Source organism: Peromyscus leucopus, chromosome X (genome assembly GCF_004664715.2).
Source record: "Peromyscus leucopus breed LL Stock chromosome X, UCI_PerLeu_2.1, whole genome shotgun sequence".
Classification (NCBI taxonomy): domain Eukaryota; kingdom Metazoa; phylum Chordata; class Mammalia; order Rodentia; family Cricetidae; genus Peromyscus; species Peromyscus leucopus.
The window spans coordinates 62,958,784-63,030,872 of record NC_051083.1 but is presented as its reverse complement, the minus strand read 5'-3'; the positions used below and the strand labels follow the sequence as shown (position 1 = coordinate 63,030,872).

Here is a 72,089-nt window from a genome sequence, read left to right as displayed (position 1 = left end):
TGGTTAATTTAGTTTTTAATTATAGTCATGATATTCATTAATTACACTCATGATATTAATTACATTTGTGGTATTCATTGATTACCTTTGCAGTATTCATTCCATAACTATATTTATGATACTCATTAATAACATTAATTGTATTTATTTATTACATTCATGATATTATATCCTGATACTACTGTCCATTGTGGCGTTTTTCCCATCACACAAAACAGAGATGCTGTACTTAGGAAATCATTGCTCTATATTCCTTTCTTCTCCATCTTGAGATAAAGTCTAATCCTTCTGTCTCTATGAATTTGTATATTCTATATATTTCATGTGATACAATTCTATAGCATTTGTCCTTTTTTTGAATGTAAAAACATTTTATGTACAACTGCAGGAGAAATAATACACAGATGGCCTGAGCATAAAAACAGGTTATAATTTAAAAGGCCAGGGTTATTTTAAACTGTAAAATATTTTCTCTGTAGAAAATAGTAAAGATGATAGGATTTCCCAATAAGCCCTTTTAAGCCAAATATTAGCTGAATTATACATATAAATGTTAATTAGATTCTGGGATACAGAAGAAACCTATCTTCATCTGTTCCGAGAGCTATGTTTTACTTAAGTTGTGTAAGTGAGATTCCTATTCATCTTCCCCTTTACTGTTTGATTTACAGCAGACATTTTTCTATAGGCTAATCCATATTCTAAAAAGATTTTAGCCTCCCATACTGCAAGTAAAAAGAAAAAAAAATCTGAGTTTGGTCAGTGGTGGTTCACGCCTGTTTCGGGAGGCAGAAGCAGAGGCAGAGGTAGGTAGACCTCTGCGTTGGAGGCCAGCCTGATCTATGTAATGCCCAGATCGCAGAGACCACCAAATATTAAATATGGAGATTAGAGTGGGGTGGTAGTGCATGCCTTTAATCCCAGCACTTGGGAGGCAGAGGCAGGTGGATCTCTGTGAGTTCGAGGCCAGCCTGGGCTACAGAGTGAGTTCAGGAAAGGCCCAAAGCTACACAGTGAAACCCTGTCTGGAACCCTCCCTCCCCCCAAAAAAAGCTCGACAGTGGAGAGGCTTTAAAGAAGCAATAATGCTTATGCATTGCTAACGATGTGATTAGTGAAACAAATCAAAAGTAAAAGGGCTGCTAAGCATGTGGAAGAGACAGTTTATGGTGGATAAAAAGAAGGCATAGTCAGAGGCAGACACCTGGAAGAGTCCAGAGAGATCATGACCCTGAGCCTTGTGAGGAGGTGGGGGAGGGGCAGAAAGAGGAAGGAAAAGAGGTAAACAAAATCAAAGCAGCTGGGAGGAAGAGCAGTCCAACCCCTGGGCTGCAGAGTTCAGGGTGGGGGGTGAGGTATGCTATCACCTGATGCTAGGGTATGTAATTGGTAGGGACTTAAGGCCGCCAGGAGCACCTGACACCAGGTCCACTTTGATATGTTAAAGAGGCACTTCAGCCTCCCAGGGGTTGGTGAGACATTAGATGAAGTCAAATTTTTATAGAAAGTAATCTTGTGTTACATTATTAAGGACTGTTAAAAAAATCCAAAAAACAAAACAGACAGCAAAGCAAACAACAACAAAACTTACCTAGCCTTTATCCACTCCGAAACATACCTTAAGGAACGTGAAGACGCCATGGAGACCACGGGGAGCCAGGGACGCTAGGAAAGCAGCCTGCTAAAGGAAGGAAGCAGCAGGGGTTGGGGAGAGCTAGCCCAGAACAGAGGCCATGGCAGCTGCAACCAATAAAGTCGTAGGGGAGTGGCCGTCCATGCCTTAGGAGCCCACAAGGCACAGCATGTGCCATGGATGCTGGACGTGGAATTGGAAAATGTAAAGCTCATTAGCTCGGTTTTGACCTCCCTTTTGGTTTTATTCCTTCTCCCCCCTTTCTTTCCTTTTTGGAATAGGAATGCTTCCTCTGTGCCATTGTCTTTCCACAGTATGTAACTTGTTTTTGATGTCTTACAGGGGCACATGGCTTAAGAGGCAGGTCTGTGTTTCTGAGGAGACTTTGGACTGGCCATTTGAGAAACACAGACGCAGTTAAGAGTTTCGGGGATTCTTGTGACTGAAGGCATTTTCCTTTATTGTTACCCGGCACCCAGGCCCATAAAATGGCTGCCACTGACCAGTCATGGTGGCACATGCCTGTGATCCAAGCAACTTGGGAGGTTGAGGCAGGACAGTGGCTGTGAATTTGGAGCTAGCCTGGTGGGTTTCAGGTTACCCTATGTGTGATTGTGGTCTTGCCACCTTTAAAGAAGTATAAAACACCAAGCTAGTGGGAACTCACAAACGTCACATCAACAGCTGTGAAACCTGCATGGGACTGGACTAGACCCTCTGCATACAGGAGACAGCTGTGTAGCTTGGTCTGTTTGAGGGGCCCCTGGCAGTGGGATCAAGATCTATCCTGGTGCATGAGCTGGCTTTCTGGAGCCCATTCCCTATAGTGGGACGCCTTGCACAGCCTTGATGCAGGGGGGAGGAGCTTGGACCTGCCTCAACTGAATGTACCAGGGTCTGCTGACTCCCCATGGGAGGCCTTACATTTTTGGAGGAGATGGGTGGTAGGTTGAGGGGAGTGGGTGGAGGGTTGAGAAAGGGGATCTGTGGTGGGTATGTAAAACAAATAAAAAAATCTTAATAAAGAAAAAAATGAAAAAAAATTAAATCACCAAAAAAGTGTAAAACAAAATGAAAAAAAAAATCCAAAAATAAAACAAGCAAAAAAACCATTCAGGCTGTTACATTTCCTTTGTATTTCAAAAGGAATTAATAAATGGAAATTGGTAAAGGAAAATGGATTTGTTTATAATTTGGAAAAAGCAGGGAAAGACTCACAGTCTGTCTCTCCCTTTCTTGCAGTCATGTCATGCGGAAATTTGGGCTTCTCATTATGGGCTCTTTTTTTTTTATTTTTGAGACAGGGTTTCTCTGTGTAGCCTTGGCTGTCCTGGAAATAGACCAGGCTGGCCTTGATCTCACAGAGATCCCCCTGCCTCTGCCTCCTGAGTGCTGGGATTAAAGGCATGCACCACTACTGCCTGGCTTCATTATGGGCTCTTAGTTTTGCTAAAAAACAATTTAATAATAGATTCAAATGCATTGAATTCTTGAAGGCACTTGAGAGGCAGAGGCAGGTGGATGGGTCTCTGTGAGGCCAGGTGAATCTCCATGAGGCCAGTCTGGGGATTTCCATATCTTCCAGGGCTATATAGTGAGACCTGGTTCCCTCCATCCCTTTCCCCCAAAATGACAGACCAAAAAAAATCCTCAAATAACAATGAACAATAAAACCACCATAGACTAAGCTCAAGGACCATTTTATGAGAGTTTGAGGAAACAAACAAAAATATACAACCTGCATGTTGTAAATCTCTGCGGTTGCTGGGAAGGCGAGGAAAGAGGAAGAGAGGAAGCTCTGTTTGTTTTTGAGTTAGGGTCCAAGCAAGATGGCATGTGTAGTAATGCAAGTAGTTGTGGGATGGTTTCCAGGTCTAAGTGTATGTATACGTAAGTGCCTGGAGGCCTGAGAACATCGGATCCCTGGAGCTAGAGTAACAGATGACTGTGAGCTGCTTGGTGTGGGGTCTTGTTCTTTGCAAGAGCAGTAAGGCTGAACCATCCCTCCAGCACTGGGTGAACCCTTAAGAGTGGAGACAATAGCATACCACTTTCTAATCTTAGGAGCGGGCCAGAATGCCAGTCTCCACCTAGAGCCAGCGTCTGAGCTCAGATTCCATTCTTTCTTTTCTTTTTTTCAAGACTGGGGTTCTCTGTGTAACAGCGCTGGCTGTCTTGGAACTCCTTTGTAGATCAGCCTGCCTTTGTCTTCCGAGTGCTGGGATTAAAGGCATGTACCGTCACTTCCTGCCTTTTCAACTTGCTGTTTTCATATGACAGCAATCATTGTTAATGACTGCCAGTGACAGAGCTAGACATGTTATTTATTTTTTATGTAGTGTGTGTGCCCATGTGTGCTTTTGAGAGTCCTTGTGTGTGTAGAATCCTATGGAAGCTGGAAAAGAAAATTGGATCCCCTGGAACTGGAGTTACAGACTATTGTGAGCTGCCATGTGATGTGGGTGCTGGGAACTGAACCCAGATCCTTTGCAAAAGCAGCAAATGAGCCGGGTGGTGGTGGTGGTGGTGGTGGTGGTGGTGGTGGTGGTGGCGGCGGCGGCGGCGGCGGCGGCGGCGGCGGCGGCGGCGGAGGCGCACGCCTTTAATCCCAGCACTCGGGAGGCAGAGCCAGGTGGATCTCTGTGAAAACCTGTCTCGAAAAACCAAAAGAGAGAGAGAGAGAGAGAGAGAGAGAGAGAGAGAGAGAGAGAGAGAGAGAGAGAGAGAGAGAGAGAGAGAGAGAGATCATAGCCGGTTGGTGGTCGCGCAGGCCTTTAATCCCAGCACTCAGGAGGCAGAGCCAGGAGGATCTCTGTGAGTTCGAGCCAGCCTGGTCTACAGAATGAGACTCAGGAAAGGCACAAAGCTACACAGAGAAACCCTGTCTCGGGTGTGGGGTGGTGGTGGGGTGGTGGAGTGGGGTGGGGTGGGGTGGGGGTGGGGTGGAAGCAGCAAGTGGTCTGAACTGCTGAGCCATCTCTCTAATCCCCATTGTTATTTAAAAAGATACTTAGTTTTATGTGAATGTGTATGCACATCATCATGTGCATACAGGAGCCCATGGTGTCTTCAGAAGAGGTGTCACATTCCTTGGAACTAACTGCTGAGCCATCTCTCTAATCCTTATTTTACTATTTTTGATAAATTTTGCAAAAATAAGACACAAGTTGTTGTTTTTTAATCTGGTATGATTGGATGTTAAGCAGCTGAGTACAACTCAAGTAGTAGATGCTAGTTACTTGGTGACAAGAGTCAAAACTTGCTAAGTAGCTTCACATTTCCACACTCCTTGAGTAAACATTTATATTTAGTAAGGTCATCTAAAGACAACTTTCTACTTAGCCACGTGCCAAAGCCAAACACAGGGTACAACGAAGGCTCCCTAATCCAGTAAATGGCATAAATTACTTACAGAATCAGACACAATACTTCCCAATGGGATGAGAGGCAATGTGCACAGTACTGTCCTTAAAAGGAAGCTTCAAAGGCTGGAGAGATGACTCAGAGGTTAAGAGCACTGCCTGTTATTCCAGAGGTCCTGAGTTCAATCCCCAGCAGGCACATGGCGGCTCACAACCATCTATGAGATTTGATGCCTTCTTCTGGTGTGCAGGTATGCTTGCAGATAGGACACTGTATACATAATAAATCTTTAAAAAAAAGGAAGCTTCAAGTGGGAACTCATAAACATTGGATCAATGGCCATGGAGCCTGCATGCGACTGGACTAGGCCCTCTGCATAAGTGAGACAATTGTGTAGCTTGATCTGCTTGGGGGGCCCCCTGGTGGTAGGATCAGAATCCATCCCTGGTGCATGAGCTGGCTTTTTGGAGCCCACTACCTATGATGGGACACCTCGTGCAGCCCTGAGGCAGTGGGGAAGGGCTTGGACTTGCCTGTACTGCAAGTGCCTCTCGATGGGATGCCTTGCCTTCTTGTTGGGGGAAGTAGGGGGTGTGTTGGGAGGGGGAGGCTGGGGGGGGGCGGGGAGAGGGGAGAGGGAGATCTTTGGTGTGTAAAATGAATGAAAAAATTTTCTTAATAAAAAAATAAAATAAAAAGGAAGCTTCAAGTAATAATGATCTTTACAAAAAGATTTATTATTGTTTGTGTTATTATTTTCAGGTCTCATTGTTAGCCCCAGCTGGTCTGGAACTTGCTATGTAGACCATGTTGGCCTTGAGTTTACCATAATCTTCCTGCTTCAGTCTCCCAAGTGCTGGGGTTAGAGGTCTGTGCCGCCACGTCTGGTTTGCTTAATTTCGGTGTTAGATTGCTGCCAAAGTAGTTGGAAGGAACTTTCTCTCCCACCCCACCCCCCCTCTCTCTTTTTTGATTTCCCAAGACAGGGTTTCTCTGTGTAGTCCTGGAACTCACTCTGTAGACCAGTCTGGCCCTGAACTCAGAGATCTGCTTGCCTCTGTCTCCTGAGTGCTGGGATTACAGGTGTGAGCCATCATCATTTGGTGAGAGGAACTAAAGATATGAGAATATGTTTGACCTAAACTGATGTAAAATTAATATAAATTAACTTTATTATACAACATGATGAACTGTGACCCGGAAGTAAGCCAAATAAACCCTTTCCTCTTAAAAAAGAAAAAAGTAGAAAACGTTTTTTAAAATTACATTTAGGTACTTATTTTTATTCATTTAGGTAGTGTGTGTGTGCATTTGAGGAGGTCAGAGGACAACTGGTAGGAGTCAGTTCTCTCCTTTCACCATGTGGTTCCGAGGATTTAAACTCAGGTCAGCAGGTTTGGCAGCAAGCCCCTTTACCAGCTGAGTTAATGTACCCACCCCCAAGTGATGACATTATAATGATGAAAACATAAGGAAGGAAAGGAAGAAGGTGGACCCAACGCCACATGCTTCAACTCATGAACATAGATTTGTACTTTATTGGAACTTTGCATCCTGAGAATCACATTTTATCCGACGAGTGAACAAGGACAGAAGCAGCAGTGAGTCTCAGAGGCAGGTAGCCTTCATTTTGGCACAGCTGGGTAGAGGTTGAGTTCTTCCAAGGGAGTCAATCCTGTACTCCAGGGGGAAGAGGAATTCATTCCACAGGCTACATAACACTACAAGATGCATGAAAGTTCTTGGTTTGACGGACATGTCCACTATTATTCTGTTCTGGTAAAGCTGTCCCAACAGGAATCATCTGCCAAAATGTAGAAGTCGCTTTTTTTTTTCAACAAATTTTTTTTTTTTTGACAACGCCAGCTCTGTAGCTATCTGGATGTCCTGTTCTTGCAGTAGAGATTCATACTTGTATGTGGTTAGTCCAAGGATGGCAAACTAGCTTGTAGATTATACAATTTCAAACACTTGTTCCAAAGTCCAGGCATTAAAACAATTTCCAACGATTTGCTTACAATCAAAACAGAAAAGCAGGAAAATTATGCCAAGATAAAAGCAAATCAAATAAGCAGGAATAAAAAGAACAATTGAGAACTTATTGCCTTGATTATCATACAGACTTTACACACACTTTAAGAGGCTGAGACATTGTTATTTAGAGCAACATGACACTAGAACACTGCACATTTGCAATCCTGTGTGTGTACATTGACACGCCTCCATGAATCAGGTCAGTTCCAGAATCCTGAAACAAAGCAAAACTGAAGGCCAATTACAATCTGAATACACAGCCCAATCTAGTCGACATTCTCTCTCTCTCTCTCCATCATTCAGGGACTAGGAAGCAATATGTTGAGAGGGTCCAAGAGTCTTAGTTCTTTTATAAAAGTGGCTCCCAACAATTTCATTATATGGATCTCTCAATTCCTTCCCCATTTTCAAGTATATATATTAAAGTACACTTAAGGATGGCTTTCTTATTTCCATGAATTACAAGCACACTCCCGTTCAGAGCTTCTACTCAGTGTCGGTAAGCAATGTCAACAGACAGAACAGGAAAGGACATGAACAAAATGCATGGTGATTCCATATTCTTGTTTGGCTGGTGTAGAAGGAATGTGGTAGGTCAGTGTGTGGCCTTTAGTGTTATTTTTTGAATTAATAATTCTTGAAAAAGGCTCAAAGATACTCTCTCCATTGCTATCTTTATCTGCCCCAAGCTGAGAACTACTGGTTTATACCCACCTGCTTTCCTCACTGAATCAAGTATTAATATAGTACAATCACTCATATTTAACAAATAGGGCATTAGCAACAAAAGCGACTATTGAAAAAAATAAATCAATTGCAACACTTACTCTGTAGGGTGTTACGGAGAAAGAAAACATAACATGGATTGAAAGTCACATCTACTTAGAAATACGATCCAATACTTCTTTTAGTCAGTTTCTAAGCACACAAACACATGAAAAAGACCCTCAATTCCCCTGTGAGGTAGGTCCAGATTATTGTCCCCACTTCAGCAATGAGGACATGAGGTACAGAGGAATTAAGCAGCAGAGCTAAGAATTAAACCAGAAGCGACTTGGGGGTGAACTCTATGCCATTTTCCTTTCCACCTAATTTTCTAAATTCATTCCAATAGATCTTTTTGAGAGTAGGGAACTTGCTGAGACACTGAAGCAGATGTGAAATTGAATATGCAACTCTTCACATAGTCTAAGGGCACACTTTGACATATCTGCTGTTGTCACAGCTACAATTCTTGCCTGGATACCAGCTGCATAGTCAGATTCCCCATGGCAAAACACAGAGACCCCAGCCTTCGCTTCCTAGGGAAACTACATTCACTTTTATCAGCACAGAGGGAATAAGGTCTACCAAGCATCAGGTTCTTTGAGTGTGCTTTTATTAACACACACCAACTAGCAGCCAGCCAGCAAACTGAACTCAAATTGTGTGCAAGGCACTATGAGTTTCCACCAAGTGTGTAGATCTGAGAATAACGATTCTCACACTCTGCATAGCAAAACCTTCCTTGGCTTCACAGAACCATGGCATGTTAGCTCATCTCTCACTTTTTTTTGTCCAGCTCAAGGTTCAATTCTTTCCTTTTACAGATGAAAACATTGACATGTAATTTAGGTCACTTGCCTGGTGCCCACAATATTAAATAGATTGTTTCTTCATTAAGTCTGACTTTGACAAAATTCACAGAAAATGGAACATATTCTCAGGTTGCCATCATCAAAATAAAAAGGCTGGCTCAGAATCAGGTAAGGAAATGTTGGAGCAAGATAAGGATTACATACATACATACACACACAAACACACATATATATGCACACATACACATACATGGTAGGATATACTTACAGATATCCTTCAATTATTTTTAGATCACAAGTATATGAACAAGTAGTAATAAACTTATTCTTTACCATGAAAAATCTCCCAATTAGTTCACCACTCAAGGGAACCTGAATGATTTGATAGTTGTAAAATAGACCTTTTTCTTTATTTTTTAAAGAAGCAGATTTTTATAGGCATAATTGGAGTTAATTTCAATGAACTTGAACACTTCCAGTCAATTTAGTAAAAAATATTTCTGCTATTGAACTGTTCCAATTAATAAGGTAAGTATAATTTCTATATTTGCCTAGGACATACAGTAAATTCAAATTAAATATTGTTTGGGGTCTTTATGTTCAAGTAGTGGTTTAATTTTTAAGTGGCAGCTTATCTGTAAACAAAAATCAAAGTGCTAATGATTTGTAAAGGTCATAGACATTTGAAAAGACCCAATTGCTGATAGGCTTACAAATGTTATTGAGCTTTACTTAAATTATCAAAGGCAACAATAACTCTCATTAAAAATGTCAATGCTAGGCATGAACACAGTTTAATTTCTGAGATAGTAGTGTTTACAGGTCATGCTAGTATATGAAACATGGACATTCAATTCTTAAATGAGTTTGGTAGGGTCTTTAATCAATGACCATTGTCCTTCCAGAACTATGTTAAATTCTATGCTTACTAGCATTAAAATTACAGTAATTTTAAGTGAGTGACACTTTTATTCTATATTTTGTCATTAATGTATTGCATGATTGGAAGATAAGTAAATGGGCTTAAATAAGAGACATACAATAACCTTGTGCTATCATGCCTAGTTAAAAAGAATAATTTCTAATAATCTACCTATTAATTCATTCTGCTTCCTTCCATATACCATGTTATCTTTGAAAAAGACAAGGCACTTTCCCGTCTACTTCTAAAGTTACAATGACCTCTTTCCTAAATTATTGTGGGGTAAGAGGGGAAAAGAGGAGAGGATATGTCTGAGATAGAGTTAATCTGCAAATGACATTTGCTCATATTTTTTATTAATAATATAGGTGCTACTTGCCTTTTGGACAAGCTTTAAAATGACCAGTTGGACCAATTTATATCTTGGACCAAATGAGAACAGAAACCAATGCTTGCTTGCTTTTTTTTTTTTGTTTTTAGAGACAGGGTTTCTCTGTGTAGCTTTGCGCCTTTCCTGGAACTCACTCTGTAGTCCAGGCTGGCCTCGAACTCACAAAGATCCGCCTGGCTCTGCCTCCCGAGTGCTGGGATTAAAGGCCTGGCCACCACCACCCGGCTTTCTTTTCTTTTTCTTTCTTTCTTTCTTTCTTTCTTTCTTTCTTTCTTTCTTTCTTTCTTTCTTTCTTTCTTTCTTTCTTTCTTTCTTTCTCTCTCTCTCCATTCTCTTCCTTTCTTCCTTCTTTCCTTCCTTCCATCCATCCTTCCTTCCTTCTTTCCTCCCTCCCTTTTTTTTTTTTGAGACAGGGTCTCATTCTGTAGCCCGGCCGGCTTCAAATTCAGGGCAATTCTCTTGCTTTAGCCTCTTAAGTGCTGGAATTGAAGGTGTACCCACCATGCCAGGTTTTCCAGAATGTGACTTAAAAAAAGTCTTAACTTGCAATCTCAAAGCCTGGTGAGATTTAAATGCTTTGGCAAAAACATGTTATTTTTAAACTTTTTTCCCTCTGGAAACTACCATGGCAGTTTAAAGGGATATTATGTATCAAAGAAATTTAAATTAAATTTTTTCAATCAAAACTAACTTTCACAAAATAGTTGGCTAACCCAATGGAAAAATACAAGTTACATTCTATCCTGAGGCTAAAAGAAAAACAAAGTTTGGTGAGGGAGGAATTAGAGACCAAGGCTTACTCTGTCACATTAGCATGTGCTATGAATAATTTCAATGAAAAGAAATCTCTTCCCCACTCAAGCTACCCAAATTCTAATCACTTCCTTTAAGGGAAAGCAACGTAAAACAAAGTCACATAAGAAGAAAGGAAAAAAAAAAACCAGATTGTTTTCTGGGTAGCTCAAGAAACTATGTTTAGTCCATCAGTATATTGAACAATAAAATAACATATTTATGAGTGAGTAGGTCCAGTTGAATTGACATATTGTAGCAAATGTTTTTAATGACAAATATTATTGTAACTTGAATTATACTTGGTCACCTCCAGATACAAGCTATTCCTATATTAATATCTGTTTCATGGAAACAATTCATTACACTTCTTGTTTTTTTTTTTTTTAACAAAATGAAGTGTGATTTGTACATGGCAGAAAAAGTTACTATGATCACTATTTGGTCAAATTCTAAGGCTCGAGACAAAATGTAAGATTGCTGAGGGCTAACATTTACAAGTGATTATTTTACCAGTGAGAATTAAAGATTTTGTATTATAATGGAAATCAGTTTTGGTATTAAAATGTCACAGTATGAAGCATAAATTTCATGACATTAGCTGAAACATAAAACATAGGTATGTTTTTCCCTGACCTTAGCTATAAAACCAGACATTGGGTATGCATTTTCAGAGGCTTCCTTCTTGTCTATAAAAATACACCTTCAATTTGCAGCAGGCAGACATATTTGCAGGCATACACAATATATTAGAACTTAGAGATTTGGGGTGGCTGGGTGACATTGGGGGATGGGGGCTCCAAATCAGGTGGAAATTCTGATGTTTGTGCAAACCATCAGAACCCCATATCAAAGTGAGTGTCTTTCCTCCTTCTCTGGTCAAGGACTAAGGATTTCAGATTAGGCATAACTTGGAAACGTGGCTTCAAAAAGCCTGACCTTGTGCGCAGAGACAATTGTTCTGTTCACTGGCGTAAACTTACTTAAAAGCAGGTAAGAGTGGAAGGACAAAGAGGATGTGTGTCAGTCACTGCAAATTACCAACTCCGCCCACAGACAGGTATTCACTTACAGTTGAGTTAATATGATCGAAAACTTTTGTTATATTATCATTTCAAATGGTAGTAGAACCAGAGTGGTAATCTCACTCAATTGAATTGTGGAAAAAAAAAAAAACAGAGAAAGATGCAGGTACCAATCAAAACATGTGACCATTTAACAAACAATTTTATCTAAATTTGACTTCTCTTTCTTCATTGAAAATTTCCAAATGTTTAGAAAAGATTCTCAAGCAGAAGGCTAAAAATATTGTATCAACTCTGACTGGCCTACTACACAGTCTGTAGGTACAGTTTCTCAGCACTCTTTGTACACTAGAGGAACTGCAGAAGAGGCTAAACCATGCCTTTCATGGAGGCCTTGAGACCTCACAGGATTCAAAATCTCAAGACACTTGTTTTTTGAGACAGGGTTTCTCTGTGTAACAGCCCTGACTGTCCTGGAACTCACTCAGTAGACCAGGCTGGACTCGAACTCAGAGATCTCCCTGCCTCAGCCTCCCAAGTGCTGGGATCAAAGGCGTGCGCCACCACCGCCTGGCTCTCAAGACACTTGAAGGTGGAAATTCTATGTATTTTCAAAGGAGGGAAAAGATACAGAAGGGAAAGGAAATGAGAGCTAACGCAGCCGTAAGATGAGTTGGATGTCAAATATTTTGGGGGGTGGAGTGGAGGATAAATGGAGAACAGTGAATTAAATGGAAAAAATAAAATTCTTGGTCTCAGGTGTAATGTAATCTTGTGGTCTGAACTAATGATATCGATTTTAATCCACTTCATTAGGAAGGGCAATCCTGCCCCACACCTGAAATTTAACATACTCATTTTGGCTCTGCCACAAAACAGCATGTTAAAGGTCTCTACATTCAAAAGGATGCTTGCAAACTTCATATTAAAATCTATGCGGAATTGTTGGCAATACATTAAGAATATTAATACATTCTGTAAACCACGGCATACCACATTTTACATTATGCAAAGAGACAATATTTACAAGTCTTTAGGAGTTTAAATATTTTATCCACTAACATAAGTGACAGTTTAGCAAAGTGCAGGAGGAAACCAGTGCTATTAATTGCATGTTCTTTAAAAGCAGAGTAAAATCATTTCTAAAAGCTACCAAAAGCATATTTGGGTGTGTCCAGTAAGGGATTCCAGAGCATTAAATAGCCTAGAAAATGATGCATATTTAGAAACAGTGAGTGTGAAAATCCTAAGGCAGCATGCTCAGAACAAGGGTTTTGTTTGTTTCTTTACACACCGGCACTGATGTTTTTAGTGTCAACTACATATACTTGTATATGTTTGTGTGTATTTATTTAAAAATTGAGAGTGCAAAACACAAGCCTCATTTAATAACAGAAAAGATGTGCAAATTAAATTGTCTTCTGAAATCAACACAAATCAAAGAATGAGAAGAATATTCTACTGTTGTAAAGAATAAAGTGAACACAGCAAAGGAGACTGTCTCCATTCCAAGATCATCTACAAGGCACTAAGGGTAGGAAATGACAGATAACACAGACATGACCGAACGAAACTCCTCAGTCGGGTCGGAAGATGGGATATTTTGGTAAGAATTCTATTAGTATTACCTGTAAAAATAAAGACAGAAAATATATTAACAAAATAGGTTGCACTTAGTGTACACAAACCTGCAAAGCCTAGTTGATTTCCAAAGGATTGTACTTCCACCCTTAATTACAGGAAGTAAGTGAAATACATGAAACAGGTCTGGCAAAGAATTCAGCACAAGTTGTGACAAACCAGGCCATTCATTTCATAAACGGAACTGGCAGGCAAACCTGCAAGCCAGCACGAACAGCTGTACTGCCTGACTCACAATTCTACTACATTTGTATATCCCTGGACATTTGTATATCCTTTTATTTTCAGCCAAGTAGAAGAGATTAAAACTACTTTATACAGGGCTGGAGAGATCGCTCAGTGGTTGAGAGCACTGACTGCTCTTCCAGAGGACCCTGGTTCAATTCCCAGCACCCACATGGCAGCTCACAACTGTCTGTAACCCCAGTTCTAGGCCTTCTGACACCCTCACGCTCCAGAAATACATGCAGGTAAAACATCAATGAACATTAAAAAAAAAAAAAAAAAAAAAAAAAAAGCCGGGTGGCGGCGGTGGCGGCGCCGCACGCCTTTAATCCCAGCACTCGGGAGGCAGAGGCAGGGGGATCTCTGTGAGTTCGGGGCCAGCCTGGTCTACAGAGCTAGTCCAGGACAGGCTCCAAAGCTACAGAGAAACCCTGTCTCGAAAAACCAAAACCAAAACAAAACAAAACAAAAAAACCCTACTTTATACTACTTTATACAGATTAGGAAAAAAATACCTGTTTTTAGTTTTCAATTAAAGCAGCTAATATTAGTTGAGGATTATTATTTTTTTGTAAGTTGTTTATGAAATAGGAGTTGCCCAAATGGATTGACAAGAAAACAACTGAATTGCAGAAAGGGTCACAAGATTTCTGTTTTTGTGAATTCCTGGCTGGCCTGGAATTCTCTATGTAGATCAAGCTGGCCCCAAACTCCACGGAGAGCTTCCTGCCTCTGTTGGAGGCAGAGCTGGAATTAAAAGCATGAGCCTCTTCTATTATTATGCTATTCTATTACCATCATGACAAAGGCAGTCCCCATGTATCTTAGGCAGGCCTTGACATTACTCTGCAGCCAAGGATGACTTTGAACTTCCCGATTATAGGCAGCCTGCTAAAAGCGGTGCTGGGGACCAAACTGAGGTCTGTAGATGCCAGACAAGCACTTTACCAACTGCACTATATTCTCAGTCCTGGGATAGTTAATGATAAACATTGAAAAATAGAAGGTCCATGATGGTGACTAGATAGATCATATTGTTTGTAAATGGTGTTATGCTTTATGATTCAAGCTGCCTGTTTTCTTTTCTTTTTGAAAAAAAAAAATTTGAGATAGGATCTCATTATGTAGCCCTGGCTAGCCTGAAACAGAGATCCACTTGCCCCTGCCTTCCAAGTGCTGGGATGAGAGGTGTGTGCAATCACACCTAGCGAGATTGCACATTTCCTTTCCTTTCTTTTCTTTCCTTTTCCTTTTTTTCTTTTTTTTTGTTTTTTTTTTTGAGACAAAGTTTTTCCATGTAGCTTTGGTGCCTGTCCTGGATCTTGCTCTATAGACCAGGCTGGCCTTGAACTCACAAGAGATCCGCCTAGCTCTGCCTCCTTGAGTGTTGGGATTAAAGCCGTGTGCCACTGCCACTTGGCAAGATTGTACATTTTCAGTAAAAATTCTTAGCCTATATTCAAATCTATCCTAATAGACTTTATTTATTCAATAGTTTATTCACTCTAAGTTAAATTTCAGCCAAGTTATCAGAGGTTAAGGGCACACAACTATCTGTCCTGAGATCTGATGCCCTCTTGTGGCCTGCAGGGATATGTGCAAGCAGAACACTATAATAAATAAATAAATCTTAAAAAAAAATCAGCCAAGTTAAAGAAAAACCAGATAGCCAGGAGGTGGTGGCGCACACCTTTAATCCCAGCACTCGAGAAGCAGAGGCAGGAGGATCTCTCTGGATTCGAGGCCAGACTGGTCTATAGAGTGAGTTTCAGGACAGCCAGGGCTACCAGTGAAACCCTGTCTCGAAAATCAAACCAAACCAACCAAACAACAGCAAAAACAAACAAACAAACAAACAAACAAACAAACAAACAAACAAACAAGAAAAGCGAGGGATATGGGTCCAGAACTGGAAGTCGGTTCCTATGTAAGGTGTTTTGATAAGCTTGCACCTCAGTGTATTTTGCTAGGCGGCAGCTGCTATCAGTGCTGTATGTTAGGGTGTGTCTGTGCTAACAGACCTGAAGGCTGTACAGCATTACCAGCTGAGCACAGGAGCTGAGACTCTTCTAAGAGGTACATGATCTACTCTAAGCTTTTAACTTTAGGTTGGCCATAAGTCTAAAGAAATGAATGGTGGCTTTTAAGCCCCAACAGACAGCAGTTCCGGCCGAGAAGCTAAGAGGTACCAATAACAGATGACAGACACAGTAAAACATTGCACTGGGGTGAAATCCCAAGAATAGAATTAAAGCAGCTTCATACTTACATACTCCATCATATTGCTACTTTCACATTTCCTTTTAGTCAGCTTCCAGTGCAAAGCCAGCTAAAAAGGTAGAGTTTGGTTAAGAATTTTTCCATCATCTTTGGCTAATTACAATGTACTGCGTTTGAGTGAGTTACTAAAAGTAAAATCTAGACTTCATGACATAAAATGGTACCTCAAATACCTTATCAAGAACATACGCTAATAGCAGGATTAGTTCGTTAGTCCTTTGCATGCTGGGTAATTCACTTAGTGCTTACTTTTTTAATTTGATAATACAAATACACAAATGGGGCACCTATTTGCCTTCAATTTCTTACCTTGTGGTATAATCTGTTATTTTCCCATTCTAGTAACTTCTGAATCGATCTTCTGGTCTAAGAAAAAGGATCAAGATTCCATGAGAAGATAAGCTGAACATTATAAGCTACATGTTTCTTTTTTTTTTTTTGTATTCTTGTAAGACATTACTAATTTTTTTGTTTTTTCTATTACAAATCAGATAAAAAGGCACATACAAAAACTGCCAAAAGCCAAGTAAACACTTTGAGTGACGACTGTATACCTATAAAAGGAGATCTTATCCATCCATCCATCAATCCACTCATCCATCCATCCATCAATCAAATTTTAATTTATGCTTTTCCAAATGAAGCATGCATATGTGGTACATGGCCATGCACTGGATTTCTATGAAAGTTTATCGAGGGTTGGGGATTTAGCTTAGTGGTAGAGAGCTTGCCTAGCAAGCACAAGGCCCTGGGTTCGATCCTCAGCTCCAAAAAAAAAAAAAAAAAAAGGAAAGTTTATCAATAGTGCTAATATAGAACAGCAGCAGTTGGGGGCCTCATACAGATGTTTGTGAACCTTGCTTAGGACTACAGGTGGTTCAGCACAGACTGTTTTCCTAGCAAACAGTGAAGCCTGAGCCGAGAGGCACAGCAAGGCAGGAAACTTTGGATATGGGGTTTCCGCACTCTAATCTGCTCAGTATGCATGCATTTTGTAGGAAGTAAGAAGTTTCTAAAGCTGTTGAAAACATCTTCCTTAGGACTACCAGGCATTTTTGATTCTTACTGAATACTGGAAAAGGTTTCTGATTAACATAAAAGAAGGAAAGGCCCCAGCATTTGGGAGGTGCATTCCTGTGAGATCTGAGCCAGTCAGGTGTCAGTGCCGCACAGTGAGATCCTGCCTCAAAATAAATACAGAAAAAAAGGAAGGAAGGAAGGAAAGAAGGACCCATTTGAATAAAAATTAAGAAAAAAAATCAGTAGAAAGGTGAAAAGATCTGTATTTTGATCATGAAATGAAGCATTATATTGTTGAACTGTCCACACTGCTTCAATTCAATACAGAAATGAGAAAGAAAATCTCAACATTTGTATGGAACTACAAAAGACCCCAAGAGCCAAAAGAATCTTGAGAAAGAACAAAGGTAAAGCTATGTCCTGATGTGAAACTGTAATTGAATGCATAATGAAAATAGTGTGACACTAGTGTGAAAGACAGACATAGAGGGCTGGAGAGATGGCTCAGAGTTAAGAGCGCTCGCTACTTTTTCACAGGACTGGGATTCAGTTTCTAGCATCCATACTGGGAGACTTACAACCATGTGTAATTCTTACTCCAGGGATGTGACACCCTTTTCTGAACTCCATGGGTGCCAGCACACACACACACACACACACACACACACACACACACACACACACACGCAAAAATACACAACACCCCCCCCCCCATAGACATATAGAGCAGCAGTACAGAACAGGGAGCCTAAAAATAAGCCCCAACACCCACACACGATCGAGGAATTTTCAAAAAGGATAGCAAAACACACAATGGGGGAGGATAGTTTCCTGAATGGTGTTGGGAAACCAAGATATATAAAGGTAAGAGTGAAGTTGGCCGCAGCTTATATCACACAAAAATTAACTCAGATGAACTAAAAGCTTAAATATCTGCTCAGAAGCTACAAAACTCCTTTTCAAAAAGATCGTAAGTAATAAGCTCCTTGACACTGCTCTAGGCAATGTTTTAATATTGATCCCCTCCAGAACAAAAAACCAGGCCCAAACAAAACAAAACCAGAAATCCCTAGGCCCTCTCTCAACCCCATCAAAAAACAAAAACCACCACCACCACCACCAACAACAACAAAAAAAAAAACCCCAAAAAAACAAAAACAAACAAAAAAAACCCAAAATATAAAACCCAGACAAGGGGAAAATCAAAAAGAAATAAAAAGGCAACACACACAATGGGAGACCATTATCTGCAAGTCATTTATCTGAATGAATCTCCAGGCATGTAAAGAACTCCCACAACCGAACAGAACCCAACAAAAGCAGCAGCAAGGAAGCGGCCCATCAGCAGAGTGGTCCTACTGGTGGAAGAGAAAAAAACTCCTCCGGCTTTGACTTCAGGTCAGGAGCGGGAGGAAGAAGCCAGCCAGCCATTCTGGAAGTTTATTACCTAGTCCTGGCCCCTCTCCCTCTCTGTCTGCCGATCGGGGAATCTGTCTAATTCCTAGTTCTCAATATGATGACATATGGATGTAAGGGACACCTGGAAGCCACCTTCCTCGTGGGTAGACAGTGTTTGCTGAGAGCAGCAGAATCCTGGAGTAGAAAGGAGGAAGGGTTAAATATGCACACGCCTTTAATCCCAGCATTTGGGAGGCAGAGGCAGGCAGATCTGTGTGAGTTCGAGGCCACCCTGGGCTACAGAGTGAGTTCCAGGACAGTCAGGGCTACATAGTGAGACTCTGTCTCAAAAAAGTAATAAATATGTATAACTATCTAGCTTTCTCAGAGTTAAGTTTTGTTTTACCTGTAGTCACTTCTGCTGTTGTGACACAAGGTGGCGCTCTAAGTCCAGATTAGTTCTTAACTGCTCTAAGTCTCAGCAGTTCTTAACCTATGGGTTGCAACCCCCACATCAGCCATCCTGCATATCAACTATTACATTACGATTCATAAGAGTAGCAAAATTACAGTTATGAAGTAGCAACAAAAATAATGTTATGGTTTAGGATCACTACAGCATGAGGAACTGTATTAAAGGTCACAGCACAAGGAAGGTTGAGAACCATTGGGCCAGGGAGATGGTTTAGTGGTTAATGACATTTGCTGTTTTGTTTTTTTTTTTTTGAAACAGGGTCAATTTTGTGTTTTGCCTGTTGTCACTTCTGCCTCTGTGACACAAGATGGCAGTCTAAGTCCAGGTTTCTGCTACAGTCTCAGCACTTCTCAACCTATGGGTCTAGACACCCCCCCCCCCTCTTTTTTGAGACAGGGTCTCACTATACAGCCCTTGCTGTTCTGGTAACTCACTGTGTAGACCAGGCCAGCCTCGAACTCACAGGGGCTTTGAACTCAGAGACCCACCTACTGCTGCCTCCTGAGTGCTGGGATTAAAGGCGTGTATGAAGCCTGGCCAAATTTGCTACTCTTGCAGAGGATCCAGGTTTGGTTCCCAGCACCCGAGTGGCAGCTCAGTTATCTGTAACTCTAGTTTCAGGGGATCCAATGCCCTTTTCTGGCCTCCATGAACAACTGGTACACAAGTGGTCCACATCCATACATACAGGCAAAACACGTATACACATAAAAATAGATAAAATAGCCGGGTGTTGGTGGCACACGCCTTTAATCCCAGCACTCGGGAGGCAGAGGCAGGTGGATCTCTGTGAGTTCAAGGCCAGCCTGGAATACCAAGTGAGTCCCAGGAAAGGCCCAAAGCTACACAGAGAAACCCTGTCTTGAAAAACCAAAAAAAAAAAAAAAAAAAAGATAAAATAAGAAATTAATGAATAATCTTCTACATAGACATCATTTGACCTAGATGGATTCACTGCTGAATTCTATGAAATTAAGGAAGAAATTAGCATTTCTCTGTAATATCATCCAAAAGACAGGAGCAGAGCAAATATTTCCTAACTTAAGTCTATAGAGCCATTATTTCCATAGTACTCAAACCAAATAAAGATGCTATACAAACATATACCTATAGGCTAGCTAGTATTTCTTTATAAACAAAGTCACAATAATCCCAAATTAAACATTACAAGTACAGTAAGGTATTATCACAGCCTAGTGGGATTTGAAAATCAATCAATCATGTTAGCAAATGTTAAGAAGAAAAATCACGTGATCATATACCAATACATTCAGGAAAGGCTTTTGACAAAATAAAAAACAGAGTGGAGTAGAATAGAAAGGAATTGCTTCAACTTGATAAATAATATCTACAAAAAGTACAGCTAAGTTTATAGCTAAGATCACCTATGAAACAGCTGAGGTCCATTGCTGTGGGATGGTCTGTATGTCAAATTACTCTGATTGGTCAATAAGTAAAACACTGATTGCCAGTGGCTAGGCAGGAAATATAGGCGGGACTAACAGAGAGGAGAAAAAAAAGAACAGGAAGGCAGAAGGAGACACTGCCAGCTACTGCCACGACAAGAAGCATGTAAAGACGCTGGTAAGGTATAGATTTATGGAAATGGATTAATTTAAGCTATAAGAACAGTTAGCAAGAAGCCTGCCACGGCCATACAGTTTGTAAGCAATATAAGTCTCTGTGTTTACTTGGTTGGGTCTGAGCGGCTGTGGGACTGGCAGGTGACAGAGATTTGTCCTGACTGTGGGCAAGGCAGGAAAACTCTAGCTACACTCCATAACCAATATTCCTATTAAAAATCACAGTGAGGCCAGGCAGTGATGGTGCACGCCTTTAATCCCAGCACTTGGGAGGCAGAGCCAGGAGGATCTCTGTGAGTTCGAGGCCAGCCTGGTCTATAGAGTGAGATCCAGGACAGGCACCAAAGCTACACAGAGAAACCCTGTCTCGAAACACCAAAAAAAAAAAAAAAAAAAAAAAAAAAAAATCACAGTGAGCCGGGTGGTGGTGGTGGTGCACAACTTTAATCCCAGCACTGGGGAGGCAGAGGCAGGAGGATCTCTGTGAGTTTGAGGCCAACCTGGTCTGCAGAGTGAGTTCCAGGACAGCCAGGGACACACAGAGAAACCCTGTCTCAAAAAACCAAAAACCAGAACCAAAAACTAAACAAACAAAAAATCACAGTGGTTGTCATAGCTAATGTGATAGGATAAGAAAGGCAGAAAGAATGGGGATGTGTATTTGGCTGCTCACAGTCCTGTATCAGTTTACCATAGAGCCAGTGGCTTACGAAAAGCAGACATTACTCCTCAGAGTTATGGTGGCTGGAGCATCCAAGATCATATTGCCTGAAGACTCAGGGTCACGTGAGGGACCAATTCTTAGCTCATGCATAGCCATCTTCTTGCTGTGTCATTCTTTTTGGCAGTAGGGTGAGACAGCTCTCCAGAGTTTCTTTGATAAGGGCATTAATTCTATTCCTAGGGCCCTGTCTTATGACGTAATCACTTCCCCAAAACCCGACCTCTCAATACCATCACATGATGACTAGCTTTCGACAGAGGAATTCTGGGAGATGCAAACATTTAGGCTGTACCATTTTGCCCTCCCCTGTCCCCAAATTCATGTCCTGTTATGCAGAATGCATTCATTCCATCCAGGAGCCGCCATTCCAGCACCAACTCAAGTGGAATTTGAAATTACAAACATAATACTGTTTCCTTGAGTATCCCACAAATAGAAATACTAAAGTAGAAATTTACTAAAATATAAAGGAAACTACAAACTCTGAGGAAATAAAAGACTATCCAAATAAATGAGATAGTCCATGAACACAGATAACTAGACTCAATATTGTCAAAATGTCCAATTTTCCCAAATTAATCTACATATTTAATGTACTTTCAAAGTCCCAGGAAGTTTTCATGAGAATATAAACAAACTGATTCTAGAGTTTATATACAAAAAGGTAAACATCCAGAGTAATCAACAAAACACTACAGGAGAACAAAGTCAGAGAATGGATACTACCTGGCCTGAAGACTTAGTATAAAAGGTACATTTAAAAAATTATTTATTCATGTATTTTATGTATATATGAGTGTTCTGTTTGCATGTACATCTGCACACCAGAAGAGAGCATCCGATCCCATTATAGATGGTTGTGAGCCACCATGTTGCCATTGCTGGGAATTGAACTCAGGACCTTTGGAAGAGCAGCCAGTGCTCTTAAATGCTGAGCCATCTTCTCCAGTCCCATAAAAGCACATTAATTGAGCAATGTGCTACTGATAAAAACAAAACAAGAAAAACACGATTACAGCATTAATGGGACTGATTAGAGGTAGAAGAAATAGATGCACATAAATCTACAGCCATCTGAGTTTTGACAAGTGATGAAAGACATTTTATTGAAGACAGGATAGTATAGTCTTTTTATACATAGTTCTTGAACAAGTGCACATTCACATATAAAAATGAATCTGTTCAAAGATCATGGACATAAATGTAAACTGCAAAACTATAAAACTCTTATACTATAACCTAAAACAAAATCAAGGTGACTTTAGATTTAGCAATGGATTCTTAGATACTCAACTAAAAGGAAGATATAGGAGAAACAAAAAAATCTATTATGTTGAAATCAATAAAATTTGAAAATTCTGGTATAATTGTGGTAATATTGTGTTCTCCAAAATATTGTGCACCCTAATAAACTTATCTGGGGTCAGAAAACAGAACAGCCACTAGATAGACACAGAGGCCAGAAAATAGAGGCACACACACCTTTAATCCTAGCATTCTGGAGGCAGAGATCCATCCAGAGCTCTGTGAGTTCAAAGCCACACTGGAAACAGTCAGGCATGGTGACACACACCTTTAATCCCAGAAAGTGAGCCTTTAATCCCAGGGAGTGAGGCAGAAAGCAGAAAGGTATATAAGGTGTGAAAACCAGGAACTAGAGCTGGTTAAGCTTCAGGCTTTTGAGAAGCAGTTCAGCTGAGATCCATTCAGATGAGGACTCAGAAGCTTCCAGTCTGAGGAAACAGGATCAGCTAAGGAATTGGCAAGGTGAGGTGGCTGTGCCTTGTTCTGCTTCTCTGATCTTTTAGTGTTCAACCCAATACCTGGCTCCGGGTTTGTTCTTATTAATAAGACCTTCTAATAATTGTGCTACATCTGGCACATCTGGCACCTAACTTGTCAGGTTCTCAAAAAAGCTACTTGCCTGTGGCCTTGTGGGCCCAAGTTCAGGTTCAGTTCAGGGTACCCGAACTACCCTCAGCCAGTTGTGGTGGAGCATGCTTGTTGGATTTGCTGAAGGAGGGAGAGGCAGGAAGATCCTGAGTTTGAGGCCAGCCTAGGAGGCTTGCTAAAGAGAAGTTTCGGCCAGGGTCGAGCCCCAAAGGTGACGGCAGGACCATGGAGGCAGTGGCTGCTGCTCCGAGTTGCTGGCTCCTTCTCATCCTGTTGGTGACTGCGGTGATGCTGCTACCTGGGACAAAGGGTTTACCACTGCTTGTTCAGAGAAGAATTGCCAGGACCATCGTGTTACCAGAAAGCATCCACAAAGGTCAGTTTGGAAAAGTTTGGCAAGACAAATGGTGGGGAGAAATTGCTGTGAAGATATTCTCTTTTTTATTTTTTATTTATTTTTATTTATTTTTTTTTGTTTGTTTTTTCGAGACAGGGTTTCTCTGTGTAGCTTTGTGCTTTTTCTGGAACTCATTTGGTAGCCCAGGTTGGCCTCGAACTCACAGAGATCCGCCTGGCTCTGCCTCCCGAGTGCTGGGATTAAAGGCGTGCGCCACCACCGCCCGGCTGAAGATATTCTCTTCTAGAGAAGAACATTCATGGTTTTGAAAGACAGACATTTATCAGACTGTGATTGCTCCAAACCACAGAGAAGGCACCAAAAAAAAAAAAAAATTTAAAAAAAATTCTGCAGGGAACCATGGCCACGCCTAACAGGAACTTTGAAATCTTCAAAATGATGATGGGACCTCACAACGATGATTCCACAAGGACTATGATAAAGCCACTAATCTGATTAACACCACGGAAAGATTGGCTTTGGACTACAAACTGTTCAGGACAATTTCAAGATGGCTAGCTGAGATGATCCAGATTCATAGACTACTCGAACAAGGACTTGAGACAAGCCCTACAATTTCCCATTATGCAGAGACTGGACAAATGATACAACTACTTCTCCCAGGACTTGACAATTAGCCCAAAATCTTTCTTTTCAGGATCCCCTAAAGATGTCTTCACCCCCAGAAAGCAGGAAGTAATTTTAAGAAAACTACGCCCATATTCCCAAGAGGTGGGGTGGGTGTTTTTTGGTCATTTAATGACTTATGGATAATTGTTATTGTTTATGATGGTTGGTTACAAGTTGTTAATTGTTAATGGTCAGGAAAAAAGCTGAACAAGGATATTAGATTCAGAGTTTCTGTTAAAAAAAAAGAAAGAAGAGAATATAGATATGAGGTAGATCATTGAATCTACTCTGAGAAAAAAAGATAAAGAAATAATAGGATAAATGATTATCATTGAATCTACTCTAAAAAGAAAAAAGGGAAGATATAAAAATGACAAAAGGTAGATTATTGAATCTATTATGAAAAGATAAAAGAGAGAATATGGATATGATGAGATAAAAAGGTCAATTATTGAATCTACTTTTAAAAAGGAACTACCTATTTTAAATAGTAATGATTTTTTTTTTTTTTTTGGTTTTTCGAGACAGGGTTTCTCTGTGTAGCTTTGTGCCTTTCCTGGATCTCGATCTGCAGACCAGGCTGGCCTTGAACTCACAAAGTTCACTGCCTCCCGAGTGCTGGGATTGAAGGCCTGCGCCACCACCGCCTGGCTCTTTCTTTTCCTTCCTTCCTTCCTTCCTTCCTTCCTTCCTTCCTTCCTTCCTTCCTTCTTCCTTCCTTCCTTCCCTCCCTCTTCTCTCTCTCTCTCTCTCTCTCTCACACACACACACACACACACACACACACACACACACACACACACATATATAAAGTTGAACAGTATTAAAAGAAAAACAATTAAAATTGGACATAGCTCCCTCAGCCCCTGTCTTGGTAGAAAATGACGTCCCTTTGAAAATGGATGGGTGAGCATACTCTGAGCAGACTCTGGAAGGTGTGTAGTCTTTTTTTCTTCTTCTGGAGACATCCCATAACTGAGCTATTAAAAATGGGGATAGCTGGGCATGGTGGCACATGCTTTTAATCCTAACATTTGGGAGGCAGAGACAGGTCAATCTCTGTCTGTGAGTTAGAGACCAGCCTAGTCTACAAAGTGAGATAAAAACAAAAAGCCCAAACTATAAAACCCCCAAATTAAAAAACACTACCACCACCACCACCAAATTCCCAAACAGACAGATATTATGAATAGAACCCTCTTCAAAGAAGATACATAAACGGCAAGTAAGCACACACACACACACACACAAATCTGCTCAATGTCATATGCTCTGTAGAACTGGAAATCAGACCAATTGTGAACTATCATTGAACATGTGTTAGAATGACCAAAATCTAAAATACTGACACCACCAAATGCTGGGGATGATGATGTGGAGAAAGAAAAGTTGTATTCACTGCTTGTAGGAACGCAGAATGGATTGATACTATGGAAGGCAGTTTGGCAGTTTCCTTCAAAGCTAAACATACTCCTACTGAATGATCAGTGTCACCCCTCTTGGTACTTATTCAAATGAGTTTCAAAGATCTGCTCACTCACCTTTATGATTGCCAAGTCTTTTTTTTTTTTCCTCCAGAGCTGAGGACCAAACCCACTGAGCTAAATCCCCAACCCCGATTGCCAAGTCTTGAAGAAACTAAAACGACCTTCAATAGGATAAACAAAGCATGGTATACTTAAACTGAGTGATATCATCCAGTGACCACCAAGGATAGATCTGGTGAAATGAGCTACTAAGCCAAAAAAAAAAAAAAAAGTTAAAGAACTTTAAATATATACTGGTTAAGTGGAGGAAGCTAGTATAAAAAGACTATCTGAAATAACTTTAAGCATATGTTTCTAGAAGAAACAGAAACATTAGAGACAAAAATTCAGTGACTGCACAGGATTTGGAAGTGGGAGAGAGGTAGGAACAGGTATAGTACAGTAGATACTTAGGACAGTGAAACTACTATTCTGTATGACACTGTGATGACAGAATAATTAGCTGTCAAAACCCATAAAATGTAGACTACAGAATGAACCCTAATGGAGACCATGAACTTGACTTAATTATAATGTAGCAACACTGGCTCATCAATTATAAAAATGGCATTACACTAACACAAGATGCCAACAGTAGGGGATAACAGGTTTATGGGACTTCTGTATTTTTGCTCATTTTATTCCATAAACCTAATATTGCTTAAGAAATATACTAACTGGGTTGGATATATAATAACTCTAACTAACTATATATAATAAATATACTAACTCTTAACTCAGTGGTTAAGAGTGCTTGTAGCTCTTCCATAGGATCTGATTTTGACTCCCAGCACCCATATCTCAAAGCTCAGCACTGCCTATAACTAGCTCCAGGGGGATCTGATGCTTCCGGGCTGTGTGGGTTCCTGTATTCATGTGTATACTAACTGCCCTGCATGTAATTAAACATGAAATAAATCTAGAAAATAAATGCTAGTAAAAATCAAACACACACAATAAAAACTGACATTATCTACTGTGTAAAGACTTATAAGACAGGCTAAGGATTTTAAGTTTTTAATTTTTATTTTCTGTGTATGAGTGTTTTGCTTGCATGAATACATATGTACCATAGTTGTGTCTGGTGCCTAAGAAGGACAGAAGAGGGTGTCAGACCTTCTAGAACTGGAGTTATAGAACATGGAAGATTGTGAGCTGTCATGTGGGTGCTGGGAACTGAACCTGGGTCCTCTACAAGAGCAAATACTCTTAAGCACTGAGCCATCTCTCCAGCCCCACTTAGGAAGCTTATAAAGCCTAAACCAAGTGACAGTACACATTAATTTGAATTTATTAAGAAGAACAGAGAACTCTTATGCTGTGGGATGTCCCACTGTCCAGGAAGCAGCATGTAATGGCACACAAGTAAAGCCATGGAACACGTGGTGACATATAGATTAACAGAAATGGGCTGAGTTTAAGTGAAAGAGCTAGTCAGTAATAAGCCTGAGCTAATGGCCATACAGTTTGTAAATAATATAAGCCTCTGTGTGTTTACTTCGGTCTTAGCGGCTGCGGGACTGGTGGGTGAGAGAGATTTGACTGCAGGCCAGGACACAGGAAAATTTCAGCTACACTCTTAAGAGGCCGAATGAATTCTAAGTACACTCTTAAGAGGCCAAATGAATTCTAAGTAAAAAGGCAATGTGTAATAAAACTAATACAAGACAAAAACATAAACTTGAATGCAGCTAGAGAGAAGTAATCTGTTTCAAGGGAGCTGCCATGAGATGAACAACTCATTTCACATCAGAGGCCAGGAAGGTCAGAGGCACTGGGCTGATATATCTTAAGTGCTGAAAGAAAAATTGTCAACCCAAAATTCTATGTCTAAAAGAAAATTATCTTTTCACAAAAGGGAGAAATTTAAAAAATCCCCAGACAAACAGGGATGAGGGAGCTCATTATCATATGAACGGCATGCCTGTTAAGAGATTCTAAAGGGAGTCCTTTAAGTTAAAATGAAATGATACCACCAATAAAATACCAAGGCTATGAATACATATTTAAAAAAAAACAGTTCTGTTGCATTTTAGTTGGTAACTTCTCTTTGGATTTAGAAGATGAATCATAAAATGAAAATTATCTATCTGTATTAATGGGCCCATAATACTCAAGATGTAACCTGGGACAATAACAACATAAAGGCAGAGGTGAGGACATACATAGGAGCAGAGTCTGTGAACTATTAAAGCTAAACGGTATTTAGTCAAACTAGTGTGTTAAAAGGTTGGCATGTAAAAGGACGTTTCCTGTCCTGACTGCCTGTTCCTAAATACCTGGTAGCTGCTTCCCAAATTACCCATACAGAGGCTTATATTAATTGTAAACGCTCAGCTGATAGCTTAGGCATGTTACTAACTAGCTCTTACAACTTAAATTAATCCTTTTCTATTAATCTATGTATTGCCACATGGCTTGTGGCTTTATTCCTCTAGCACGTCTTGTTTTCTGGGCAGCTGGCTGGTGTCCCCCCCACCATTCTGCCCTCCTTCTTGCCATTATTCTCAGTTTGGCTTTTCCACCTAACTTCCTGCCCAGCTACCAGCCTGTCATCTTTTTATTAATCAGTGAGAGTAATACATATTCATAGTGTAGATAAGGATTGTTCCACAGCATTGGGGTTAATTGGAACCAATAAGAAAATAACAAAAAATATACACAAAAAGAAATCAGAAGATACATGGTTGTTGAATGTGAAATGAACCTGTAGGCTCATGTGTTTGAACCCTTGATCCCCAGCTAATGTTGCTGTCTTGAGAGGTTGTGGAACCTTTGGGGAAAGAGGTGGGTCACTAAGGTAGGCCTTCGAAGGGTCTAGCCTGGTCATACTTCTGACCTGAGTTCTCTACTTCCTGATCAACCATGCTATGAATGAGCTGCAAATTCTCCTCCTCTTCCTCCTCCTCCTCCTCCTTTTTCTGAGTTAGGGTTTCTTTGTGTAACAATTCTGGCTGTCCTAGAACTCACTTTGCAGACCAGGCTGGCCTCAAACTCACTGAGATCCACCTGCCTCTGCCTCCTGAGTGCTTTGGATTAAAGGTGCCACACTGTCTGGCTCAACCTGCAAATTCTTGATGCCATGGACAGAGTTGCAACACCATGTCATCCCTGACTCGATGGACTATATTCTTTGAACTCATGAGCCAAAATAAATCCTTCCTTCCTTCTTTAAGTTGCCTTTGTCAGGTATTTTATCACAGAACATGAAAATTAAACCAAACAATACTTCACAACAAAAATCAGTTATATGTAAGATAAGGAGCTGCAATAAGATTACTTCTGCTGCAATAAAACACCATGACCAAGGCAAATTAAAGAAGAGTTTATTTGGGCTTACAGTTCCAGAAGGTTAGACTCAATGATGGCAAAGGGAAAGCATGGTGGCAGGTGCAAGAAGCTGAGGGCTGACATCTTGACCCATAAGCGCAGAGTAGAGAACTGGGAATGAAACGTCAAAGCCCACCCACAGTGACATACTTCCTTCAGCAAGGCCACACTGCTGGGGATGTCTTTCTTCATGCTGTGAATGTGTTGCTCTGATTTGGTTGATAAATAAAATGCTGATTGGCCAGTAGCCAGGCTGGAAGTATAGTATAAGTGGGATAAGCAGAGAGGAGAATTTTGGGAACAGGAAGGCTAAGTCAGGAGTCACCAGCCAGACACAGAGGAAGCAAGATGTGAAGGCAGTACTGAGAAAAGGTACCAAGCCATATGGCTAAACATAAATAAGAATTATGGGTTAATTTAAATGTAAGAACTAGTCAATAGTTAGCCGGAGCTAATACCCAAGCAGTTTTAATTAATATAAGCCTTTGTGTGTTTACTTGGGTCCAAGCGGCTGCAGGGCCATGGAAGCCAGGCAGGACCAGGAAAACTTCAGCTACACCACACCTCCTAAACTTATTCAAACAGTGCCACCAACTGGGGTCAAAGTACTCAAACATCTGATCTTACGGAGGATATTATCATTCAAACCACCACTGGAGGTAACAGAGGAATTGAGTGACAATACAAGTATGACAGATAAAAAACAAATAGCAAAATTGAAAAAGGAGATCTTTATAAGCTGAATTCTATTCTCTGAAAATTCATGAAGTCTCAACCCCCGGTATCTTGTAAAGCAATTGTATGTGGAGATAGGGAATTAAAGGATGTAGTTCAGTTCAAATGAGGTCTTATTGGTGTGGTATAATATAATGATTGGTTTGCCTTGTTGTTGTTGAGACAGGGTACCAGGTTAGCATCAAATTAGATAGGTAGCTGAAGCTGGCCTTGAACTCCTGATCCTCCCGCCTCTACCTCTTGAGTGCTGAGATTACAGGTATGAGGCACCATACCTGGTTATGATTGGAATTCTTTTTTTTTTTAATGCTGAATGCCATTTATTGAAGGAGGGAGGAGGTCTTAAATACAGGCTTACAGTACAATGGGAGAACCCCGGAGGGCAGAAGTTTGCTACCGATGTTTTACAATCTTGCATCTAAGCTGTTAATGCCCATTATGCAGGATACACAGACAAGGAACTTCCCTTAAGCATTCAGGAGGGTGGAACCTGGGAGGGAATTAGCATAAGGAGGATATCAAGGTCAAGGTCAGCAAGCAAGACAACAGTTACCCAAAATGGGGGCCAGGGACCTACAGGTCCCCCTTTTACTAAAAAATGAGATTCTGACTTAGGTTGTGTGGGATGTCAGCAGGTAACCTTACCCGTCATGGAGACACCTGCCCAGGCCACATAGGCTCTCTGTCTTAGGTTGGTGAGCGCCCCCCAGACATTACCTGTCTCTGAATACTCATTATCATACAGGCTCAATTGTGTGTGAACTGCAGAGTTAACTGCTGCCAAAGATCTTAAAGTGGCGCTGGGCTTGCAATCTGTGTGTTCGACACAGAAAAGACCAACAGAAGTCCTAACCCACCCATAGCCAGTAGGCTAGAGGCAACTGAGCCATTCCCTTCCTTAATGAGCCTTACTGCAAATTGGAGTCCTTGTAAGATGGTATCCCAAAAGCAAATGGAACTTGAGTTTATAAATTTATTGACTGGGATTCTTATAGGAAGAAGAGATTAAGAATCAGACATGCACAGACAGACATGTGAATATGCAGGGACAAGACTGTAATTAACTGCTCAAAAGACTCAGAAAAACAATCCTTTTGGAGACATTTTTTTAAAATCAAGAGATAGGGTCTCACTCATTATGTAGACCTGGTTAGCCATAAAACTTTATGCAGCCCTTGAAATTCATAGAAATATGCCTGCTTCAGCCTCCCAAATGCTGAGATTAAAGGTGTGCTCCATCATGCACAGATGTTGGAGACATCTTCATCTTGGGCTCCTAGAATCCAGAACTATGAGGAAATACATTTCAGTTGTTTAAGTCATCTTGTCTGTGATATTTTGTTACCAAAGCATCAATACATTAATACATTGTCATTAGTTACCTTAAAAGTAAACAGATTAAATTCTCAATGAAAATGAAGAGATTTTCAGAATGGATTAAAGGTATGACCTGTCTATATATTGTCTACATGACACTAAATTTAGATCTAGAGAGACAAATAGATTGAAAGTAAAAGGACAAGGGCTGGAGAGATGGCCCAGAAGTTAAGAGCACTTGCTGTTCTTGCAGAGAACCTGAGTTCAGTTCTCAGCATCCATATGGCAGCTCACAACCACCTATAACTCCAGTTCCAGGACATCCAATACCTTCTGAAGGCACAGTAGACTTTGAGTAAAAGGAAAAGAACAACATACAAATGAAAAAAAAAGATAGACAATACATATATACACACACATGAATTAAACTGTTCAGACAGTGTAACAAAACTGCATACACTGGTTTAAATTTGTATAGCTGCCCAGGTTAGTGTTTTTATGGGATTCCTGAGTGAGTGAATGAGTGGGTCTCTGATTCTTGTGCCTTCTCTTGGCCTCTTTTCCTTCTGTTGGTTTGTCTTGTCCAACTTCAATGTGATAGTTTTTGTTCTATCTTATTTTATTATGTTTTGTTATCTCTTAGAAGCCTGTTCTTTTCTAATGAGAAACAGAAAAGGGAGTGGATCCGGATGGGAGGGGAGGTAGAGAGGAACTATGAGGGGTAAAGGGAGGGGAAATCATAATCAGGATATATTATGCAACAAAAAGAATACAGTATCTATTTTCAGTAAAAGGAAAAAAAAACCCAGAAATTTGTATCTCCCAGTTCTGGAGGCTTGAAATCTATGATCAAGAAGTCAGCATGGTTGAGTTCTGGTGAGGGGCTTCTTGCTAGAGTTCTGAGAGCTTGCTTTATATGTCTCTTCATATCAGAAGGAGAGACAGAGATGGAGAGGCAAAGTGGGTGGAGGATGGGGAGAGAGAACTCTTTGGTCTTTTCATATAAGGGCAATAATCTCATAAAGACTCTATCCTTCGGGGTTAGGACTTCAACATAATGAATTTGGTGAAGACATAAACGTTCAATCACTAATAATGTAAGCTGATAAATCAGAGACTAAATCTATCAAGAAGACTTAACTATTATGAACATACATACAATAAAAAAAATTAAAAAGAATGTTTAAAAATTGACTAAGGTGAGAATTAGGTAATTCTAGAACAATAGTGACTTTGATATCCTACTTTCAATAATGGACAAAACAACTATGCAGCTCAACAAAGAAATTCACAAAGGAAGAAATTAAACACCATATCCTGAAGCAATGAATAGTCCAAAGAACCCACAAGCAAAGCAGAAAATAGTGAATGAAAACAAACTACTACATGCTAAACTTAGAGGCTGCAACTAAAGCAATGCTTAGAGGGAAAAGGAACTATACATGATGGTAGGAATAAAGAAGGCTAGTCTCAAATCAATAACCTAATTCATACCTTAAGGAATTAGAAAAGCGAGCAACTTAAATCCAAAGGCATTGGAAGAAAGACAAAAAGAAAAAAAGAGTAGGAACAAAACAAAACACCAAAAGATCCTGTCTTTGAACATACTGACAAATATGCTAAACATCTAGTGACATGAGAAGACTCAAATGATTGAGCCAGGAATTTTACGATCAACCTTATAGGAATGAGGATCAGGGGAGGATACAAGAAGAATGCTATGCAGATCACCTATATAACCTAGACAAAGAGAACACATTCCTAAAATTGACTCCATTGGGGAGGGACTGGGAGAGGAGGGAGGGAAACTTTGGTTGAGATGTTAAAAAAAATAATTAAAAAATACAAAATCTGAATAAGCCTGAGTAAATCTGACTAAGCCAAGTCAAGAGAGTGCATGCAAATCAAACTGTTGCCAACACAGTAAGTCCCAGGCTTTCATAGTACAGTCTCCCAAGTATATTTCAGAATTAATATTAATTCTTTTAAAACTGAAAGATAAAGAGGAGGGAGCACTTCTTAACTTCCTGGGGTGATGAGAAATGGAGAAGGACTGCTTAATGGGCATGGGGTTTTTCCTTGGAGATGATAAAAAAGTTCTGGAACTGCAGAATGGTGATTGATGGCTATATGACAGTGTTAATAGTTTTTTTTTTTTTTTTGCTTTTCGAGACAGGGTTTCTCTGTGTAGCTTTGCACCTTTCTGAGCTCACTTGGTAGCCAGGCTGCCTCGAACTCACAGAGATCCGCTGCTCTGCTCCGAGTGCTAGGATTAAAGGCGTGCGCCACCAACTCCCGCTTTTTTTTGTTTTGTTTTGTTTTGTTTTCTTTTTGGAAATTATCTTTTTTTTTTTTTGTTTTTTTGAGACAGGGTTTCTCTGTGTAGCTTTGTGCTTTCTGGAGCTCACTTGTAGCCAGCTGCTCGAACTCACAGAGATCCGCCTGTCAGCTCCAATGCTGGATTAAAGCATGCGCCACACGCTGCCTGTTAATAGTTTTAATGCCATTGAATTATATACTTGAAAGTCACTTCACAGGCAAGTTTTGTATGTGTTTCTACCCAATAAAAGCAATTATTCTTGGTTTCAAAGGCAGCCATGAAGAAATATGTAGGAATATAAAGGAAATATAAATTTATAAAGTAAAAATATATTTATAATATAAAGTACAATATGGCTGAGAGATGTCAGAGTTAAGAAACTGACTGCTCTTCAGAGTCTGAGTTCAATTCCAGCAACCACATGTTTCACAACACATCTGTAATAAAATCTAGTGCCTCCTGCTGCAGCATACATGCAGCAGAAACTGTATACATAATAAATAAATAAATCTTAAAAAAAAAAACCAAAAAACTACGGCCGGGCGGTGGTGGCGCAAGCCTTTAATCCTAGCACTCGGAGCAGAGCAGTGATCTCTGTGAGATCGAGCAGCTGGCTACAAGTGAGTTCAGGAAAGGCAAGCTACAGAGAAACCCTGTCTCGAAAAACCAAAAAAAAAAAAAAGTACAATAAAAAAATTTATACTATAAATATAATTTTATATTTATGAAAAATATAAATACAAAAAATGTAAAATAATGTAAAGGAAACATGAGAGGGAAAGTAGATTGAAACTTGTTTGGGATTGGGAGGGGACTGGGGAGAAATCTGTACTCACTACAAATGATCCCAAGATTTCCTTTTAAAATGAAGAAAATGTTCTAAAGTTAGACTGTGTAGCAATGGTCACACAAGCACTACTTGTAAATATACTAAAACTAAATGATTCATCTTTTAAAAAAGATTTATTTATGTGTTTAACATATATGAGTGCTCTGTGTGCATGTTGCACACTAGAAGAGGGCATCAGATCCCATTGCAGATGGTTGTGAGCCACCACGTTGGTGCTGGGAATTGAACCCAGCTCCTCTGGAAGAGCAGCCAGTGCTCTTAACTGCTAAGCACTCTCTCCAGCCACATGGTTCATCTTCTTAATATGAGTAAGTTTCATGATATGTAAATTCTTTGTCAAAAAGGTATTTGAAAAATTACTGGATGGGTGACTCTCCGACTGACTGTGTATCAAGTTAGCTCAGTATTAACTACTGTACTCTGGAAAGCAGATGAAAATCTTACACACAGCTGAGCATGGTAGTGTACGCCTTTAATGCCAGCACTCAAGAATCAAAGACAAGTAGATCTCTGTGAATTTGAGGTGAGCCTGGTCTCCATAGTGAGTTCTAGGACAGTCAGGGCTAGACAGTAAGACTCCATCTCAAAAAAGAAAGAAAAGAAAATCTTATGGAGTACAGCTGTTAGCCAGTAAAGCTGACCAAAAAGCACACTCATTAACCCTTCATATTATTTATATGTTATAAACACAATTATTTTCTTATATATGACTATAGGCAAATGATTCAAGTTCAGCAGAAGATAAAAGATAAGTGGTTGGACCTATGGATGTTAACTTAGTTGCTATAGCGCTTGCCCAACATGCACTTAAAAGCCCAGGGTTCCATTCCCAGCACTATATACACTAGGCCTAGTAGTACTATAGTAGCCTATAATCTTAGCATTCAGGAGGTGGATGCAGGATCACAAGTTCAAGGCCATCCTCAACTACATAGTCAGTTCAAGGCCAGCCTGGGATAGGGACACAGTCTCAAAAAACACCCCCAAAAGCTTCAAAGGCAGGTTACATCTCAGTTATAGCATTGTACAGAATAGCTTCATGCGTTTTTTGCATAAGAGCACACATGTACTCTGTGAAAAACACAAGATGCTTGAATACAAATTGCAGGTAGAACTATTTGTCTTTCCCAACAAAGCCAAATTCCTTTTCTATATGACATGATGTATGGGTAGGGCTTTCGTTTTTACTCTCTGTTTAAATACTTAAATAAAACCCCACAGACACAGAATCAAGTATGATGGTAATTACAAGCTCTACCTCATAAAACATCATCATATTTGCATTATGAGAATAGATCCTCCCTTCGAAATAGCCCTCTCAATTTATCAAGGCTCAAAGTAAAAAACAGGAAAGGTTTAAAGTAATTTCATATGTAAGGGTGGTGACATGAGCAGGTCTCAAAGCGAACGTGAAACCATAGCTGCTTCCGTGCGTGGTTCATGTAAGAGGGGGTAAGTCGAAACTCACTGGACCCACGTACCTTCGTGGCTACAGTGGACTCTCTCTCAAGTCCAGTCTTCTCAGGTCTCTAGCTTAAAAGGAGAAACTGGCTGGATAGCACAAATTTTCTTTTAAAACTAGTTAATTAATTAATGAGGTGCCAGGGGTACAATCCAAAACTTCACACACTCTAGGCAAGGGCTGTCTCACTGGTCTATATCTCTAGTTTCAGTATTTTACTTTTTAAATGCTGAGAATTATTCTAAATGTTCAACAATATAGAGGAGTGGTTTGGCTCTTGGGGTAATGGTCTGCAAATATACACTAAAGGATCTTTTTAGACAGGGTCTCATGTAGCCTAGCCTGGCCTCAAATGTACTATGTAGCCAAGGATAGCCTTCAACTTCACTCAGCTTTCGCTCAAGTGCTGGGGTTAGACATGTGTTACCAGGCCTGGTTTATGTGGTGCTGGGGATTGAACTTCGGGCTTTGTGCATGCGCAGTAAGCACTCTACTTTATCCCCAGCCTGAATTGTCATTTCTGAAGATTTATTATTTTATCTTTAAAAATGTGTGTGTGTGTGTATGCCATGTTTGTGAAGGTGCTCATGGAGGCCAGAATAAAACTCCAGATCCCTTGGAATTGGAGTTACAAGCCTCCTGACATGGGTCTAAAACTTGAACTTGGGTCATCAGAAGAGCAGTAAACTCTTTTAAACTCTGAACCATGTCTCAAGTCCCATAAATGATTGTTTTTTAAATTGCAAGATGTGCGTGCGTGCGTGCGTGCGTGCGTGCGTGAGAGAGAGAGAGAGAGAGAGAGAGAGAGAGAGAGAGAGAGAGAGAGAGAGAATGCATGCATGTGGAGGTCAGAGACAATATGTGGGAGTTGGTTCTCTCTTCTCCATGTGGATCTGGAGATTGAACTCAGGTTATCAGGCTTGGCACCAATCACCTTTACTAGCTGAGCTATGCTGCTGGCTCCAGTATAAACTCTTAGTTAACCAAAGCAATGGCAGAAAGAAAGATATCAGAGAATCAGCATCATCTCAGCTTTCGTTGAATAGTCTACTAGAAATACTCATAGCAAAACACATGACTGGAAAAAAAAATCTTTCAGACCCTCTGGTGCAGGTACTGAGATAGACAAAAGCATACATAAATCATGGAAGAAAAACATTCTTGGTAACATTAAAACCAAAAACCTTGTTTGTAAGGAATTGAGACTGGCTATATTTATGTGATGGGAAATCCAAATCATGATTAATCCACATTGAAGCTTTAAAATAATGGGGTAGAAGTTATTGATTCTAACTTCTAAAAGACACAATTAAAAATTTTATGCTGTTAGCTTTGCTTTTTTAAACTTATACAAAGCCAGTTGAAAATACCTGCTTTGACAAACACATTAAACTGTATTTAAAGCAAAGCTCTGATCTACTGGTGTTTTTAATAACCACCAGGGAATCAGTAAAGTGCTTAATTTTTCCATTTAAAAAGTCATAGGGGAGCTGGACTTGGTGACGCATGTCTATAATCCCAGTTGCTAAGGAGGCTAAGGCACAAAGACCAGGAGCTCAAGGCCTCCCTGGGCCACAGCGGGAGTTTAAGATCAGCCCTGGCCAGGTGTGTGGGAGTGTGAATATTTAATCTCAGCACTCAGGAGGCAAAGGCAGATGCAGACAGATCTACATAGTGAGTTCCAGGCTAGCCAGGACTACACAGTGAGACCCTGTCTCAAAAAAAAAATCAGCCTTGGTAACTTAATGGGACCCTGTCTCAAAATAAAAACAAGGGTTGGAGCTATGACTAGGTGGTAGAGCTCCTGCCTACCATCACAGAGCTCTAGGTTAAGGGGAAAAAAAGTCATAAAGCTGACAACATTTTATTATCTGTCTTTTTGAAGTAATCATGAAAGAGCTTAAGAGAAAATGCAAGAGAAAATGAATATTTCTTGAGAATATTTTCAACTTACAATGCTGTATCTGATTTAGTTGACCAATTATTATTTACAAGTTTAAACAAAGCATCAGTAGGTACTAGGCAAAGAACTTTAGGTAAAATGGGTGTTTGGATTTAATAACAATTTAATTTGTGTGTGTGTACGTGTGTGTGTGGACATGCATGTGGTGAGTATGTAAAGGCATGTGCCTGTGTGAGCTTGTGGAGGTCAAAGGAGGATGTCCTGTTCCTTGAGACAGAAGCTCTTGTTGACCCTGGAGGGAAGCTGACGGCCAGTGAGCCTTCTGTCTCCACCCACGCCTGGCTTTTGACATGGGTTTTGTTTTGGATTTAAACTCAGGTCCTCACACTTGCACACAAAATGCTCTTACCCATCTCCAGGCCCTTAAATTACATTTTTATTTCCATTTCTGGGAAGTGAACTTAGAGCCTCACATGGGCTAGACAAGCACTCTACCACTGAGCTATATTCCTAGCCCATTAGTCAGATTTTTCAAAGATGTCTTCCCACTGAGGAAAACAGTCCTGAAATAAAAATATAATTTTAAAGAAGACAAAATTAAGGCGGTGTCCTAAATTCATGACACAACTAAAAAGGTTATTTTGGAAAGTTACTGTGATATGTTCAAAGCTAAGGGCTTTCTCCACCTTTGAGGATTGCTGGTTCTTTTGATGGGCTTCAGAGAGCCAAAGATACTCTCCTGGTATATCAGTAGCTCAGAACTATTTAAGTCATCCTTTCGGGTGTTCTTTATTAAAAAAGCAATCCATATATATTTACTTGAGTACATTCAATTACACTACATTTATTTCAAGTGGTGGAAACTCATATTAAGTGATAAAGTATTGATAAAGGCTTGAACAAGTGGCTCACTCTCTCTTCCCAGAGTTTCTTCAGCTTAAAATAAGGACAGCATTGTTATGGGAATTACATAAATCATGTAAAGTAAATGGAAACAGTTCTAACACATAATAAATATTCAATAAACGGCAGCTCTTTTTATTGTTATACAATAGCCTGGTTATACTCACTCTTTTGTTGAGACAAATAACAGGCCACAGGCTGCACCCCAGGGTGCAGCAGCAGCAGAGACATCCACACAGCAGCCATTTCACATTGACTGGGAGAGCCTTTTTCAGACATGAGTTCACACGGCCAATGCTGGTCTTAAATTCTTCTGGAGCCACCTAAAACAGGGGGACTAACTTTATGAGTTTGTGGACAGCTTCCTATTACCCCCAATCCTAAGGAAAATGTCTTATCAGAAACATTTCAATGTCTCAATATATTCTCTCCATAAATCTGTATCACATACTCTCGGAAGACATAATTGAGTGAAGCAATATGAATTCATGGTTGTAGAACTTCATGTCATACCCACAATGCTCTGAAATGACCAACAATCAACTAAAAGCAACCCAGGTGATAGCAAGGGAAACCCATCAATCACGCACTTTTGTTAGCAGACATTCTTGTTAAGGCAATGGTACTCACAGTCTTCAGGCACCCCAACTGAAAGCTGATTTATGGTTAGAAGCATAAGACAAGAAGAAAACCCAAACTACTAACCAGAGGAGATGGAATTAAAAATAGTCTTTGATAATAATCCTGAGTTACTTTGAAAAAATAAACTCTTAACACCTTTTCATTCTGGCAAATCTGCAATATAATAGTGAAACTCGCTGCTAATTGCAGGGAAATACATTAACAAGAGATAATATCTGGTAATTATGTTGAAAGCAGTCTGTTGGTATTCAGTACATATCCGATTTCTAAGCACTCTGAGTTTTGAAGGTTGAAGAGTCTTTACACAAATTCAGTATTTCTAGTTACTACCTCCGTTCCTGCAAGCAGTTGCTTCTCTATAAAAAATGACGGCGTCGATTCAAAGGCACGAGCAAGACCCATGGAGTTAAGATTTATATAAAAAATTCCCCTTGTAAATTACATGATTCGAAGGCACACTAAAAATAGTCTGCTTTCGGTGAAATCACGTTTCGGCATTACTCAGAAAGTTGGCAAACAGTAAATTCAAGAGGAAAAGTTCAGCCTTTGTTGTGAGAACTAAACTTAGGATGTTGGCAGAAAAGTAAGTTGCTGTAAAATGAAAGCCCCATGACAATGCCTGACATCACAAACCTAAAAGTTTCACTCTTCCACATAAAAGGCTGTACTAGAGGAGTTGCTTTGTCATGTTTTTAAAATTTTTTTTTAGCAAAGATGTCTTAGAATCCACACAAATAGACATACTAATGGATGCTATAAAGATCCAATTCAGCACCATCACAATTAAAACATTAAGTAGATACGCTCAGTAGAACCGTTTGTGTCCCCGTAAGTCAATTACTCGGTGCATGAAATGGTTGTTTTTGCTAACAATGACCAGTTTTGAGAGAGTAGAGCTTAAAACTCTGTTTACATGGGGAGAATGGACTTCATTCTCCATCTACACTGTTCAAACCGTAACCCTACAGTGACAGCTATTGTGTACTGAGAATTCTACTGAACTGACATCCACAGACGTATGCTCTATAATTGAAATTAGAAAACATTAAAGAAGCCAAATCAGGAGACTTGGCTTCTAGTTGTTGCCATGTCTGAGAAAATTACAGGTAAAATCACTTAATTTTTCTGAATCCTGGTTCCTCATATAAAAGGTGAAATGATAGTCTTTTTATATTTTTTTTAATTTATTCATGTATTTTGTGAGTACTCTATCTGCATGTACACCTTTATGCTAGAAGAGGGCATCAGATCCCATTATAGAGGGTTGTGAGCCACCATGTGGGTGCTGGGAATTGAACAAAGGTCCTCTAGAAGAGCAGCCAGTGCTCTTAACCGCTGAGCCATCTTTTGAACCCTGATAGTCTTTGTTTTATATAGTCACCGGAAATAGAAGTCCCAGTTTAGAAAGAATTTCTTGGTTGGAATACTTTGAAAAAGAAAGTCTGTAAATCACATGTCAGATGTAGAGAAAGAAAAGCTGTTGCCTGATTTCTCTGAAGGCAAAGGGATTGATCAGAGGGCATGGAAAGGACCACAGTTTTGTTGCACATTCGATTATAAATAAAAGGATAATCTGCTACACTCTGAAGGAAATTCCAATGCTTTTCAGCTTTTGATTTTCTCAGAGAGATTCCCCCTGCTCCGCTCCTTTCCTCTCCCTTCTTCTCGGAAGCTGGGACGGAACCCGGGGGCCAGCCCACACTAAGCAGATGCCCTACCACTTGCTCGCTTGTAGTGCTTTGGTGTTCTTCTAAAAAACAAGGTGCCTAGCCACTATCTAAAGACTGATCTGTCCCGAACAGCAATATTTAACTTCCTTCTCATGGCAGGGAATCACTGAGTAACCAAGTAACCGTTAGAGAAAGAAAACAGTTCAAAAATTAGTTATCTTCACCTTCTACCTGAGCTAAGGGACACATTGAGTTCTGGGAGGGGCCAGAGTCCTTCCCTCCCTTAGGCGTTTATGTTTACTCTCTCAAAACTGTGTAACATGGGTTCCTCCTGTGAGGAAACTTTTGAGAACAAATGAGGTACAGCTATAAAGCTACTTAGCACAGTACCTAACATACATCAGACACTCAGCAAATGGAGCTACTGTCCGCATTTCAGGGTGAGATTACAGGCAAAAGAAGAGTTTTAATTTGTGTTCTTTAAGCGCTTAAACACTATCGACCTGACAATGTGTATATTTTCTGGAAAACACGACCCTTTCTTTACCTCCTTGCCTAGGAGTGCTTGGAGAACGGCTTTTCCCTACTATCTTATTCCTCCCCGCCTCAAAAAACCCAGTGGGTATAAATAACTGCAGTCACTCTGTGATGTAGGCAATTTTTTTAAAGAACGAAATCACTTTCATATTATAACAATAAATTTAAAAACAAATCCCAAAATGTTTTCCATCTCAGCTGATGATAATTTCATTTCAGAATGGTTTTTCAGTGAAGGCTCACTCAGTTTGTCACCTTAAGGTTGTTCCCAAACAGGCCAGCGACCTTTCTTGTCCTCAGTGACTCACCTCTGTGTGCTGACAGCATGGAAGCACATCCCAGTTGTCCAGATAAGTGCATCTCTGGTGTCCTCATCATTTTCTAACCCTGACTTCCAGCTCTTACTGTAAAGTACCACTTTGCAGTATGAGGAGACATTCTACAGTGTTGCCATCTTTTAAAGCTTTGCTTATTTTGAAAATATTGGCTACACTTTTTTCACTTATTTATTTACTCTATCTATCTGTCTATCATCTATCTATCTATCTATCTATCTATCTATCATCTATCTATTTATCTATCTGTCTATCTATCTGTCTGTCTGTCTATCTATCTATCTAACTATCTAGGACAACCTGCAGGAGTCTGTTACATCCACTGTGTGGCTCTCAGGATCTAACTCAGGTTGTCTGGCTTGGTGGCAAGCACCTTTTAGCCACTGAGCCATCTTGCCAGCTTTGAAAATAGTTAAAAAAGAGTTTGTAATTATGATTTAAACTTTCTTTAAAAACAAGTATGCAAATACAGACAAGAAAATTAAATGTAAAGAGTTATACCAGAGATATGAATGAATCTGTCCAGCCAGGGGGTGGGGGTGCGGTGGAGTGGGGGTGGCGCACGCCTTTAATCCCAGCGCTCAGGAGGCAGAGGCAGGAGGATCTCTGAGTTCAAGCCCAGCCTGGTCTACAAAGTGAGTTTAGGACAGCCAGGGATACACAGAGAAACCCAGTCTTGAAAAACAAAAATAAACAAACAAACAAGCCAAAAAGAAATGTCTAAAAGAACAAAACAGTGTACACAGAATTTTAGAAAAGAAGTTTCTGTCTAGCAGGGAAGAACAGTGGTAGAGAGCTGAGGGAGGGGAAAGCTGGCTTTCAATGTGAAACATGGCAATGAAATCAATTACACGCCACGGTATGCAGTTTGTTAGGAAACTGTCTTTCATTACCTCTTTCTGAAAATGAAACAACACTCCTCAAATTTGGCAATCTTCCTTCTCCAAAACCCTCTACTTTTAACAGATACGCTCTTACTATAGACACATTAAAACTCAAATGTTCAAGTTACTAAAAATGAGAAATCAAATTGCGGGTCATCAGACAAATCGACTGAAAAGAAAAACTTGCACTAGAATCTCAAGCAACCAACTACAGTCTGCATTTGGACTTTAAAAAGACGCCACAACTGGCTTCTGGGGAAAAAGCCCTGTATTCGAGTAATAGTACAAGTCATAAAGTAGGACGGACGGGGAATGGGGAGTGCCTAGCTCCCGGCTTTACACAGGGAGAAGAAAGGTCTAGTTAAGTGGAGATCCCGAGTTAGCGCCATTTGACTCATTCACTTGTATACAAGCGAGGATTTCCAGGATTGAATGTCGGCTGGGAGCCTCGGACTTCCTAAGCGGACAGTAGGCTGTAAAGAAACACGTCATTCCTTTTGACTCTCTTGGAAAGAGAAAAGAAAACAGCATCATGAAGGTGGGGAAAAGGGCCATAATATTTTATAACAGGATGCAGGGGACTGAGGAGAAAATCGGAGCAAAGCCCAGCAGGACTGATGCGCCTCCCTCATTGTGAGGAACACAAGCATAGCAATCACTTGTCATATTGGGTCACAATAGAGGAGGGCAATTTTCATGGCTCACCATTCCCAGTACTACACAGTGCACTCCCATAATGCTTTTGACTTCCTTCAAGCAGAGGGCCGGAAGCTCTCACTTCTTTTTTAAAATGTGTGTGGCTGTTTCCCTTTCTGGTCACCAGAGTATCTGTGTGTATACACATACCTACCTACATGATTTGTCCTATCATGTCAGGAGAACTTACCTTTAGTGAAATGGGGAAAACAATCCCTTCTGCACTTACAAAAATTGACACAAAAGAAGCAAAAAGTTAACATGGAATTGTGGAACTTACAAAATGGCCTTTTAGATTTTCCTAACTCGCTGCAATTTTGTTTACTCAAGTCAGCTACTTGGAATATCTCACTCATGCCAAAAGAATGAGTTTTATAAAGGGCAATTCTTTTCTGTTAGGTATTACACTTATCCATTTTAAGACAGTTTACAAGGAGTATTAAGTTGGGAATTAAGACCTTTTTATTTAGTTTTTCATATTTACATAAGGCCTTCCCGCAGTTATTAGAGAAATGGTTTAATAATCCACACTAATCTATACAAGTGAAATAGTACCTACTGGAGAAAAAAAATCTCATTAAGGAAATAAAGCTTGATTAATTCATTAACATGGAACTTGAAAAATCAGACCTCCAGGAACCAGAGCTGAAGCTCAGTGGTAGAGCGCATGCTTAGTGTGAGCAAGGCCCTGGGCTTAATCCACAGCAACAACAAACAAAGAAACATCAGACTTTCAGAATTACTTCCAGTGCTTTTCTCATTGTCAAACACACATTAAGAAAACATTGCGCTATCATTTCTGCATTACCCAAAGTATACCGATGTACACATGAGAAAATTTGAACATACAGCCACACATCAGTATGCTGTGTACTATAAAAATAGTCACCTGAAAAGAATAGCTGTTTTAGCCAGGCATGGTGACTCATGCTTGTTGTAATCATAACAATTAGAGAGCTGAGGCAGGAGGACTGCCACAAGTTTGAGATCAGCTTGGGTTACATAATGAGTTCCAGGCAGCTTGGAATACATAACAAAACCCTGTTTCTAAAACACAAAAAGACAGATTGGGGGGGCGGGAAGAATGGATGTTTTCAAGAACAGCTCCCATCCAGATTATCTAGGTTATATGAATGGATACCAAAAGCAGCTTACTATTGTTTATTTTGGTTTTTTTTTTTTTTTTTTTTGAGACAGGGTTTTGTTTTTTTTGTGTGTGTAGTTTTGGTGCCTGTCCTGGAACTCACTCTGTAGACCAGGCTGGCCTTGAACTCACAGAGATCCACCTGCCTCTGCCTCCCAAGTGTTGGGATCAAAGGCGTGTGCCACCACCACCCAGCATTCAGCTTATCATTCTTACAATTCCGATTTAAAAAAATCCTAGTATTTTTTAGTAAATATCTTATGGGTCAATGGAATTTTTAGTTCCAGAAGTTTGAAAATGAATGAAGAGGTGTGAAAAGATATTCCAAAGATTACTTCAGCACACAAAATTGGCTAATTAAAAAAAATGGATAATGCTTATGCCTGGGAGCTATATTTACTGACAGTTTTCTAGAAATTTCTAGGTCCCTAATTTTTTTTTTTTTTCCGAGACAGGATTTCTCTGTGTAGTTTTGGTGCCTGTCCTGGATCTCACTCTGTAGACAAGGCTGGCCTTGAACTCACAGAGATCCATCTGGCTCTGCCTCCCAAGTGCTGGGATTAAAGGCATGCACCACCACCGCCTGGCCAGAAATGTCCAGGTCCCTAATTTTAAACATGTAAAAAAATTAAGCTAGTATTAAAGCTGGATGTAATTTCCCAGACAATACATGCAGTAGCATTAAGGGAAATGTAAAGAAATCTTCTATTGGAGATGTTTTGATTTATATTTTCTTTAATTTTTAATATTAAAGCTACCATGTTCTTACCAATATGTTATTATTCAGGAGATATTTCCATGTTTTTTTTTACACATTTGGAGAAAATGTTTATTATTAATGTTTATAAAACACATCAGAGTTTAAGCTGCTGCTGCACTTGGTGAAGTATTCTGAATGATTAGGAGAGGGAGGTAGAGCACACTAGAGACCAAAGCCAAACACATTTAAACTGAAGAGATTTTCTCTTTCTCCCTCTCTCCCTCCTCTCCTCTTCTTCTTCCTCCTCCTTCTCTCTCTCTTCTCTCTCTCACTCTGTGTGTGTGTGCACGTGCGTGCGTGCGTGCGTGCGTGCGTGCGTGCGTGCGTGCGTGCGTGTGTGTGTGTGTGTGTGTGTGTGTGTGTGTACATGCACTTGCCTGGGCAAGTGTAGATGCCAGAGATTGACTTCAGGTGTCTTCAAAGCTCTCTCACTCTCTACCTTATTTTTGTGAGACAGGATCTCCCAGTGAACCTGGAACTCATCATTTCTGCGAAACTAATTGGGCAGAGAGTGTCCCCCAGGAGCTGTCTGTTTTTGCTATCAGCACTTGGGTTACAAATGCCAATCATTGTACCTGACTTTTATATGGGTGCTGGGGATCTGAACTCAGGTTCTCATGCTTGCAGAACAAGCACGTTTTGCCCGCTGAGCCATCTCCCCAAACTGAAAGTTAGCATTTCTGTAAGAGAATTTTTCCAAATACAGTAACTTTAAAAAAGGCAATATTTCAGCCAGGCGGTGGTGGCACACGCCTTTAATCCTAGCACTAGGGAAGCAGAGGGCGGCAGATCTCTGTGAATTCAAGGCCAGCCTGGCTACAGAGCGAGTTCCAGGATAACCAAGGCTGTTACACAGAGAAACCCTGTCTTGAAAAACAAAAAAAACATAAAAAAGGGCAACATTTCAAGTGTACAATATGCTGGTGGGTTTTTTGTTGTTGTTGTTGGTGGTGTTTATTCTTTGTTTTTTTTTTCTTTTTTTGAGACAAGTTCTAACTATGTAACCCAGGCTAGCCTGGAACTCATGACTCTTGAATGCTAGTGCTGGGTTTACAGATCTGTGCCACCACAGCAGCTCAACATGACATTTTAATGTACATATACATAGTGAAATAATTACTACAGTCAAGCAAGCTAACATACCTCCTTACATAGTTATTTATCATTTCTTTTAGAAAATCTGAAATTTGTTCATTTGGTGAATTTTCAGTATATAATACAATATTATTTATAATCATCATGCTGTACTTAATCCATACTTATAGGTTTGAATCCTGGGAAGTCTGAATTTTGAACAAGAATGCTTGTCTATACAATTGAATACAGAAAAACCTGCAAATAAAAAGGTAGTTATTTATTGCTGTGAGTCCAATTCTAGAAACGCAGTCTAAAAGGAAGAAAAACATCTAACCAAAAATGTGGTGCTTTTTATTTGTAATAAATGATGCATGCCACATAACACTTTAAAAATCATAGTGACTCAGTTACAAAGATAACTCTGGCAATAAAATATTGAAAATTATAGATCTAAATGAAAACAATTACAGCTACCTGTGCTAGGCAAAAAAGGCGACATTGGAAAAGCTGAGCAGGTAAATAAACAATGGCTGACATTAAGAAACACAGACAAAATAGCTGGCCAGAGGCTCGTAGTCATGGTAACACTGTTTAGTCACTGCGAGCAGAGCTTCCAAGTAGGGAGGCCTCCTGTTATTTGGCTTCATTACCAGTGAGTCAAAGCATTTGTCATAACATTGAATAAACCATAACACAGTGCATTAGAATCGGAAAATTCAAAGCAAACTCACTTACCTTCCCTGTCAGAACCGAGGGAAATTCCGTATCAAACTTGTTGCTTAATCCAAACCTTAAAAACAAAGACAGAAAAAAAATCTATTCTGTTCAGCATATTTAACCCTTTCTCCCAATAGGTTATAAACCCATGCAGTTTTCTTTGATCTTCAGATTTAAAAACATGTCCAGAATATGCACAACTTTATGATGTATATACCAGTTGAAGCCAAGTAATGGATTTTTAAAACCCATATGTAAGTCCTATAAATAACACTAAACTGAAAAGCTATGTTCAAAATAAAACTTGACACACTTAAAAAAAAATAAATTTTTGACTATTTGTCAATATTAGCAGTTAAAGAAATTAAAGAAAGCAATTTAAAATTGTTGCTGTATTGGGTTCGTGTTTGTTTGTTTGTTTGTTTGTTTTTGTTTTTTTTCGAAACAGGGTTTCTCTGTGTAGCTTTGTGCCTTTCCTGGAACTCGCTTTGGAGATCAGGCTGGCCTCAAACTCACAGAGATCCACCTGCCTCTGCCTCCCAAGTGCTGGGGTTAAAGGCGTGCTGGGGTTAAAGGCGTGCGCCACCACCGTGGCTCGTGTTTGTTTTTGAGAAAGAACTTAAAGTTGGGTGGGTAAGGAGGGGGAGATGATCTGGAAAGCCTTGAGGGAGAGAAAGAATATGATCAGAATATATTTAAAGTTAAAAAATTGTTTAAAGTAATAAAAAATAAAAGTGGAATTCTAACTATATCCATGAGACTAAAAATAGCCAGTGTCATAATTTTAAGTTTTTATTTATATTTTAAGTGTGTGTGTGTGTTACTCTTGGAGGCCAGAAAAAGAGTATTGGATCCCCTGGAACTGACTGGAGTTACAGGTGGCTGTGAGCTGTCATGTGGGTGCTGGGAATCAAACCCAGGTCCTCTGGAAGAGTACCTCATCCTCTTAACTGCTGAACCACCTCTCCAGCACCCCCCATGTTATAATTTTTGATTAAAATGTTTCTCTGTTAAAATCCATTTTAGTAGATAATTGTTAGAATTGGATGATAGATGATATGTGAGAATGAATTATGCTATTCTTTGTACTTTTGCCTATGTGTACAATTTTTTTTAAAAAAGTATTCTTTTCGATTGGGCGGTGGTGGCACACACCTTTAACCAGCCCTCAGGAGGCAGAGACAGGAGGATCTCTGTGAGTTCCGGGCCAGCCTGGTCTACAGAATGAGTTCCAGGATAGTCAGGACTACACAGAAATTCTGTCTCGAAAAACATTAAAAAAGTATTCTTTTCCCATTAATGTAGACTTTGGAACTATACTTTGATAACTTGTGACCAGTTACTCTTCAGACAACTAAAGGATCTTTTAAAATGCCTTTCATTTGCTCAACCATTTTGAGAAAAAGAGATAGATACTCAGCTCGAAAGTTTTCTCTTCCAGTCTGTTCACTACAGTATGTAATAAAGTCAAAAGGAACTTTCTAGGCCTTTGCTTGTTGAACTGAGTAGGGATAACTTAGGTTACTTTTGGAATGTCAGACAATTCCATGTTAGAATAACTAACAATTTTATGTCAGTGGATGATAGGTAAGCAAAAAGAAAAATAGACTAGTGTTGAGAACTCCATGAAACAAAAGCAGTAACAGGTTACACATGCCAATAACTATGTCCTTACCAGGCTAGACACTGTGCTAAGAAAGTACATTACTGCAAAGTCTTAAAGGCTGCCAAGAGAAGGGTCGTCATTCCCATTTTTTGGACAGGGAAGCTGACATTCATGGTGGCACATGCCTTTAATCCTAGCATTAAAAACCATTTAAAAAAATCAGTTAATTAAATGATTTGCCTAAAGTCAAGCTCCTATCATAGTTAAGAAGTGGTAAGAACTAAAAATTAATAATAGTTACTAATTTTCTTTTTTAATGAGTAAAAATGAATCTTCTAAAATATAAAAAGTATATTAAAATGGTAAAGGAAGTATATTTTTACACACACACACCCCCCAGCTGAGGACCAAACCCAGGGCCTTGCGCTTGCTAGGCAAGCACTCTACCACTGAGCTATTTTTACTTCTTAAAAATCTCCTTTATGAGCAACATATAGATATCAGTGTCTGTGGGAGATCAGTTCTGAGCCCCACCTTGGACATAGAAATCCTTTGATACTTAAGTCCCTTATATTAATTTTTTTTTATTAAAAAATTTTATGCTTATTTGATTTCATTATGCATAGATTTTGCCTGAATGTATGTATGTGTTCCATGTGCATGCCTGGTGCCCTTGGAGGTCAGAAAAGGGTGTCAGATCTCCTGGAACTAGAGTTACTAAAGGTTATGAGTGTCCACATGAGTACTGGAGGCTGAATCTGAGTCCTCTGTAAGAGCAACAAGTGCTGTAAACTGCTGAGCCAGCTCTGCAGCCCCAAGCTCCAATATTAAAATGGAGTAGTAGTTGCACATAACCCATGTACATCCTCTTGTATTCTTTAAATCATCCTAGTAATAGCTAATACAACTACTATGCAAATGGTTGCTATACTATATTGTTTACAGAATAAGAGAATTTCCATGCATGTTCAACGTAGATGGTATTTTTCATATATTTTTTTTGAACTGCAAATGGTTGGATTTATGCTAAACCTGTGAATATAGAGGGTCAACTGTTTATCTATAGCATAAAATATAAAGAAGCGGGTATAATGGCAAATGTCTATAATCCCAGGGTGAGGCAGGAGGATAGTGAGTTCAAGGCCAATTCATCTCAAAAATCAAACAACAAAACATAATGGAAAGCAAACCAGACTCACTACTCTCATAATTTTGGCTATCCTGTTCTCACCTACTAGGGATTTCTTTTTTTTTTTTTTTTTTGGTTTTTCAAGACAGGGTTTCTCTGGTAGTTTTGGTGCCTGTCCTGGATCTCACTCTCTAGACCAGGCTGTCCTCGAACTTAAGAGATCCGCCTGCCTCTGCCTCCTAAATGCTGGGACTAAAGGCGTGCGCCACCACTGCCCAGCCTTACTAAGGATTTCTTTCCTAAATATTTTCTTTCTTTAATACTGAGGATATAAAAAAGAGTGCTTACTTCAAAAAAACCTTAACTCTGAGGGTTTTGCTTAGTAGCTACAAATATATTGAAATGGCTGCTGCTGAATAAACACCTTATCTCTGTTTCATAAGCAAACTATGAAGTTAAGAACAGTGGCTCAATTAGGCAGTGGTGGTGCACGCCTTTAATCCCAGCACTTAGGAGGCAGAGGTAGGTGGATCTTTGTGAGTTCGAGGCCAGCCTGGGCTACAGAGTGGGTTCCAGGACAGCCAGGGCTACACAGAGAAACCCTGTCTTGGAAAAAATAAAAAAGGAACCATGGCTCTACAGAGGTTACACTAATGCATCTATTCATTACTCATCAGTGATAGGCATTAGCCAAGCTGTGGCACTCTTCAGCATTAGACAAAGAGGCACTTGGGAACTACTCATAAGCCATTTTATTGACTTTATTAAATATAGCGTCTATTATGTGTTTAAAGTTGACCAAGCTGGTGGTTGTCAATGATTAAATTTTCTTTAAGTGTTTTCAATGCCCCTACATTTTAATTTCTTGAAACAATTCTTTGGATTATAGGAAATGAAGGCAAAGAAGGATGGATCCTTTTCCTTGTTTTTCCATGCCTCCCTATACTCCTTGCTTTCCATGCTTGTAAAAATGACTATTTTTCAATCATTTAAAACCTTGCATAAATGAAAGTTCATGTGCTCAGGTTAAGAATCAGTGCAGTCAAATTCTGCTAACAAGAACCACTATTTTGCTAGAAAACTGTGTACTTAATAATATAATACAGATTCTGAATTATATGTAGTGAACTCTACTGTACTAAGAAAAAGGAAAATAATGCCATATAATATAAACAGAGTTTTTTTTTTTTTTTTAATTCCACTTAGATCTTTCTTCTGGAAATAACCATGTCTTACCAGACTACGTGATAGCTTAAAGCTTTGTAAAATAGTCACCTGATGGTTTTCAATGCTGGGGAATGAACCCAGGGCCTTGCTCATACTAGTCAAGCCCTCTCTCTGAGCCCATTAATTCAGACTGTAATTTCTCAATGACAGGTAACAGAAAAGGTATGCCATTCTCTAATTTGAGAAGTGTCTGTAAATTTGTGTAGAAATGTATTGTTTATAAATTTAACTATCAGTTTTGATTCTATATCTAATAATTTTAGTGAGACTCCCTGAAAACTGGTAATTCAGCAATCATCTCAACTACCTTCTATATAGGTACTCTAGCAAGTGCAGATATTCATACATTTTAAGTAATAGGAGTGTGTTTATGTTTATAAACACAAGGGGGGGAAGTCTCATCAAATGTATTTGTTTTCTGGATTTCAATACGCTGTGCCCTAATATTTACCCTAAAAAAGAAGAAAAATATAACTCAAATATACAGCATTTTTGAAATACTTTATACTTGCTAGTGACATTCATTGTTTTGTTTCTACAGTTTTAAACCTGTGAGAGTTAATTTAGTAATACTTTTTTTTGAGACAAGGTCTCACTATGCAGACCAGGCTGGCCTCTAATTCACATGGCTCCACTTGCCTTTGCCTCTCAGCGCTGGGATTAAAGGTGTGCGCCATGCACACCTGGCTTCACCCTGTTTCTTATGATATTATAATTAATTTAGGGGCCGGGAGGTGGTGGCGCACGCCTTTAATCCCAGCACTCGGAAGGCAGAGGCAGGAGGATCTCTGTGAGTTCGAGGCCAGCCTGGGCTACCAAGTGAGTTCCAGGAAAAGGCGCAAAGCTACACAGAGAAACCCTGTCTCGAAAAACCAAAAAAAAAAAAAAAAAAAGTAATTTAATGTTAAAATTCATATTTTGTGAAAATAACTAGAAGGCCAAAATTATTAAGATGATACAAGTAAACTGGAGTACTCTTACACACAGAAGCTAGCTTAACAAAGCTTTATAGAGAAACAGTGATGCCATCAGTTGGAGAGTGGTGATACCTCATCACTAGGATTATGATATTATTACAGCTATATATACATATATCTAAGCTCAGAATAAAGTCCTCTTCAGAGCATGATTGAACAAATTCACATTTGTTGAGATCCTGTAATATAGTTTGCACAACAATGAACATAGACTATCACTAAAATGAACCAATATTCATTGAACTTACTTAAACAAGTATTATGGTGGGCACTGAAGATTCACAGGGAATGAGAGACTGTTCTTGCTGCTGTAGCTTACAATTTAGCAAGGGCAAAGAAGACTTACAGGAAATGGTGACATTTGGAAAGCTAGGGTGAAGGGAGGTATGTACTGGCATTTAAGATTGAAGCACTAGCTTGAACGGACATAAGAGTAGAAATAGCATGCTGTGATGAGTAACAGGAGGTACACTCAACTGAGATGGACAAAATAGAGAATGATGAGGCATGTTTGAGAGTTAAGTAGCCCAGGGAAGAGCCTGAGCAGAGTCACACACACACACACACACACACACACACACACACACACACACACACACACGGAAAACTCTGGATAACTGACACCACAAGAAGCAAGAAAAAACCATTTAAGATGTGTAGATAGTAAGAGTAGAGGGCTAAGCATAAAATTCTGGAGATCAGTGGTATTTAAGAAGCAAGATAGGAAGAAGACTGTTAATGAAAAAAGTACTCTCTTACAAAACTGTACTCCCAGTCTCTGATCATGGTGATCTCAACTGAGGCCAGATTCTTCACAGTTAAGGTGGCAGAATCCAGATCAGAGTAGGTAAACACGGTAGATGGATGTACTTTTAAGGAATTTGGAGAAGAAGAGAGATTAGATAGCAGCTAAAGGGGATTTGGCTATCAGAAGGTTTGGGGATTGAATATATTTACAGGGCAATTTAGACTGTAGATTCTAGAGAGAGTCAAAGTGAGGCACCATTGGAGCCTGGGGCTGCCTTATGGGACAAGACCTTACTGGGCAGAGACTGGAGGGCAGAAGAGGCGAGATGAGTTCTGGGGAAGGAGAGGGACTCCTTGAATTCTGATGTTGGGTGCACTAAGCAACAGGACAGTGCCATGGTTAAATGGAATTGGAAGAAAATGAGTTTGGCACAAACATGCACAATGACATGAGGAGAGGCAGCAGACTGTGGCTATAATTCAAGAAGGATGGCAACTCAAACAAGAGTGCTGCCAGACAGGAATAGAGAAAATGAAAAGTCTAAGCCAATTTCCAAATGTATGATGACATAATGCTGGGAAATTCGGACATAGGGCAATTCAAGGAGAAGAGTCAAAAAGGCTCAAAGATTTCAAATACTACTCTGGGGGAGTAGAATGTTGGGGTCACCACCAGAAATGTGGCAACCAGAAATATAACCCATTGGGGGGAAAATGCTGGGTTTAAGATAGACTGAGTTAGAATCAGGTTAAACATATCTATTGCCTTGAATATGTATCTCTTACTCATGGTGAAAAGCTACAAAATATTCTCCCTTTAAAAAAATCCAGTGGATGGTGACAACTCTCAAATTTTAAACTTTTAATAGAAGCAAAATCTACAGATGAAGACTGAACAGATAATAAAGTCAGGGTACAAGAGAGTAAGAAATAGTTCACTCACCTGGGCGCGTGCCTTTACTTTAATCCCAGCACTTGGGAGGCAGAGGCAGGCAGATCTCTGTGAGTTTGAGGCCAGCCTGGTCTACAGAGTGAGTTCCAGGACAGCCATAGCTGTTACACAGAGAAACCCTGTCTCGAAAAACTAAAACTAAACAAAACAAGAAAAAAAAGAAGGAAGGAAGGAAGAAGAAAGAAATAGTTCACTCACATAGGTATAGGGCCAGGGGTGTAGCTCAGTCATACAGCCCTTGCCTGGATGTACAATTCCCTAGTTTGAGTTGCATCACACCCCTGCAGCCCAATAAAATATAGTTTAGAGCAATCTACACATGCCTACACGTCAGAAAAAAAATGAAACAAAATTTGATATTTTAGATGTGTCAGATTAAGATTATTCTTACAGATTTTACCTCACTTGACATATGGAAGGTTCTGTTATTATAGTTCATGTCTCAAATCCCAACAAAAATTTTTCCTAAAGATAGGGTCTTGCTCTGTAGCCCAGGCTGGCCTAGAGATCATTATATGACCCACGTTGGCCTGGAACTCATTATGTAACCCAGGTTGGCCTTGAAGTCATGAAACTCTTCTTGTCTTAGTATCCCAGGTGATGGAATCACAGGGACAAAGGACCATGCCTGGTTTCCTTCCTGGCTTCTAGCAGACCTTTTAAACAGTTAGTCTTTTTCTTAAAATGTTAGCTATTTAGCATCAAATGCTCTTCCTAAATAAGAAAATGTATACAACAAAACTAGACAATTTTTCAAACTATATTCATATCTAGTGATTTAAGTATTGGCTTATGCTTTTCCGACTTTTCTCCAATAAATACCCAGATACTACTAGCACTATCCCTTTACTCGTAATTCCAGAATTTTTAAACTGTGTGTGTGTTGGGGGTGTTGGCAGGGAATTATACTACAAGAGGCTAGACACAGCAAATCTCAGTGCTTTGTTTTAAATGAAGAAATGAAATTGGTTGTGTGGTGAGTAGAATGGAGCCACGAGGGAGCTTTAGAGAACTTAAATTATGCTTCCTTGCTATGTACTCTTTGTTTGAATTTTAGAAAATAATGGGGGGAGTTGGATCATAAAATCATGAGTTGGAGTATAAAACATCATTTCTCTGTTTGGTCATGTAAAATAACCTGCAAGCAAAAAGAACCCTGGATACCAGAATCATAATTAGTTTGAATAATGGTCTTCCTAGGAGAAAGGAATGGAAGGAAAACAGTACAGTCACCTGAAGAGTGCAGGCTATCTGCAAAAATCCTGGACTGAGAAAAACTGTCTGAAAATTACCTAATCAAAAATCAGGCCTAAAACTCTCCCCAAAGCCTCCAACCACAATTGAAAAAGTATGTGGTAATACAGTCATTCAATGATTCAAAAGTATATTACAGTCAAAATAGTTACCATGTTAAAAATTAAAAGGTAATGATTGAGGACTTGATACATACTGTATGATTTCATGCCAAGCACTCAATTGGGTCGAAGGGACTAGGTGAGCCATGATCAAAATTAAGGATAGTGAGACATGATGAGAAGGAGCAAATCTATTTTGAAAACGCAGTGAAAGACTCCATAGTTAGGAGTATGAACACAACACCATATTCAAAATTTTAAGTATTTACAATCCAAGCAAATAAAAATGGGGAAGCACTCTTCAGAGCCCAGAGATCATTTTTTCTTCTTTTACTGTACAACCAAGACGATATGAAGCCCTTGCACACTTTATTTTCTCAAATATGATACAGAATTTCAATTTAAAAGAAGCCACCCTGGATGAGTTTTAGAGAAATCACCCTCAATTCATCAAGGGCCAATTTCCCTACATATTTAATATTTGTATATTTAGTATTTGGGCATACAAAATCCCCTGTAGGCATCTTAATTTATTTCAGAGCCAAAGGGCTTAGAAACCACGTACTCCAAACCCTTCATTTTGGAGATGGAGAACCCAAGGCCCGGAAGTAAGATTCAACTGACCAAGGTCATAGGGCCAGTAAGAAGGGAAACTGAGATAAGCAACCAAGATCTCTCACCCGCTATCCATTGCTCTTTCTACTTTGCATAGATTCCTATCAACACGAACCTCTAATGATGTGATATCAAAGGAACGTCAGAGCAGTGCGTTCAACAGAGAAAGGATGACGATATTCATTCATATAAGCATTGGATAGGAAGAATGGATGGATAAATATGTGGGTGGATGAATATTTATATTATTCACAAAATGCACCACATTTTTGTTTTGAAGAATCCAAGCCCAGACCTTGTCACATGTCACAGCAGTCTCGGTTTTCCACTAGCCATCAATCTTGGCAGCAGAGAAGCCTAGTACATCCTGCAGTTTAGAGACTATTCACTTGCCAGCACACGTACAAGCGGATCACCCACACTCCAGTGCCTCTAGCTGCCCACCCCGCAACTCCATGTCCTACACTCACTCTTTCCTCAAGGGTCGAGGCATCATTCTCCCCATTTCTTTGACACTACACCTCTTCAATCTGCGGTTTCTCTATTTAGACCATGTTCTTTGCTAACAGTATGTCTTAGCCCTTTCCCACTCCGCAGGCCCTTCCATGCCCTTTCCCATTCCTCTGTCGCCAAATCTCAGCCTCTGCAAGACCCCGGCCCCAATCGCTTACACAGTGATGTGGCCGGCGCCGCGCACCAACACAGGGTCTGGGGCATATCTCCGCAGATGCTCCTCGCTCACAACCCGTGGCGGGGGCGGCACCTCCTCCTCCTCTTCCTCTTCTTCCTCCTCCTCCTCTTCTTCCTCCTCCTCATCTTCCTCCTCATCTTCCTCATCCTCATCAGGCCCAGATACCGACGAAGACGACGACGACGACGGCGACGACGACGACGTTGCTGCTTCTTCTTCTTCCTCCTCCAGTTCCGAGATGGTGTCGAACTCCGCCATGTTGGGCAGCAGGATGCTCATCACGTGACCTCACGATCGCCGCCACTCTCCGGGAGAAGAGTTTGAACCTGCGGAGCTACTGAGAGAGGAGGGGGAATGGACTGAAGAGAAAGAGGAGGGGGTAGGGAAAGCACTTGAGGAGACGCGCCTGCGTATTGGGCAGACAGAGCGGGGGTTGGAGGCGGGGGCATGAGGGACCAGGGAGTAAATTCGGTGTACGCTTGCGCGGCTCCAAGGGGAGGGGGCCGATAGAGGTGAACTCCAGGGAATTCTCGAGGTCCGGTCTGCGGGTGCTGATCTTCGTACTGCGCTTCGGACGTCAGCCTTGTACGCAAGGGACGTACGTTCTCGTTTTAGTGCCTGTTAATTAATGCGGGATATATTTACCTCTATGCAGGCAGTCGAGGGAAATCAAATTCTATAAAAGAGAGGTTAGGACTTTGCCCAAAATATCCCCAGGTACACATATGTCATTCCCTTACGCAGAGATTGTTCAATCCTGAGAGAAGGGTAAACATTTTTATTAACATTTTACAAAAGAGGAAACTTTCTATTAATTTCTCCTGCTGAATGGGACTTTGGGGACTTGTTAAGTGTCACAGACTGTGCTAAGTGCTCTGTGTGCGTATCTCATTTAATCTCTCCACAACCCTATGATGGCTGTACCATGTTGATTCAAATATTACACAAGGGAAATCTAGATACAAAGAGAGCAAGTAATTTGTCCAAGGTCATGGAGCTAGTAAATGATAGACGAGTTTTTAAATCTGGATTCCTTTCCTACTCCCAAAGCCCTGTACTCTTAGCCAAACAGCTAGAGTGCCTAAAGTTGCTTGGAAAGGCTGGGTGGAGTGGTGCATTTTGGTTGGTTCTTTTGAATAAGAATATGCAGGTTTGCAATTGGGGGTTTGAAGCCAGGTGTAGTAACTCATGCCTTTAAACAGCGCTTGGGAAGCAGAAGCAGGAGAATCTTTGAGTAAGGCTAGCCTGGAATACAGAGCTAGTTCCAGGACAGCTAGGATTACAGAGGGAAACCCTGTCTTGAAAAAGAAAGAAAAAAGAAGGGAAGGAAGGAAGGAAGGAAGGAAGGAAGGAAGGAAGGAAGGAAGGAAGGAAGGAAGGAAGGAAGGAAGGAAGGAAAAGAAATCGGGATTTTGAGGAGTGGAGCTGGAGTGTGTAGAGGGCATACCAGTTTAGAAACATTAAGCCGGGCGTTGGTGGCGCACGCCTTTAATCCCAGCACTCGGGAGGCAGAGGCAGGCAGATCTCTGTGAGTTCGAGGCCAGCCTGGGCTACCAAGTGAGCTCCAGGAAAGGCGCAAAGCTACACAGAGAAACCCTGTCTCGAAAAACCAAAAAAAAAAAAAAAAAAAAAGAAACATATTAATTAGCATCACCTATTCTATAGACTCCAAGCTATATTCTTATAAATACCACATCTCAGTTAACTCAAACAATCTGGTGAGATAGGTACCTTTATATGTCTTTTACAGATAAAGAGTTGATGGGCTGGAGAGATGGCTCAGCAGTTAAGAGCACTGGCTGCTCTTCCAGAGGACCCGGGTTCAATTCTCAGCACCCACGTGGCAGCTCACAACGGTCTGTAACTCCAGTTCTGGGGACATGACACCCTCACACAGATATACATGTGGGCAAAACACCAAAGCACATAAAATAAAAATAAAGAAATCATTTTAAAAAGATGAAAAAGTGAATGTCAGGAAATTTAAATAATCCATTCAGGTCTGTAGTGACCTTTTCCCCCCATTTCCCCCCCCCCATTTCAAACGTTCTACTTCATCTTCTCTACACCACAGAGACCACATATTTCAAGTTTCTAGGTAAGGTACCAAACTGGTTCATAGCTGGCAGCAGCACAGAATTTGTGCCATTAAGACTGTAGAGTAGTGCAGCTACTCTGTAGTAGAATGAATATAGTGGTCCAGGTACTCTATATTAATACCTGCTTCCCTATGCCTTCTGCTGCACTGGAGCTTTCGTTCTGATTAGATGGTGTGACTGGGAAAATGGACAGAGCCTGGAATTTAGAATGAGCCTTGCATCCGCAGCAGAGTGGTACTAAGCAAAGTATTTAGGTATGTGAGGAGGAGAGAAATGTTTACTATAAGAGATATTGTTCAAATATCAAGCAATTGGTGCTCTTAATATTAATTTTTTCATTATATTCAATAGCTTGGCTATTTTGGAATTGAAAAGTAAGTTGTAACATTATCTATAAGGAAGAACTGTAGCTTTTTGTTGTATATAGAACTTTACTTTAGCCAGAGATTAAGATAAAAGATAGAATCTTAAAATATTTCATAATAATCATTGGTTTTCCCAGTGCTATTAAGCATATTATATCAACGAGAGTGAATGACCTTAGACCTAGGATCAACTTCAATATTCTGTGCCCATTCTAAGAAGCAAGACAAAAATCACAGTGGAGATCAAATATTTCCCAAACATCCTATCCACAAAGAGTCCAGTAAATCAATATCTAGAGAGAATAATACTGTTTTGCTGATTACTGCTCCCGTGGTAGCTTCTCCTTTTCATCACGCAAAATTATAGTCTAGGAAGGAATAGTAGACAGAAAGGGAAAGGAGTAAGGGTGGGGTTTTGTGATAAATGCAACAAGACATTGGAACTATTGTAAACTAGGCACTAGTGACCAGGGGAGATGGGAAGAGGAAGGGAGAGAGGGCTGGGGAATTGTACTGTAAATTGCAAAGCAGAGAGTCCAGAGATGTAGTTTAGTTCGTAGAAGGCTTGCCTATCATGCAGGAAAACCCTCGTTCTAATCTCCAGCACAGCGTAAACTGGGAACGGGGGTGCATATTTGTAATCCCCAAAGTCGGGAGGTGGAGGCAGGAGGATCAGAAGTTCAAGTTCATCCTTGGCTACACAGTACATATGAGGTCAGCCTTGGACACCATCTCAAACAAAATGAAACAAAACAAACTAAATAAATTGGAAAGAGGCAGCTGACATTTAGTCAGAAGTCAAAAGGACAAAGTAGTTTGGAGGAGTGCTGCACTTGGCCAAGTGGGCAAGTACAATCTGATCAGCTCATCTGTTGCCCTGCACATACACGGTGCTGAAAAAGCATGTGTGATTGCAAAGGTAATCAGTTCTGCCAGGAGGATTTAGATTGGGAAAGCTGAGAAAAACAGGTTTTGTGTATCCACTGTCAGAGAACACCTGAAGCGTGATGGCTTTGAAATGATAAGTTAGCTTTCAGCATAGTAAATTAGGGAGTGGATAGAGAGGAAAGCAGGTGGTATAAGGTTTTGTTTACCTAATGTGCTAAGGAGGTCATCAGGGCAAATTTGTCATCTAATAGATAGAGGCCTGAGGCACAAAGTCGTGGGTTTAATGGTCTGAGAGGGTTTCACAGTTTTAAAAGATAGCTTTGTTTATTTTGTTAAAGTATGCAATTCAGTGATGTTAGTCAATTTGCAGAATTGTGCAGTCATCACCACAAACTAATTTTAGAGTATGTGCCCCATTTCAATACCTGCCCCCATTCTCATTCTCAATCCTGTGTAGCTCTCAATCTATGTTGTGAGTTGGTATTTCTTTCTTTTTTTTATTTAATGCAGAATGCTGTTTATTGAAGAAGGGAGGAGGTCTTAAATACAGGCTTACAGTACAATGGAAGAACCCCGGAGGGCAGAAGTTAGCTACTGATGTAGACAATCTTGCATCTAAGCTGTTAACGCCCATTATGCAGGATACACAGACAAGGAACTTCCCTTAAGCATTCAGGAGGGTGGAACCCATCAGGAAATTAGTATAGGGAGGATATCAAGGTCAAGGTCAGCAAGCAAGGCAACAGTTACCCAAAACAGGCCAGGACCCTACAGGTACCCCTTTTACTAAAAAATGAGATTCTGACTTAGGTTTTGTGGGATGTCAGCAGGTCACTTTACCCATCATGGAGACGCCTGCCCAGGCCACACAGGCGCTCTGTCTGAGGTTGGTGAGCACCCCGCCCCCCAGGCATTGAATTGGTATTTCTTTAGCAGGGCTTTTCAAATATATTGTATTATAAAATATGTTGTCTCTGACACCTTCTTTTGCTTAGTGTGTCTTTGAGGTTCATCATATTGTATCATTTATTAGGACTTCATTACTTTTAATGGATAAATAATATTTCATTGTTGTGGTATATTACATTTTGCTTATTCATTCACTTGGTGATGACATTTGGATTCATTTCACCTTTTGTATATTGTGAAACTGTTGTTATGGACATTCATATGTCTCTGAAACATTTTAATTTTAGTTTCCTTCTTTCCTTCCCTCCCTCCCTCCCTCTCTCCCTCCTCCCTCTCTCCCTCCCTTCCTCCCTCCTCCCTCTTTCTTTTGAGACAAGGTTTCTCTGTGTAACAGCCCTGGCTGTCCTGGAACTCACTTTGTAGACCAGGTTGACCTCGAACTCACAGAGATCCGCCTGCTGAGATTACAGGTGTATGCCACTACCACCTGGCTTAATTTTTTTCTCGAATAGATATGTTTAAGTGGAATTCTGGGCCATATACTTAAGACTGTTGAACTTTGGAGCTGGAGAGATGGCTCAGATGTTAAGAGCACATTAAGTTCTGACTTGGTTCTCAACCCTCTTTTTTTGGGCAATGCACAGCTGGTAAATCCAGCTCCCACAGATCAGATGCCTTTAGCCTGCAGACATGTGCACACACACAGTTAATGATAAAATTTTTTTACAAAGATTATGTTGAACTTAATAAAATTGTTGAAGTATTTTTCCAGAGTGGCTCTATCAGTTGACATTCTCATGAGTTATTATCTATCTTTTTATCATAGCTTATCTGTCTTTTTTTTTTTTTTTTTTTTTGGTTTTTTCGAGACAGGGTTTCTCTATGTAGCTTTGCGCCTTTCCTGGCGCTCACTTGGTAGCCCAGGCTGGCCTCGAACTCACAGAGATCCGCCTGCCTCTGCCTCCCAAGTGCTGGGATTAAAGGCGTGCGCCACCACGCCTGGCGCTTATCTGTCTTTTAAATGATTTATTTACAACAACTCAACAGCCAGCACCATTTATAGATATGAAAGAGGTGTTTATTCATATTTTTGCTTACTGTTCTTTTTTGTTGCTGCTAATCCAAGATACTTGACATTTTTGTTGTCTTTCCTATGTAGTCTTTGTTCCATGTTCTCGATTCTGGTCTTTTTTTTTTTTCTTTTGCCATGCTGGGGATGGAACCCAGGACCTCACACACATGGGGAGAAGTGCTCCGACTGCGAGACTCCTTCCCCAGCCCCGGTACTCACTCTTCGAGGCCATTGGCAGTAACTTATCTGAACTTTGTACGGGGTGTATAAATTTGGACTGACGGCGGTTTCAGCATTTGAAAAAGGTGATGCCACGGTGATTTCAGCATTTGAAAAAAGTGATGCCACTTGTTTCATGTGCCCATGTGTTTTAGAGAAAGAACAATCTCTTGGTTTTGAGTTGTCAAAGATATTTTGTTTATTTGCTGGATGCTTTATTTTTATTTTTTTATTTTTTGGTTTTTTGAGACAGGGTTTCTCTGTGTAGCTTTGCGCCTTTCCTGGAACTCACTCTGTAGTCCAGGCTGGCCTCGAACTCACAGAGATCTGCCTGGCTCTGCCTCCTGAGTGCTGGGATTAAAGGCATGCACCACCGCCGCCCAGCTTGCTGGATGCTTTAAATATCTTTCTTTGTTATTAACAGCAACAAATTTAATTAGTATGTAGTTTGGTATGGATTTATTTGTCCTATTTTGAGTCTCCTCCCCCCTCTTCTTCCTCCTCCTCCTCTTTTTTTGAGACAAGGTCTTACTATGTACTCTTGGCTGGCTTAGAACTCACTATGTAGACCAGGCTGGCCTGAAACTCACCGAGATCCACCTGCTTCTGCCTCCCGAAGGTGTATAGTATCAGTTAATGAGTTGTTTTCAAGTAAAATGTGAGTGTCCTCCTGTTAGCTCCTGAGAGCCTGGATACCCTTTCAGCTTTCTCTTTTGACTGATGTCTGCTGGCTCTACTCCCTTGATTTGATTGACACTCTGATTGGGGTACTTACACTGCTGAATGAGGTGAGGAACTGGGCTTCTCATGTCATTTGCACCAGTCCTGAAGATAGAAGTGCCTTGCAGTTGATGAGTAAAAATGAGAAGTCCTGGGTTGGGGATTTAGCTCAGTGGTAGAGCGCTTGCCTAGCAAGTGCAAGGCTCTGGGCTCGGTCCTCAGCTCTGGGGAAAAAAGAGAATCATCTGATGGTCTCTTTGGCCTTTCCCTACCATTATTTGCAGCTTCAGAAGTATGGGAGTCAAGCAACAAAGTTGGCCTTGCTGTGTAGATGAAGGCGGAACTGGAGTTCTTTTCTGTGGTGTTTACAGTTACTATGCAGGTAACCAACCATCTAAAGGTTTTTCCACTTAGCTGTGCTGCTCCTCTTCAGGTCCTTTGGCTAGAAAGAACTGAGTTGGGGGTAAATTTATATATGTCCCAACTAGTATTCCTACAGTTCTGGCTTCTTCATCCCCAAATCTGGGATAGATGAGGCAGTAAGAAATGCCAGTGAGGAAGGGGGGATTCTATTCCCCAGTGGTGTAGCCCCTGGTATGTTTTCCTGGCTTAAGTAAATAAGCCCCAACCATGTTCATGCAAGCAGCCCTAATTAAATGGAGTGTGTCTCACACACATACAGAGAGAGAGAGAGAGAGAGAGAGAGAGAGAGAGAGAGAGAGAGAGAGAGAGAGAGAGAGAGAAGAGAGGTTTGTTAGGAAGAACAAGGGGTTCAGTGGTAACAACAGAGAGCAATGGGTTGAATATGATCAATGTGATATGATCTTACTATGTAACCCTGACTAGCCTGGGACTCACTATGTAAACCAGTCTCTCCTTGAACTCACAAAGATCCATCTGCCTCTGCCTCCCAAGCGCTGGAATTAAAGCCATGCACAATCATGCTTGGCCAAAAATTATGTTTTCTTTTTAATTCCCTAAAATAGAAATCTGTGACTGATTTTTTTGAAATATAATACACATTTTATTCTAAAGCATACCATTAATACATTAATATTCTTTGGTATATTCACAAATGTTTCCAGAACATTATCATCACTCCATTAATGGCCATTCCCAGTTCACCTCTCTTTCCAGCCACTAGCAACCAGTAATCTAAACTGTCTTTCAGTGGATTTGTGTATCCTGGACATCTCATAGAAATAGGATGACACAACATGCAGTATTTATATTGGGCTTGCTCGTTTTGTGTGACACATTTTTTTCATGATACGTAAGTTTGCTAGTACTTTGTTCTTTGAATGGCCGAATAAAATTATGTTTATGAATAAATCATATTTTGTTTGCACCCATCAATTGGTGGTTATTAGGTTGCTTTTTTCTTTTGCCTATTATGAATAGGAATAGGAACAATACAAGTACTGGGAATAATGCTGCTTTTAGTATTCCACACAAGCACTTATGAACACATATTCCCAAGTTTCTTAGGGGTTACCCAGAGGAATGCATTTGCCAAGTGTCATGGAAAACCTATGCTTTACTCTCTAAGTAGCAACCAATCTTTTCCCATCTCATATCAACAGTTGCTGTTGTCTGTCTTACTCTGTTACATTACAATCATTCTGTGTCTAGTCCTTGTTATAGGTAGGTATGCAGTGGCATTTCATCCTTCTTTTGATTTTTCATTTTCCTGTTGAATAAAGACATGAGAGATCTTCCCTGCTTTTAAAAATTGTACTTATTTGTTTGTGTTTGTGTGTGTGTGTGTGTGTGTGTGTGTGTGTGTGTAGACAAGGTCTCACTATGTATCTTGGCTGACCTGAACTCACTGTGTAGATTGGGCTGGCTTCAGACTCACAGAGATCTGCCTGTCTTGGGGTTGGTTAATCCCAGTAACATCAGGTCACTGGCTCTGGGTGGCCCCTGGCAGTAGAGACAGAGACTTGGCCCAAACTGCACTTTACTGCTGCTGTGGTGGCATTTGATCAGTTCAGTGATGGTGGCTGAAAGTACAAGGGTCAAAGTTTTCTGTCAATGTGTTTTCTATTGGCTTCAGTTTCAGTGATTTCTTTCTACTTTAGTTTTTTCTGGCTTTAGGTTTAATTTCCTTACCCCTTCCAGGTTTTTATGGTGGATCCTTAATTTGTTCCCTTCAAATCTTTCTTTTGTTATATAGACATTTAATCCTATAATTATGTCTCCAGGATTTAGCTACTGTGCATAACTGATGTGCTGTACTTTTATTTTCAATTAGTTAAAACATTTTAATTTCTCTTGAGACTTCTGGGACCCATGGGTTTTTTAAAAGTATGCTGTAGAGTTTCTAAACACTTCCAAATTACCGACTCTCTGTTTATAATTTAGATTATGCTTTTGGAGTATGAACATAGAGGTCATATAATTTCTGTTGTTTTCTCAAATTTTATTAAGATCTATTTTATAGCCCACATATGACACATCTTGCTAAGTGTTCTCTGTGCTTTCCATGCATTTGTGGTCCATAAATGTTAACTTTATTATGTTGATTAAGACTTCTATCTAGCCGGGCGGCAGTGGCACACACCTTTAATCCCAGCACTCGGGAGGCAGAGGCGAGTGGATCTCTGTGAGTTCGAGGCCAGCCTGGTCTACAGCATGAGTTCCAGGACAGCCAGGGCTGTTATACAGAGAAACCCTGTCTTGGAAAAACAGAGAGAGAGAGAGAGAGAGAGAGAGAGAGAGAGAGAGAGAGAGAGAGAGAGAGAGAGAGGTGGCGGGGACTGCTATCTACTTTAGATTTTGCTGACTTTTTTGCCTACTCTATCAGTTATAGACAGGAATGTGTTCTCTCTAGACTACACAACTGGCTTTGTTTTCTTTTCATTTCTAGCAGTTTTTGCTCATGTACTTGCATGCTGTCTTTTTAGGTGCCTGTGTCTTAGGCACTATGATATCTTCTTTGGAGAATTGATTCCTTTTATTTTCATTTTTTGTGGTCCTGACGATGAAACCCAGAGCCTTATTCATGCTGGTCAAGTGCTCTGCTACTGCTCCACACCGCCTGCTCTAGTTTGCTTTCTATTGCTGTGATGAGACGCTGACCAAAAACCAACTTGGGCAGGACAAGGTTTATTTCGCTTATAGATAACAGTTTATCATCAACAGAAGCCAGGGCAGGAACCTGGAGGCAGGAACTTAAACAGAGACCATGGAAGAATGCTGCTTGGTGGCCACCCTCTTCTGGCTTGATCACCTGTCTTTCTAATTTAGCTCACCTTCCCGAGGTTGCTACTTCCCAAAGTGGGCTGAGCCCTCCTATACAAATTAGCAATTAAGGAAGTGCTTCACGTGGCCGGGGGTGGGGGTGGGGATAGCTCAGTGGGGGAAGGGTCTTTGCTGCCAAGTCTGAGTGCCTGGGTTTGGTCCCTGTGTCCCATGGTGGAAAGAGAATTGAATCCCTCTGATCTCCACAGGCACAGGCACACACACACACACACACACACACACACACACACACACAATGTAGTAATAATAGAAGAAAATGCCTCATGAATGGCTACAGGCCAATCTGATATGGGCAATTCTTCAGCTGAGGTTCCCTTTCCCAGGTAATTCTAGATTTGTGTCAAGTTGATAGCTGAAGCTAATTCTGACACCTCCCAACCACTTGGGAAGCTGAGCCAGAAAAACTGACATGAATTTGTGGTCAGCTAGAGATGTATGGCAGTAGCCTGTGTCAAAAGCATCAAATTATATATTTATGTGCATATATATATATATATGAATAATAAAGAAAAGAGGCCATAAATCTGAGAGGAAGACATATGAGAAGAGTTAGAAGGAGGAAGGAAATGATATAATTGTAGTTTAATTATAAAAAATTGCAAAAAACAGCCAGGCGGTGGTGGCGCATGCCTTTAATTCCAGCACTCGGGAGGCAGAGGCAGGCGGATCTCTGTGAGTTCAAGGCCAGCCTGGTCTCCAAAGGGAGCTCCAGGAAAAGCGCAAAGCTACACAGAGAAACCCTGTCTTGAACCCCCCCCTGCTGTGGATATCATTCTATATAAATAAAACACTGATGGCCAGTGACCAGGCAGGAAGTAGGTTGCCAGGCAGGAAGTAGGTGGGACAAGGAGAGAGGAGAATTCTGGGAAGCGGAAGGCTGAGGAGGGAGACACTGCAGCCACTGCCAGGACAAGCAGCATGTAAAGACTCTGGTAAGCCACCAGCCATGTGGCAAGGTATAGATTTATAAAAATGGGTTAATTTAAGATAAAAGAACAGTTAACAAGAAGCCTGCCATGGCCATACAGTTTATAAGTATTATAAGCGTCTGAGTGATTATTTTATAAGTGGATTGTGGGACTGTGGGGCTTGGGGAACCTGGAGAGAAGCCCTCCAGCAACACCCCCCCAAAAAAAAATTGCAAAAAACAAAATAAAAAAGCCATATATATTTTGAGGCAAAAACCTCCATAAAATAAAAAAGGGAATATTTATATAGTTGTATACAAATAACCTTTGTCAATGTTTCAATTTGTTGCATTTAACCTTCCTTTCTCTCTCCTCCTCCCTTTATTTGTTTTTTTAAAATATATTTAAAATTATGTGTATGCATGCGTGTCTGTGTGTGGGCATGTACACATGAGTATAGGTACATGGTGAAGTCAGAAGACAAAGTTAGATCCCCTAGAACTGGGGCATAGCCAGTTGTGTGCCACTCAACATGGGTGCTGGGAACTGAACTCAGGTCTTCTGCAAGAGTAGTATGCACTCTTAACCCCTGAACCACCTTTCCAGCCACAATTGATATGGTTTCACTTGAACTTACTTTAAGATTGCATACTATTTTCTCTCATGTAGTATCATTTATAGTTTATTTTGCTGTTGTTGGCTTTTTAGTGATTGCCTTGGGGCTTATGATATCCATTTTAAAACATTTGAACTTTGCTTTCATATAGCACTAAGTTGCTTCACATATAGTGAAAATTTTAACAGAATATACTCAATTTCCATAGTAAACCAGTACTGTCATGATTTCCAGCAGTTATATTTTAGGCAAATTAACAATAAGAAAAATAAATAAATAAATCTAGGTATGGTGGTACATGCCAGTCATCCAAGCACCAAGGAGGCTGAGGCAGAAAGATTGTGATTTTGAGGCCTGTCTGAGCTACATAATGAGATCAATGAACAAAATAGGCATCACCTTTAATCCCAGCACTGGAGAGGCAGAGGCAGGCAGGTGTCTGTCAGTTCAAGGCTAGCCCTGGTCTATGTAGCAACTTCCTTTCTGATCTCACAGGACAGAACTAACTTCTAGCTGTTGGTTACCTCAGAATTTCTTTGTTCAGGAAAGTCTTGATTCCTATTTCATTTTGAGAAGATGATTTTTTTTTAGACATAGGATTCCAGGTTTGTAGACTTTCCTCTTAACCATTTGAAAAAGTAGCTCTGTGGTCTTCTCCTCACATGGTTGTGATGAGAAATCTGCTGTTGTATGTGCTGTTTGCTCTTCAGATTCTTTTTTTTTTTTAATGCAGGAAGAGTTTTCTTCTTCTTCTTCTTCTCCTCCTCCTCCTCCTCCTCCTTTTTTAAAGATTTGTTATGTACTCAGTGTTCTACCTGCAGGCCAGAAGAAGACACCAGGTCTCATTACAGATGGTTGGGAGCCACCATGTGGTTGCTGGGACCTTTGGAAGAACAGCCAGTGCTCTTAACTGCTGAGCCATCTCTCCAGCCTGCTCTTCAGATTCTTTTCAGGGCTTCTTTTCACGGTTGGTTACATGCAGCTTGACAGTGACATAGCTTTAGACGGAGTTTTTCTTCAGTTTTTGTCCAGCTTGGTGTTTGAGGCCATGTGACTTTTTATATAAATATTAGAATAAGCTTGCCTATATATACAAAAACACAGGTAGAGTTTTGATGGGCATTTGTTAAACCAATAAATCAATAAAGGGAAATCTGTTTTCATTTACTATGTTTAATCTTTTTACCCACCAATTCACTATGTATTTAGGCCTTTGATTTTTTTCCTTAGCAGTTTTCAATTTTCTACATGTAAGTTCTGTACACTACACACTTCTGTGTTAAGTTTATATCTAATACTTTATTTTGTCCTGTGCACTTGTGATAATTGTACTTCTAACTTATGTTTCCATGTGTTTGCTGTTTGTATATAGAAGCATGACTTTTATTTTTGTGATTATCTTATATCTTAGGATATTGCTGGCCCCATTTATTAGTTATAAGAGTTTTCAGTAGACTACTTGGGAGTTTCTACATCACCAATTACGCTATTTAGAAATGGGGATAGTATTATTTTTTCTTTTCCTGAAAGTTTGCCTTAAATCCTCTCATCCTCTGACTAGGACTTCTAGTAATATATTTATAAGAGTCTTAAGAACAGGGGCTAGAGCAATGTCTCAGCAGTTAAGAGAACTTACAACTCTTGTAGAAGACCTGGGTTTAGTTCCCAGCATCTCATGGCAGCTCACAACTACCTTTAATTCTAGAACCAGGGGATCTGATGCCTTCTTCTGACCTCTGCAGGTGGTCCACATCCATACACTCAGACACATACATACGTACACATAAAAGAGTAAGTATGTTTTCAAAGTCTGGTAAGAATAGACTCCGTTGCTTAGTCCCTGCCTTAGCTGTGAATTGTGTGCTAGCTGTTGACTTTTAGAAAGCCTCGTTAAACTGACGAGGCGCTCTGCTCTCCCTAGTTAGTCAAGCATTTCTATCGTGCATGCATGTTACATTCTGCCAAGCAAGTTTTCTGTGTTGTGTAGTATGAACATATGTACTTTTTTTGTTTTTTGTTTTTTAATTTTATTTTACAATTCCATTCAGTTCTACATATCAGCCACGGGTTCCCCTATTCTCCCCGCTCCCACCCACTCCCCTTACCCCCAGCCCACCCCCATTCCCAACTCCTCCAGGGCAAAGCCTCCCCCGAGGACTGTGATCAACCTGGTAGACTCAGTCCAGGCAGGTCCAGTCCCTTCCTCCCAGACTGAGCCAAGTGTCCCTGCATAAGCTCCAGGTTTCAAACAGCCAACTCATGCAATGAGCACAGGACTTGGTCCCACTGCCTAGTTGCCTCCCAAACTGATCAAGCCAATCAACTGTCTCACCTAGGGGCCCCTCAGCCTTTGGTTCATAGTTCAGAACACATGTATTTTTTACTTGCCTAGTGTACTGGTTCGTTTTATGTCCACTTGACAGCTAGTGTCATCAGAAAGGAAGGCCCCTCAGTTGAGAAAATGCCTCCCTGAGATCCAGCTGGAAGGCATTTTCTTAATTAGTGATCACCTAGGGAGAGCCCAGCCCATGGTGAGTGATGCCATCCCTGGGCTGCTGGTCCTGGGTTCTATAAGAAAGCAGGCTGAGCAAGCCATAGGGAGCAAGCCAGTAAGCAGCTCCCCTCCATGGCCTCTGCATCAGCTCCTGCCTCCAGGATCCTGCCGTGCTTGAGTTCCTGTCCTGACTTCCTTCAGTGATGAACAGCAATATGGAAGTGCAAGCCAAATAAACCCTTTCCTCCACAACTTGCTTTTGGTCATGGTGTTTTCTTACCGCAATAGACACCTTAAGAAACTTAGCCAGCTGCTACCATCACATATGCTAATTCCTTGCTTTCTGTACTTCACTCCCTCCCTCCACCCCTCCCCCTTCTTATACCCCCTCCCCCACCCCACACAAACACATACACTAATGCAACACATATGCATCTGTGTCTATACAGTTGACCCCTGAATAATGTAGAACTTTAGGGCACCAACCCTCACACAATTATGCATATATATAAGTGTGTGTGTGTGTGTGTGTGTGTGTGTGTGTGTGTGTTGCATGTGTTGCTCCGGGAAGAAACTAGGGCCTTGTGATGCTGAGCAAGTACTCTGTCACCATACACCTGAGTCACATGTGTAACATAACTGTTAATATGCAGCCTTCTGTTGCCTTAAAGCTTCTCCATTAACACAGACAGCACAACAATACATATTTTGTATATTATATGTATCATAAATAGCAGAAGGTAAGTAAAACCCACAATCTATGAGTGAAGAACTACTAACATGGTTAGGTGAAGATGGAAAGCCAGGCTTCCTATGTGGTCTTTAGTGGCACCTCGGCGGAGAGCTTTGTTATTGTCCTGCACCGATGAAGGTTCTAGCTTTCTGTACACAATTTTGGTTTTCTGAGACAAAGTTTCTCTGTGTAGCTTTGGAGTCTGTCCTGGATCTTGCTCTGTAGCCCAGGCTGGCCCTGAACTCACAGTGATCCGCCTGCCTCTGCCTCCCAAGTGCTGGGATTAAAGGCGTGCACCACCACCTAAAATTTTAATTCAGTATTTTTTTTTTCTCCCAGAGCTAAGGACTGAACCCAGGGCCTTGTGCTAGCTAGGCAAGCGCTCTACCACTGAGCCAAATCTCCAACCCCCACTTGGCTTTCTGTAACACTACCATTATTTGTTAGTACTTTTTCTTATAGTAGATGTTAAGTCAGCACCATATTCCTATCTGAATTTGCCTTTTGCTATCTACTATTGATCCCAAAATTCTTTCTAGTTAGTGGTTTACACTACAAATTCTCTGCGATTATACTTTTCTCCTTCTGTTCTGGATTGGCTTTCCTTGGTGATCTGACAGCATTAACAACAAATGTTGGTTGGGTGGTGGTGGCATACACCTTTAATCCCAGCACTGAGGTAGTCAGATCTCTGAGTTCCAGGTTCTATTCCCAGCAGCAGCAGCAACACACATGCACACACAGAGAGAAACACATACACAAACACACACCAAAATACCTTGACAAATAAGAGTGTGTATATTCATCATGAAAAACATGGGGTTTCATTTAAAATAAATTCAGGGTCTGAAGAGATGGTTCAGCAGTTAAGAACACTGGTTGCTCTTCCACAGGACTTGGGTTTGGCTCCCAACACTCATTTGTCAGTTTACAATTTCTGTAACTCCAGTCCCAGGGGGATTCAATGCCCTCTTCTGGCTTCTGTAGGCACCAGTCACAGCAGACATACAGGCAAAACACCCATACACATAAAAGTAAATTAATTAAAAAAATATATATATATATATAGTGAAATGCTTAAGTCAAACTCATTGTAGTTATAATGTTTGTCTAGAGAGCTCTTGAACCTACTTGAAGCATTATTTAAGAATAAAATACAGTGTCTCACTGGGCGGTGTTGGCGTGTGCCTTTAATCCCAGCACTCAGGAGGCAGAGCCAGGCAGATCTTTGTGAGTTTGAGGCCAGCCTGGTCTACAGAGCGAGATCCAGTAAAGGAGCAAAGCTACACAGAAACCCTGTCTCGAAAAACCAAAAAAAAAAAACAACAACAACAACAACAAAAAAAGAATACAGTGTCTCATTAACTACAGTCACTATGTTTTTCAATAGATCTCTTCAACTTTGTGCCTACTATCTAACTGAAATATTGAAATAGTCTATCTTTGACCAACATTTCCTCATGTTACCCTTAATCACTTGGTAAACACTATTCCACTCAAGTTCTGTGAAATCAGGTTTGTTAGACTTCACATATAAGTGAAATGATATGACATTTGTCTTTCTGTGTGGTTTATTTCACTTAATATAATGTCTTCCAGATTCTTAAAACTTATAAAATAAATTACATGATTTCCTTCTTTATTTTGATTAAACAGGATTCCATTGCAAACTCTAGCTCATTCTTTTACTAT

The 72,089-nt window shown here is 40.3% G+C and overlaps 1 protein-coding gene across 1 annotated transcript; it reads right to left on the bottom strand.

Moving 5' to 3' along the window:
- Nucleotides 1-13,105: 13,105 nt before the first annotated feature.
- On the bottom strand, nt 13,106-56,601 carry Chic1 (cysteine rich hydrophobic domain 1). The gene is made up of 6 exons (XM_028891962.2): nt 56,091-56,601; nt 46,830-46,884; nt 38,517-38,672; nt 16,193-16,249; nt 15,873-15,932; nt 13,106-13,365 (listed from the first exon to the last, which is right to left on the bottom strand). Exons 1-6 carry the CDS (start codon nt 56,387-56,389, stop codon nt 13,315-13,317), a joined length of 678 nt encoding a protein of 225 aa, XP_028747795.1. The 5' UTR covers nt 56,390-56,601; the 3' UTR covers nt 13,106-13,314.
- Nucleotides 56,602-72,089: the final 15,488 nt, after the last annotated feature.

Excerpts from the sequence above, each read along its gene's own strand:
- Chic1 (XM_028891962.2), bottom strand. The coding sequence starts at position 56,389 with ATGAGCATCCTGCTGCCCAACATGGCGGAGTTCGACACCATCTCGGAA. Across the intron at positions 38,673-46,829 it reads CCTCGGTTCTGACAGGGAAG|GTGGCTCCAGAAGAATTTAA; the intron begins GTAAGTGAGTTT and ends CCCCTGTTTTAG. Across the intron at positions 16,250-38,516 it reads TTATTTGTCTCAACAAAAGA|ACCAGAAGATCGATTCAGAA; the intron begins GTGAGTATAACC and ends CCTTTTTCTTAG.